This window comes from Gavia stellata, chromosome 18, assembly GCF_030936135.1.
Source record: "Gavia stellata isolate bGavSte3 chromosome 18, bGavSte3.hap2, whole genome shotgun sequence".
Taxonomy (NCBI): domain Eukaryota; kingdom Metazoa; phylum Chordata; class Aves; order Gaviiformes; family Gaviidae; genus Gavia; species Gavia stellata.
Window position 1 is genome coordinate 19,036,664 of NC_082611.1, and position 69,738 is coordinate 19,106,401.

Genomic DNA, 69,738 nt, shown 5'->3' on the forward strand with positions numbered 1-69,738 from the left:
CCTGTTAGCCAGGCCCTGCTCCATAAGGAAGCAATTATTTTGTGCCCCCACGAGCCCCTCCCTGAGCCTGCGCAGGACACTTGCGCTCGGTATGGAAATGCGACAGATTTTCCATATTCCGCTTTGCCCCGTGATGTTTAAAAACGTACGTGACGGCCTCTTCCAAATACTGCAGACTTGGCTGGCACTCAAGCAATAACAGGCTCTGTGACACCAGGGGCATGAAATATCATACCAATAGCCAGACAGGGGGAAAAAAAAAATGAGATGTCAAAGTGCAGCGTGTTTCCGGCCCCGTTGTCGTGAGCCATCCTCTACCCGATGTGAGAGATCTTTCAAAGCCGGCCAAATGTTGTCATCTCTGAATACCATTTTAAATATTCATCCAGACTATTTTCAACATCTGTGCCCGGCATGTTGTGAAAAGGCAACAAGGGACGTTATGGAAACCAGATCACTTTATTCCCATATGGAGTGGAAAGGGGTTGAAGCGATGAGGACTTCTGGGCTGGGACTGCGCGAGTCCCGTGCATCCGCTGGGAGCAGTGGGAGGAAAACCCTCTGCACCCTGAGGGATGCTCCCGGGAGCACACGACGGAGCTGAGCGGCGCGGCAGGAGTGTGCAAAGCGGTTCGGGGAGCTGCGGTGGGATTAGAGTTGGGTAAAGCAGCAAGTCGAGCAGTAGTAGAGGTTAATAAATAGGGTAGCATCAAGGCAGCCATGGTTTCTGCTCCTGCAAGGCCAGGGGCTCCAGATGCCTCCTTGAGCTGCATTGGGAGCACGAGGAGATCTCCAGCTTGCGCTGGCCAGGGGATGCAACGGAGTGTTGCAACAAAACGGATTCAGCTCCGCGGCATGTGCGTGATACCACACTTAAATCTCCCCTCCCAAGAGCGGGACCACCTCTACCCAGGGCTGCTGGCGAACAGAGCGGGCACAGGACGCCCGTGCTGGATGTCGGTCCCTTCTTCCCATGGTCAGTGTGGCTTATGAGTTACCAAAACGGGTGAGCAGGGATGCATCCAAGCATTCAGGCTTTGACAGCTCCGTGCACATGGTTGAGTAGCCCGGGGACTGTTTGCTTCGTGGTGGTTTTCTTTTTTTTCTTTTTTTTCGGTTGTTTTCGATAACCTAGGAAATCTGGGCTCCGTTTCTGCCTTTTGTAACGTCAGGCTGCGACTAATTCAAGCCAGGCCAGATTCTGACCACAGGTATGCCAGTGTAAATTTGAATGGAGTCGCTTACGTCTTGGTTTGGCCCGATATGAATGGAGTTACTTCTGGCTGATGCCAAAGGGGCTGAGGTCAGAATCTGGCCCATCCTTTCCTGCGTGCAGAGTAATTTGTATGCGTCTCCTCGCACCACTGGGGTATCGTATGGCTTGTGTAATTTTGGCTCCGGCCTGCCAGAGTGCATTGCAATATCTATCACCGGGAGTGCCTGCTGCAGGAAGACGCTGCCTTGTAATTGCCCACGTGAGCTGCGCATAGTTTGGGGAGCAGGGGCTGAAAGCCCAAGGGGCTGCGCAGAGTGGTCGGCTCTGCGGATGTGGGTCCATACGTGCTTGGAAGCTTCTGATATTTAAATATCAGAAGAGAGGAGGGAGCTTGTAAAGAAAAGCGAGGCACATCTCCTTGGTGCCATTAGCTGCGTCCCAAGTGGGCACCGGTCGCTCCATTAGCAGCTGGGAAGGCGATTAGCACTGCCCGCCGTGCCGCATCCCTCCGGCCTCTCCCCACCATGCGTGCTCCCTCCCGCCAGAAAGCCGAGCCCAATCCCAGCGCCTTGGCTGCGTGGGGTTTTTCCTTTCATTTTAAATGCTTCTCAGTTGTGTTTTTTTGTCCCAGCGACACATGGAATGATTTATCCACGGCCGGAGCACAGTTTGGTCCTGATGCATTCTGCTTGTTGGGTGAGGGGACAAAGCATCCCCCAGCTGGCATCAGTGCGGTAGGTGAGGGACCAGTGCTTGCGGAGAGGAGGGAGGCAGCGGGGACCCGGGGACCCAGCAGCTCCCCAAGGTGGGTCCTGTTCATGGGGCTGGCACAGATCTGCAGTGGGTCACTCCCACAGCACATGTGACAAGGGAGCGGGGATAGTCTCGTTAGAAAGGGCCCATAACGAAGTGGGAATGTGCAAGGTCTGGTAGCATATACATCCTGGTTAAGGGACACGGTCTGGTTGTTTGTGCCCGGTTACAGCTTCTCTGAGCACATCATTCCTCTTCTGCTTTGGGTCCCCTCCTCTCCCTCCAGTGCCCTCCTGCTCAGAGGGCGCCTGAGCTGCTGGCAGGTTTTACTGGGATTGGCACAGCTCAGGGATGAGCAGTCCTCGTGGATCGGCCCTATCCAAGCACTTTGGATCTAATTGCTGGACCCCCTGAAGTACTTGGGTCCTTTCGTCCTTGCCTGGGGTTTCTCTGCCCACTGCTCCATGGCTGTGCCGTGCCATGAGGAGCCTTTTGGTGTCCCGTGCGGGTGGATGGCTCTGTCCCTGCCCCGTGTTGGCATCCAGGACCTCATCCCTGTGCACCGGGTGATGCAGCACCTCGTGGGGACCAGGCATTCCCGTCTCAACCAGTTCCAAGGAAGGCCACATGCTTTTCTCGGGTGATGGAAGCACCCCATGCACTGTGCTGCCCTGGCCTGGAGGAGAAACTCAGCCCGCTGCACCATGCCAGTGGCATTGGAGAGGACCCGGGGGAGCAGCACAGGTTCCCGACAGGAGGGAAGAACCATTTGCCTGCCATCCCTCGGCGCTTTCCCCTTCCCCTCTCAGTCAGTGCTGGCTGTTCGGCATTAGCCGTTGCCTGCCCTCTAAACCCACGTTTTTCGATGGCAGGGCTGCAGCGGATGGCAGAGCACCGCTCAGGCTGCTCACGCCTTCCCCCCCTGCTTTAATTAGAGAAGGCTGCTCCCATGCCGCAAAGGTCCTGGGATCAAATCTGGCTAATAACCCCCTTCCCTCCCCGCCCCGTGTTGTTCCACTTAATCCTGTAATTACCTCTGCAAAGCTGCCGCTGCCCCTGGTCTGCTGGGTGGTGACCCTGGGCCTGCTGTAGGCACCAGCATCCATATTTGGGGAAGTTTGCTCTCTTTGCCCTGGCTCACCTGCTGCACCTGCCTCGTGCATTCAATTTTGGAGACCAAGCACCCACCTGATGGCTCGGCACTGGGAGACCCAGAGCTCTGGGTGTGCATCTGCGCCCAGCATCTATCTTGGCAGCACTCCCTCCCAAAAAGGCAGTGGAAAGGGGAACCCACGGCGGGCTGGAGCATCGCCCCGTCAACCCTCCCGCAAGGCAGGGAAACGCCGCCGGTTGCCTTGGGAAGCGTGTTGCTGTAGGGAGAAGGGGTTGGAGGCGTTGGATGCGGTAGCTAATTTTTTTAAAGCACTTCTGAAGTGCTACGGCGGCGTGACTTCCTTCCAAACCGCACGGCTGTTAGCATTCCCCGAGCGGAGGAGTGAGGAAATCGCCCACCTCAAAAATGCAGCCACTTCTGGGGAGGAGCCGGGAGGGCGGCCGCTTCCTCGGGAAGGGTGAGCCCCGCCACAGCGTCCCCCCAGCCCCACGGGTGCTGCTGGTGGCCGGGAGCTGGCGGCCACCTGAGAGCCTCGCTGGGGACACCTTTGGGATGCTGTCCCTGGGAGATGCACCCCATCGCTTATGTCCCTACTCGTGCCGCATCTGGGCGGGTGCTGGGCTGGATTTGGCACCGAGGGGCTCATCCCATTTCTCCCTGCTTTGTCAGCAGCGTCTCCATTTGATCTGAACCCGGGGCAGCGAAGATGGGAAGTGGAAAGGGGGGGCAGATGGGGGCTGGGGAGAGAAATACCCACTCCCAGGCCTCTCTGGCAGCTTGCCGGCAGTCCCGGGGTCACGCTGAATATGCATAAAAGGGAGCAGATTGCAGCTTGCCCTCCTTTCCGATACGGAGGTGAGGCCCATGGAGACCACCGGCCCTGGCTCTCTTTCAGCGGGATAATGGGGTGAGCCGAGCGCGGAGCGTGCGTGCCTGTGTGTGGTCTCGCGGATGATAATGATTTCCATTCATGCCCTGCCTCCGCAGTGCCGATGCGCTGCTGGGCGAGCGTTGGCTCCCCTGCGGCTGCTCCCTGGCAGGAGCAGAGCCCCCAAAAGTTGGGCACCGAATCTCTGGGGCTCGTGCCTTGGTATGGCTGGCAGGAGGGTCAGAGTTTCCCATCGGGGTGGGGAGGATGGGCAGGAGATGCTCGTGCTCCCCATATGCCCCAAAAGCAGTGGTAACCCCGGCCGGGGTCCTAGCCCTGCTGCCCCAGCCCTGCTCATAGCACCTTCGCCTCTGGGCTCTCTCCTTGCCACCACTGGGTGCTGGTGCTGTCTCTCTCCCCTGGGTAGGGGTTTCCCCAGATCTTTGAGTCTTGCCAAACAGGGAATTAAAAGGCCTTTGCAGGTGGCACAGTTGAGCATGGCCCTACTGCTGTCCCCTTGCTGCCACGCAGCAGAGAGGAGGTGGTGGGTGGAGGAGACTCCTCCTTGGCAGGGTTTAGTGGGTGCCTTGTTCGATACACCCGGAGTCCCCCTGGAGTGGATGGATGCAGCTGCTGAGGCATCCCTGGGGGTTTCTCCTCTCTCTTCTCTTAGCGCAGAGGTCTTCCCACAGGCTTGTCCCCATGCTACGTGCTGCCCTGGGGCTGGTGGGATGGGAAGTGGTGGTGGCTGCACCCGGCTGGGTCCCCCTCTGTGGGGTGAGCGGTGGGACGGGGATGACGGCGGGGCCGGCAGCATCACAGGGCTGAAGGGGCTGTGCTTGCCTCCGCAGGTATATGCGTGGCCAGGTCTTGCTGGGCATTGCAGGGGGGGTCCGTCAGCATTTCGCAGCCCGCTGTGCTGGGTGTGGGTGCAGGAGCAGGGCTCTGCCTGTGGGCTGGCAGGGGCTCTGGGGCGCTGCCCACGGCTCGGCACCAGGCAGGTGCTTGGGATGGTCCCGTCAAGATTGCGTTTGGGGGGGTTAACCAGGTGCTGTCTTTGCTCAACAGTTCCCGGACAGGCAGATGCTGGGGAGCTTGCAGCAGCCACGGCTTTGTCTCCTACCCAGGAGGCAGCTGCCTGCAGTGGGGCCAGGGATCCTGACAGAGCCCTGTGGGCTGCCCGCAGCTGAGGATGCTCTTCACCGCCTGGTGCTTGCGGCACGGTGCTTCCTCCGCTGTGGTGACTGTTACATCCCTGCTGCTCCCCTCTCTACTCCCGCAGCCCTTGCCTGCATGCCACACTCCTCGAGTAGGAGGTTCTTAGTGCTCCAGGTGCTCCAGGGACAGCATCCCTTGACTTGCTGCCTGCTGCCCAGCCACTGAGTTATGGGCTGACGGGTCCCCGAAAGGCTCTGCAGCACTGCTGGATAGTGGGGCATGCAATGCAGAGACCACCAAGGGAGCCACCAATTTTTCAGCAGTAAGCATCTCCTTTTCCATCAGCAGAGGATTAAGCAGTGAGGAAACAGCACAGAGGTGGCAGGGCCAGGATTAGTCCCAGAGGAGATGTCCAGGGATGGGCTGAGACCCCTGTCCCTGCTCCCCCCTTGGCGGGCACGGGCTTTGGTGTTGGCTGCTCAGCTGAGCGTGGCTGGGAAGGGAGGAGTTTCCCTCCGTTAGCGGTTTGGCAGCCTGGAGAGAGGCAGCTTTCTTCCACAGCCACGGCTCCTTTTTTTTTTTTTTTTACAAAAGGGAAAAAAACAAAAAAAAAATCCCAGATCTTTTGAAATGGGCTGTCCCCTGCCAGCCTCCTTCGGCTGGAGTGGGCAGCTGGCCAGGCAGGAGTGGTGTTGGGGACTGTAGATGGGCAGCATCTGCCACGCTGGGTCATGCCGCTGGCATCGGGCTTTGTTCCCGAGAGCGAAGTGCAAAACCCAAGCCAGCCCATAAGGATTTACTAGTGGGAGAGTGGATGACAGGGAGATACCTTCCACCTGCCCTGGCCATGGCATGGGCTGGTAGAGGCCAGAAAACTCGGCTTGGTGGCTCAGCACGGCCCCTCCAGCCAAGCATGTGGCAGGGCTGATGCCATCCGCCCAGCTGGGCAGCTCAGCGGTCTACTGCCAACTGCAGCGCTCGGGGCTGTTGTCCGGTGAATGTGTGAGCCGCGGTCACTCACGCAATGCTAAGGACAGGGCATGGCCGATCTGCCTCTTTTGGGATGCTTCTGCTGCAGCCAGAGCCGGCGGGAGGGGATGTGACCTCCAGTCCCTCTTCCACCCTCCAAGCCAGCGATGCGGGAGATGGGCCACATCCCCTGGGAGCCACCAAGCATGCCCTGGCCCCGTGCTGCAGCTGCCGGGAGAGGACCCCAGCCAAGCCCTGCGTGTGATCCTTGCCTTCCCCTCCATTAACAGATAGGCCAGACCCAGACCTGGGTTTCTTGGGGGTGAGGCCAGAATAACCTCCTTTTGCCAGTGGGAATACTCAGGTAGTGTGGTGGTGGGATTTGGAGGGGATCCAGCTCCCGGCTCAGAGAAGCCATCGTGCCCATGGCCACTGGGATGCTGCTGGGGCTGTGGCATGGCAGGGAAAGTGGTCCTGGACCCAGGAGCCCCAGGGCTTCGTCCTGGTGAGCTCCTGCCTGTTGCAAAATGTCCCTGCAAGGTGTTTTTGCTGCTGCTCCTTTTTCCCGCGCTGGCGGGAGCTGTTTTGGGCTGTGGTTGGATAACTTGGGGTTTGCAGCTACTGTTGCAGCTGAAGGGTCTCCCCGGCTCTTCCCCGCCACCGATCCTTGGCAGCCGTGCAGTGACAGGGGTCTCCGAACTGTGCGTGACAGCCAGGGCCACTGGCAGGCGTGAATGTTCCTGTTACCCCCGAGACAGTTTGTAAGAGGCCAGGGAAGGGCTGGACCCTGACTTCAACCTCCTCCTTCCAAAGCTCAACTCCTTTTGCCATTTCCTGTGGTATTTCACTCCTGCTGATGAGCGGCGAGGGATTGGCGTGGATATGGCAGTGCAAAGTCATCACCTCTCTGCCCCGCTCCCAGGATGCTGCATCAGTAGACGTGGGGTGGGAAGGTGGGCACATGTCGTGGGCCAGACATGGGGGTGTTCCCCGTCCCGTACCAGCCTCCCCGCGCGGGCAGTGCTGCGGCTGTGCTGCTCCCAGTGGGGCTGCCAGCGCCATTCACTCTCTTTGCTCTTGCCCCAGGGAGGAGCCGATTCCCTCGCCCCGGGAGGATGGAGGTCCTGCAGCTCCTGCGCCTGCTCCTCACCACCGCCATGCTGGGCCTCTCTCAGACGGTGAACCCCTTCATGGCCCAGCAGACCCCCCCAGACCCTTGCTACGATGAAAGCGGTGCTCCTCGCCGCTGCATCCCTGAATTCGTCAATGCCGCCTTCGGGAAGGAGGTTCAAGCCTCCAGCACGTGTGGGAAGCCCCCGACACGGCACTGCAACGCCTCGGACCCCCGCCGAGCCCACCCGCCCGCCTACCTCACCGACCTCAACACCGCCTCCAACATGACCTGTTGGCGCTCGGAGACTCTCCACCACTCGCCCCAGAACGTCACCCTCACCCTCTCCCTCGGCAAGAAGTTCGAGGTGGTCTACGTCAGCCTCCAGTTCTGCTCGCCCCGGCCCGAGTCCACCGCCATCCTCAAGTCCATGGACTACGGCAAGACCTGGGTGCCATACCAGTACTACTCCTCCCAGTGCCGTAAGATCTACGGCAAGCCCAGCAAAGCCACCGTCACTAAGCAGAACGAGCAGGAGGCCCTCTGCACCGATGGCCTCACCGACCTCTACCCCCTCACGGGTGGGCTCATCGCCTTCAGCACCCTTGACGGGCGACCCTCCGCCCAGGACTTCGACAGCAGCCCCGTGCTCCAGGACTGGGTGACGGCCACTGACATCCGCGTGGTCTTCAGCCGCCCGCACCTCTTCCGTGACCTGGGCGGTCGGGATGCTGGTGAGGAGGAGGGGGGCACCGGCTCGACCCCTTATTACTATGCGGTGGGGGAGCTGCAGGTCGGCGGGCGCTGCAAGTGCAACGGGCACGCGGCGCGCTGCGTGAAGGACAAGGAGCAGAAGTTGGTGTGCGACTGCAAGCACAACACGGAGGGTCCGGAGTGCGACCGCTGCAAGCCCTTCCACTACGACCGGCCCTGGCAGCGGGCCAGCGCCCGCGAGGCCAACGAGTGTCTGGGTAAGTGATTTTTAAATATTTATTTTTCCAGGGCTGAAACCCCAAAACGAGTCATTGAGGGAGGAAGTGATGGGTGCTGAGCCGAAGCGATGGAGCATGCTTGTCCAGAGGTGCTGGGGAGCATCCCCCTCGCTGGAGGTGTGGGAAAGGCTCAAGCCCTGTCTCTGCTGCGGGTCCCCCCCAGAGGTGCAGTGGTTTGGCCATGAGCCAAAGCACCAAAACCCTCTGAAAAATCACCGGTGTCTTCCATCTCATCAGCAAATGTCAGTGTGGGGTGTGGGATGCCCGGCTGGGGGTGTTCGCCTCGGGCTGTCCCTGGGCTGGGAGGGGAAATCATGGCAGACCCCTGTGAGGTGTGCTTTGGGGCAGGGAGCAGGCAGCAAAACCTGGCAGAAATTAAGGAAATATTTGAGATACCCTGATTCAACATTTTATCATTCATGTTCGGTCTGGCATGGTGCTTTTCATGGTCGTTTTAGCTTGTCTGTCCTGGCAAAGGTTTCCATGAGTTAAAAATATTGTCATTGAAATGAAACCTTTCCAAAACATCAAACTAGCATTACTTGGTTGTCCCACTCGTGAATCTTTGTGGGATTTTGGTGGAGGTTTTTGCCTTTTGTTCTGATTTGGGATGGGGTTGGGGGATGCCAGAGCCCTGTGAAGGTCTGGGAGAGGGAGGAACAGCCTCTCGCTCCTCCTGGACTGGAGCCCATGTCCCAGGGGGTGGTGGGAGGATGGAGACAAGGGAAAGCTGTACCATCAATCAGCCCCTGAAAGGCTCAGTGGATGTGCCAGAGGTCAGAGGGACTTGTTAGTTATCTGTGATCGATGTCTTGTTGAGATCCCAGCTGTTGGCTTAAATATATATATGTTACAGTGGATTTTTTCTAAGAATGGCTAAAAAGGCAGCGGATTCAAAGCAAGTGCCCGAGCCAATGCTTTAAACCACCTCGCACCCTGTGGGAATGTGTCAGCCCTTGCGTTTTCCCACCTGTCTCAGAAAGATGAGTTTTGGGGCAAAGCTCAGAAAAAAACCCCTCAACTCTGCACCCTCCAGATGCCAGCAGGTCAGGCAGGGGAGGGCTCCGGCTGGTGGGTGAACCCATGGAAACCCCCTGGGACAAAAGGAGGACCCCAACCCGATGGCTGCCTCCCTTGCGTCACCCCATGCCATGTCTGCCTCGCCGCTGAATCCTCAGGTAAAGCAGCGTGGTGGCAGCGGAGGTGGCTGTGCCAGCACAAAAGTGGTTAAACCAGAGGAGGCTCATTTGGGGGGAGCATCCGCAGATCTCCTGTCCCTCTGTCTATCTTGTCCATCGCAGGGTGAGGGTCCCGCTCTGCAGGGCCGTGCTCCTGAGCATCCCTGCCCCCAGCTGCATCACCCTTTTGGCAGATGGGGCTGAAAAGATAAACGAGGGAGAGAAGAGGAGGCGGGGGTGCGGCATGGTCCCTTCAAGCTCCCCCCGACAAGTGCTGCGCACAAAGACCCTTCCCCGAGCTGCGTGTGAAAGTAGTTTTTCCTGTTGATTCGCTTCCCTCCTTTCTCCCTTTCCCCTCTCGGGCTTTGTGCCCTCTCTGAAGGGACCTGAAAGAGCTTCTCCATCACCCGCCTCCGAAGGGCTTAGCAGCTGAAAGCTGGATTAGCTCCCCGAGCCTTCCCCTCTGTGCCTTTCAACAATGACATCTCCCCAGCCAGCATGAACAGACGCAGCAATTAGCACCAATTAAAAGGAGAGGCCGCCCGGGAAGTTCCCTTTGCTCAGCCTGGGGGCTGTGGGGTTTCGGACTCTGGTCCTGCGGCCGGGCATCAGTGATGTTGGCTCATGGTGGTGGATGGTCGTGCATGGCTGGGGAGGTGTGAGGAAGAGGAGGGTGGATGGACGCAGGAGATTGGCAGTCCAGCGCCAGCTGACGGGCAGGGTCGGGGGGCTGCAGCACCCCAAAAGTGGATCTGGATGGAGCCATGGGGCTGGTACAACCTCAGGTTGTGTTGGGATGTCACCTCTTGGCTCTGTGCTCCCCAGCACCCCACATGGGGGTTTATCCCCCTCCAGTGCACAGAAGTCCCTGCCTGCTCCGGCATGGGGGCAACCTGATGTCCCGCGCTATGTCATGGTGCTGGGACATCCATCCACACAGCTGGAGGCGAGGACAAACTTTTCTTATTTCACAAGAATTTCTGCCTCTGGCTGGCATGGGGAAATGCAGAGGTGAAACAGCCCAGCGACGCCTGAGGTCTGAGCATCGGCGCGGGCCGTGACCCCACCACAGCTGCTGTAGGGTGGCCGTGGCATTCACAGGGACATCACTGGTGCTGTGTTGTTATGGGGGTCAGCGTGTCTTTGGCAAGCAGGCAGGTTTGGGGATGTCGCAGCCGGGATGGCAACAGTGGATTTGCCATGCTGCCGGCTTGGCAAGAGGGCACGGTGCCAGCTCCGTGCCGCAGGGTGCGTGGCCCTGTGCCTCGTGGTTAGAGAGTGGTGCCATCGGTCCACGGGCACAGGGGGCACTCCCGATACCCCAAAAGGGCTGCGTGTCCCACAGGGAGCTTGCCCTGCCAATATTGGGATGCTCTGTGTACCCTCTGGTGTGCCCTGCCTGAAACAGGGGAAAGAGCAGGGCAGGAAAGAGACAGACCTGTCACCATCCATGTGTCCCCCCAGCTTTTAGCCCCAGTCAGGCTCAGTGAAGGATAATCCTGGCAGAGCAGCCAGCGGGAGCCTGATCGCTGAAATCCCGAGCCCCCCCTAGGTGATGCATCAGCTTTATTCTTGCAGATTCATGCCTCCTCCTTCCCATCGCTGCTGCTGGTCCCTGCTTGCACACGTGGAGCTGCTCGGGGCAGCCCGGTCACCCCCTCGGCAGGCTGTCCCCAAAACACCCAGCCTGGGGAAGGGGGGGGAGCGGATTAGCACAAGGCAGCCACTGGAAGTAATTGATGCACTTGCTGGTAATGCGGGAGCTCTTGTTCCCTTTGTGGCTGCCACGGCGGGAGCACTCTCCGGAGCACCAGGATAATGCACGGGGCTCTCTTTGATCCGGGGGGCTCGGCGGGGAAGGGGCTGCGCTCTCCTGGGAAGGCCTCACTGGCTGCTTCTCCCTCTGCTTCAGGCTGGGGGGCTGTGGCAATCGATCAGGGATGCCAGTGCCTGAAAACACCAGTCCCCAGAGCAGTGATGGGATTTAGAGGATTTGATGCGCATCCTCCGTGTCCTGTGCCCCTTCCTGTACATGTTTGCTTTCTTTTTCTGTCTCAGTGCTTCCCATGCAAAAATTATCTCAGAGATCCCCCAGTGAGCCGGCCTGGGCTGTTTCACCCCCTGGAGCAGGATCTGTGCTGCCAGTGGCCTGCTGGCAGTCGCATCTGCAGCCCCTTCCCTTGCCGCATGCTCCTGCAGCGGGGTTCTCCTCGCCCTCTTCCCATCAGATGTGCTGGAAACCCACAGGTTCCCAGCAGCGCCGGCCACGATCCTTCCCTGGGGAGACCAGGGGGGAGTGGTTCGGGGTAGGTGATGTCTTTTGGAGGTGGGTAAGCGGGCAGCATCCCCCCTGCCACCACTGCCTGGGCACCTGCTCCCCATGGGGTGCAGCATCCCAGCAGATCTGGGGTGCAGGGGGAGGCAGCGACCGCGGTGGAGGGGACTAACACTTGTCTGACCATCCTGAGTCCTGCTCTTCCCGGGATGGGGCTGGAGTGGCTCAGCCTTGTCCCTCACAGCCCTGTTCTCAGCTCGTGGCCCCTCGGGGAGGGCTCTCCCCTTCTGCTTCTCCTGCTTCTTGGTGGCAGAGGTGCAAGCCCCAGCCCCTCTCTCCAAACACCTTCCCCATGATGGAGGGACTGTGTGGATGGGAGGGAAAGGGCTTTTCTGGTCTCGGTTCCTGTCCCCGTGGTGGAGGTGCACCCCCATCCTGCCCCGCCGTCCCAGCTGGGCTCTCCTCCAGCCAAAGCAGGGGTGTAGCTCGAATCTGCTGCGGGTTGGCAGCAGTGGCTGGTCTAGGATTTCACTGAGCCGGCTGCCTTCGCTAATTATTCCCAGGGAACTTGTAGGGGCGGTGAGCCCCCCTCCTGCCCCGCCAGCTCCATCGCCTGCCACACGTGTGCTCTGGTGCACGGCACTGCCCATCCTGTGCCGGGGTCCCTGCCCCAAACCCCCTCTTGCCACCGCCCCAGGCTCCTCCATCCGCAGCAGCCCAGAGAAGAAGAGGTTGTGGGGTGGCCGGGGCCCAGGCAAGGGTTCAAACACCATCAAAAGGGGGGCAGAATGTTGCTCCATTGCAAGGTGTCGACATTTAATTAGTCTATTATTGCAAATTATTAGATCTTGTGATTGTTTAATTGATCATATGATTGTTTAATTGGGCGTACTGTACAAGGGCGGAAGCGAGCTACCACGTAATTAGCCCCAAACTGTGCAATTAAATTCTTATTAATACCCCAAACAGCAGGGAACATTCAAGCCTTTAATTAGTGATTAACAGGAGACAGACAGAGCTTGCAACCAAGTCGGCGCTGAGGAACAGTGCAAGTATTTAGCCGGGTAAGAGGGGGGACCCGTCTGCCCCGATTAGCACCGGATGGCTGCACTGGGGGGTGGTGTGAGGGGACAGTCATGCGTGCTGGTGTGACCCTGTCCCCGAGCAGGGGACAGCCACCCATCCCAGCGTGGCCAAGCCCAGCCAGGTCCCCATGTCGGCTGGCCAGGATCACGCCAAAATCCTGGCTTGGCTTCTGCTAAGCCAGCGGCAGTTTGCTGACACCGAGCCCAGGCTGGGAGTGACAACCCGGAGCGGGCAGCATCGCTGCCTGCAGGCAGACGGGACGATGCTGGGCAGGAAGAGGAGGTTTCTCCCCAAAAGCCGGCTCCTGGGAGGATCAGCATGTTCCCAGGGAAAGGTGGCCCTGGGGCTGACGGGGACGTGCCAGCTGGGAGGGCCCCCAGCCCGTGGCAGGGTCGGTGATGCTGTGAAAAGGCCCTGGCCAGTTACTCTCTCACCAATTAAACTGGAGGCAGAGAGGCACCCGCGCCGAGGGCAGCGAATCATTTACCTGACCTTTCTCCTCCGCTGCCTATTGCCTCCCTCTGGGCCGCCGTCCCCTCTCCTTCCCCAGAGGATGCTGGGGGCTCGTGGGGACGGCCCCAGGTATTCCCAGTGGGACAGCAACGCTGCCTTTTGGGGTGACCCAACTGGCCTTTCAGTGATGCAAAGGAATAACGAGGCCCCTCTACCCCCCAAAAATTGTTCCTTTGCTACAGTTACGTGCAGCTGCCTCGGTTCAGCGGCATGAACCATCCTGGCTTGTCCCTGTCCCATTGGCTGGTGAGTGCAAGAGCAGCCTGGATGTCACCGCATCTCTCCTGGCCCCGGCAAAGCCTGGCCGAGCGTTGGCATCCCCGGCACAGCAGCATCCTGGGCTGATTGGCACACGGGCAGTATTTGCTGCTCTCCCTCCAGGCACTGCATCCCAGCGCCTAGCCCCATGGCAGAATTTGCCTCAAAAGTCCCTATTTTTTACCGGCCCTGGGGAAAAAAAAATAAGCTTAAAAGGCACAAGCCCCCAAAGGCACCTACCACCATGCTGGAGTGTTATTTTGATGCCTGCCATGTGATTTTTACACTAATCACATAATGCGGGGGAGCTCCGAGGGGAGCTGAGGTTTGAGCACGTGGTGCCGGCAGCACCGAGGCCGGCACCAACCTTTCGCTCAACTCATTTAAGCCTCCGAAAAGGCTCTTTTTTAGGGCTGGGGTGTGCTCCGTCTTTCTTCTCCCAGCATCTCCAAGGCTGGAGCGACAAGGCGGGCGAGGGAGCGTTTGATCTGCGTGGGCTGAAGCTCCCACCGGCGCTGCCGGCCGGCGGGGAGGCAACTTCACACGACCGCCAAGCCAGGCCTAAGCAGTTAAATCTGGGCTGACACGTTAATGAATTTCACAGTATGCCTGGAAAAACTCTCACCCAACCTCAATTTAGCAGCGCGGGGAGGGGGCCGGGTCTGGGGGAGGAGGGCGCCGCGTTTTGCTGAAGGAAATCTTGTTCCCATTATCTTTTTGCGAGAGTGTTAAGCAGGAACGGGCATTGCTTTGCCTTTTTATCTTGCACACGTGGAATCAGGCGGGGGGGGCTGTGCGGTGCCTGGCTAATGAAAAAATAGTGTGTGTGTGTGTTTGCAGGAGCGTGCATGTGTGTGCGTGCGTGTGCAAGCATCTGTGCATGCATATTCGTGCATGTGTATGTATGCACGCAGGTGAGCATGTGTATGAATGTGCATGCTTGCGCGTGTGAGCATGCATGTTTGTGCACGTGCATGTGCGCACATTTGTGTGACTGCACGTGTGTAACAGTATGTGGATATTTAGGTGCACATTTGTGTGTACGCATGTTCACATGTACATGCTTGTGCGCACATGAGCTTGTGTGTGTGTGCTGATGCACATTTGGGCGTGCACACATGTGCGCATGTGCATGCCTGGGTTGCTACATGGGCTTCTTTGTGTGTGTGCACATGCACACAGGGTAGAGCCTTAAATATAAGGAATGTGGGAGCTCCATTGCTGATGCTGAGGATGGCACCCTGTGAGGCAGCAGGGGCAATGCCGTCACACCCCCTGGCACGAGGCGGGTGGTCCTGCCGAAAAGCTGGCTGGGTTCTGCCACCGGAGCCAGCTGCTGGGGAAGGGGCAGGGGGGATGGCGGGGCTGCAGGTGTCCGGCTGGCGCTGCCAGACCCCCCGGCTGCACCCCTCCATCCCACACTTGTCTGCCTTCAGCCGAGCGGTGCCCCGTCTCCACACGTGCCCTTTCTCCTCCGCCCTGACCTCCCAGCACTGGCCCCGTGGGGCGGCGGATGCTGCACATCTGGACGGCACATTGGGGCCGGCTGTGCCTTGCCCTGCCCTGCCCGTCCTGCTCCCCCAGCGCAGGCAGCCCCGGCCCCCAGCAGCAGCGGGGGGCACTGGGGCAGCTCCAGCCCACCCAGAGGGCTCCGAGGTTTTGCCCCCAGCCCTCACCCTCTCCCCTTCCCTTGCAGCCTGCAACTGCAACCTGCATGCCCGGCGCTGCCGCTTCAATATGGAGCTGTACAAACTCTCGGGCAGGAAGAGCGGCGGCGTCTGCCTCAACTGTCGGCACAACACGGCGGGGCGGCACTGCCACTACTGCAAGGAGGGCTTCTACCGAGACCTCAGCAAGTCCATCACGGACCGCAAGGCCTGCAAAGGTAAGATGGGGGGCCTCCATGCAGGCAGCACGGGTGATACAATCTTTCTTGGTCTCCTTGCTCTTCCCTTCCATCCTTGGGATGTCCCTCTGCTCTGCTCGGAGCCTGGCTGCTCCCTCCGGCAGCTGCAGGTCACCTCCAGCCTCTGTCACCCTGGCCACGTCTGCCACCCCAAGGGCACCAGGTAGGGACATCACTTTGAGCCCAGCATCTCCTCGAGGGACGGGGAGGACAACAGGCGGGGAGTGAGCAGGCTCCCGGGAGCCCCATCCATGCCGGGAGGGTCCAGGTTCACGGTCCTGGTATGGCCACAGTTACGGTCTCTATAGTCAGTGTTTGGAGAGATGTTGGGCAGGTGCTGGAGAAGGTGCGTGACTAAAGGTGCGTGACTAAAGGTGCTGGAAACCTGTCTCTGACACTGATGTTGTTTGGGCTATAGACATGCTTGGAAGCATTCAAGCTGCTTCACAAAATGACCCATGGTGGCTTCCCTGCCTTGGAGGGCTGGGGATGCTGACAGAGGTTTCCATCTCCCTGCTGGATTGCGGTGCAGGACCCCACAGCATGACTTTCAGCTATGGGGTGGCTCTTGGGACCTGTTTTTGGGGGGGATGCTGAGCACCATAGCTCCCGGTGCCTGTGGGCAGGGTGGCTTGTCCCTGAGCTGTCCAGGAGCCACGCTGGCTCCAAGCCATCAAGCTGCGGCTTGACCTCACAAGGTCCCCAGCCTGTGCCAAACGTCATGGGACCTGCACCTCTCCTCTCCCTCCTTTAGCTGCTGGCCAAGCCGGCCTGGTTTCTCTTGTCTTTCCCTGCTCAGCTCTCTCTGCAGAGCCTTTTTTGCTCTGTGAAGCCTCAAAACAATAGTTTCACAGAAGAAGTTGAGATAAGAAAACACCTTGCTCATCCCCAAGGACTGGAGGGATCCAGGCTGAAATGCTGGAGTGGGCGGGATGTTGGTCACAGCTGCTCTGAGGCCGGGAATTCATCCCTGATCCCCTTTTTTACAATTTAGATCGCAAGTACCTCCTGGAAGGGAGGACGGCGTCCCACTCCAGTGCACAGTGCAACCACGTGGGCACCGGGCACCTTCGCTGCTGCAAGAACAGGATGCTAGCGTGTTTATGTAGGGCCTACAGAAACTGCTGAAGCTGATTTCGGACCATTAATGTTATGGCCACAGACCTGAATTGAAGGATTTGGCTTTTGGGGTTCCCCTCTTGGGTGCATTAGTGTTGTCTGTAGGTATGGCTCATTTGGGACCAGGATGTAATAGGTAAAACCCCTCAGCCACCCGTGCTGTGTGAGCTGCCCCTGCCTCTCCCCATCCTTGTTCCCACAGTCAAGAGGACGGAGCAAAGAGAGAAACTTCCCATGTTTGACCGATGCTGCAGCAGCAGCGGCAGCGCGGGTGCTGGCACGGGGAGCCCTGCCCGCAGCCAGCTCATTAGCAAACAGCGAGCTAATAATTTTTAATAACCCGAGCAGCTGACTTGGCAGGTCCCACCTCGGCAGCCCATGTCCCCGGGGGACTACACGCTGCTTCCCAGCCCCATGGCCTTGGCCAAGCCATGTCACGGCTATGGCTATGGGCATGGCAGCCTCCCAGCAGCATCAAGGGTTTCCTGTTGACAGGGCTCGTGCCAGGTGGCAGCCAGGTCCCAAAGCCATGCCAGGTCCCAGCATCCTTGGGGTGACACTGGGAGGCACTGGGAGAGAGGAAGAGGAGGAGGCAGGACAGGGCATGCATCCCAAAGGTCTATAGCACAGCTTCCTGGGTTGTGTCCCATTCTTGGGAGGGGTCCTGGCTCTGACTGAGGCCGCGGAGGGATGGCAGTAGCCCCCCGCTCCTGCTGCAGCATCACCAGCCTGGGGCAGCTGAGCAAAATTCCCTTTTCCGTGAGGATTTTCCTCAATTACTGGGGGCTTGCAGGCAGCCCTGGCTCACCCTGACTGGCACCGGGGCTCATGGGGTGCTGGGGTGGCTGTGCAGGCAGCACTCAACCTCCCCACCCCTCCCTGGATGAGAGGTTTCTGCTCCCCTTTGGTTCAACAGCTCCTTCTACTTTTGCTACCAAAATTATCTGATAAAATCCCAAGCCAAGTGGAAGCCTTGCAGGCGTTCGCCTTCCTGTGGGACCGGGGGTCCCCAGCGTCGCCTCTGTGCTGGGCATTGAGGTCTTGGTTTCTGCTCCAGCCAGGGAAGAGAGCATTTACCAAAAAAATAATAACAAATAAAGCAAGCAAGATTTGACTAGCTGCTGGAAGCAGGGAGGAGGGAGGGTACCTGGATACGGCCCAGCTTGACGTGTGGGTCGGAGCTGGGTATGGGTCTGCGGGACCGCGGGCACTGCGGGCACAGCGTTTCCTACCCCGGCTGTGGCTCAGGTCCCTCCGTTTTCAGGGCTGAGGATGGAGGAAGCAGAGGGGCCCTGGCTGCCTCTGTCTGCCTGCACCTGCCTAATGCAGGCAGCAGCCTGCAGTCGCTCGGGGCAGGTCCTGCTCCACCATCCTCACAGGGCAGTAATTGTGGAGCATTAAGGTGATGGAAAGCATCTCAGATTCAAGGTGGCTTCTCTGGAGGGGACGGGGTAGCAGAGCATCCCGGGGCGCCCAGGAGCTGGTGGGACGTGGCGAGGGCTGATGCCGCTGTGCAGGAGAAATGGCAGCGAGCGATGCCGGGGCTGCGGCGGAGCGGAGGAGTGGGGGGCTGCAGCAGGTCCCCCCTCGCAGACAAACCTCCCTCCCCTGCCTATCCCCGTGCCAAGCCACGGGCATGCCTCTGCCAGCCCGCTCCGGGGGGTGCCGCTTCCGGAGGGCTGGCAGGGTTTGCCCGTGGTTTGGAAATGCTGCAAAGGTTCAGTCCAGCCAGATGAACATGTGCACAAGGGCCGTCCCCCGCTACGGTGCATATGTTGAGGAGGATCTGGCAGGAAAGGCGGTACCCTGGGTCTTGGGAGCCAGTTCCTGGCTCTGCCTCAGGGAACTGACTTAATAATAAAATCCCTGATGCTTCTGCTTCTTTGGCTGCTCCTCCTTCAGTAAAGCAGAGAGCGTTTCCACCCCTTTCTTGTACTTATCCAGTGGTGGATCCGTTGGGATTGGGATCTCCTTGGAGCAGGACCAGCACCTGGGAGCCTGCCTGCCTGGTGCCATGAATGGGAGCTGGTGCTGCCAGAGAGGTATATAAATACATGGAGATGTGATAAGAGAGTTTGGGCTTGGTTTTTCCAAAGATGTGTCCTGCACCTACAGCTCAGATACTTACACTCCTGCACGAAAAAAGGAAGAAAAGGAAAAGCAAGGCTCAGGACTGCAGATCTTAAAAGCAGGCGTGGAGCAAGCCGCTGTGGACTGACAGCTGCAGCTTTGAACGAAGGTCTTTGCACCCACTGCAGCACTGGTCCAGGGCAGAAGCTGAGCATCCCAGCAAAGGCAGATTTTGCAGGCGCTAGGAACGAAGCTCAGTTCTTATTCAAGAGGTGAAATACTATCCCAGAGGCCAGGAACAATCACATTTTATTTAAACAAACCCCAAAGCATGTTACTAAATAACTATCCAACCATGGTTCATCTCTGCTGGGATGCAACGTCTTTGAAAGAGGCACAAAAATATTGACTGCAGATTGCACAAGCCTGCGTCTCCTGCTGGCAACTGAGCAGAGCCCTTGGCCACTGGCTGGCGAGCGGGGAGGCAAGCTCTTCCCTCCAGCCGTCGGCGGGCCGGCAGCCGGCGTCACCGCTGGACGCTGCAAGATGGAAAAGCTGGGAGGATGGAAAAGGCAGAACAACCTACAGGATTAATTCAATGGTGGTAATTGAAAAGTCAAATAAAGAATGGCTGTGCATTAATCCCTGTAATTTAAACAAAGCTGTAAACCGTGAGCTTTCTCCAATGAAAACTGGTGAAGCAGTAGCAGCTAAGCCTTAAGACGCAAAAATACCCTCAATATTAGGTGCAAGACATGCTTTCTGGCAAGCACAGCCTGATGAGTTAAGCTCCAAGCTAGTGACTTAATCCACCATTCAAGCACTGTGGGCCAGATCCTGAAAACCAGCAGGGCTGCAAGCAGCAGGGCTCGGTGTGTGGGCAGCGGGCGTGGAGCTGTGCTGTGCCCCCGGCGCCTGCGTTCCCTGGTGCCAGGATGGGGTGCCCCGGCCAGCCCCCCTCTGTGGGTCATGTTAGGACAAGGAGGGATGGAGATGCTACAGCTGGAGTGGTGGGATGCGGCCATGCTGGGATGTGGGACTGGTCAGGGTAAGCACTGAGTGCTGCTTGGGATGCTCTTCCCATAGGAGCAGGAAGGAGCAGTGGATTTTTGTGGGACTGCAGGAAATCCCACCACGGTGGGGAGAGGGGCCAGAGGGTGGTCTGGCAGAGACCAAGCTCATATCCCAAAGACACCGATCTGTTGCGGACGTAAGATGAGCAAAATTGCCTTAGTTGCTGATCCAGGTAAAACATCAAAAGTCATTGAAAGCCTTCTTCCGCCACATGAAGAGGGATCTGCTTAGATGAATTGGATCCTGATTGTGCTGAGATTTATATCCATCCTTAAACTTGTACATCAGGAATACACCACTGGGGCCCAAGAGATTATCCACAATGTGTGAAGCTAAGCGCTTGTATAAATCTTTGCTGGAAGCGTGCCTTTGGCCATAAATTTTTTAGGGCACGGGCTGTCTGTCGCTGTGCGTGCAGAGCAGGAGTGATGGCTGCAGGGACCTCTGAGCTCTCCCTGCATGGTTATGTCTCTCAGATGAGTGGGGGTTTGGCAGGGCTTGTGCCCAGCTGCTCTGGGGTGGGTTGGACTTCGCCGGCTGGAGATGGGTGCTGTGGCCCTGGGAGCACTCCAAGCACCAGTGGTGGGATGAGAGCCCTTTGTTCAGGGCAGCACCAGGGTGATGCTGGTGGCACTGGGCTGCATTTTCCAGCACAGGTGGTGATGAGGATGGGTGATGCTTCTAACAGAAGCACTAACAGAAACCCAAGCCTTTGCTAGCGGAAAAGAGACAAAGCAATGGATGGTTTCCAAGAGGTGTACCTGCCAGCTCGTCAAAGGCACCTGCTTCCTCCAAGTGCCACAGGATCCAGCCGAGCCCACGCAGAAGAGCCTGTAGAGTAGGCGTAGGGAGACCATCAAGATGCAGCTGAAGCAGCTGAAATGTCCTGGAGCACGGTGGTTCAAGAGAGGGTGGTCAGCCTGATGTTCTCTTCCAGGCTGTTGCCATGGGTCATCCAAGGCTGGTCAAGCACTGGACCACCGCTGCCGGCTTTGCTCCTCGCAGTCCAGGGCTGCACCATCCCATGATCTTAAGACCTTTGGGCATCCCAGATGACCTGACGGCGGATGTTTGCAGCAGAGCCGGGAAAGCCTGGTTGACTGGAGAGAGCTGGCCGCCCTGGCAGGAGACAAGGCTGTTGTGGCTGAAGAAAGACCCCGTGTTTCCGGCAGCCCTACGTCATGCCAAGACTCCCTCGCTCGCTGCCATTTGTTATCACAGCTGAGCCCCCAAAATATCCTTGTCAGAAAGACGTCCGCTTCCAGTCCCAGCCAAGATCTGATAAGGATGAAGCATCTGGTCCCCATTAGAGGCTGCTCGCTCTGGTTTCTGGCCATGCGGGAGGGGGTCCGAAGAGCAGCGCTGTGGTGCTCCCACCAGTCCCATCTGGTGAAAATTAGGGAAACGATAACATCGGGGGGCTGTGAGGGCAGGCGGGGGGGGATGTTTTTGTTTTGCTTTGGAATCACATTCAACTCTTACACTGATGGAGACCGAGATAACCTCCTCCAGCTCATAGCTGGTCCAGTCCCAGGCAGGCAGATGGGAAGGTCCTCTACTGAGTGAGCATCTCCTTCCCGCACCCCTCCTCATAGGCAACCCTGGTGGGTCCATCATCCAGTATTGTGTGATGGAGAGTCGCTTCAGGTCTGTCCTGAGGATGGAGACCCAACTTTCAGCCACCTCAGGTGTGGCTTTTCCCCTGGGCAGACTGTGGTGGAAAGCCATGGGGACATCCTTTCGCTGAGGTCTTCAGGAGGCAGGATGGGTGTTGAGGCTCATGAGCTTGGGAAGCAAAAAGAAGATCCACTTCAGACCGTCCTAAAACCAAAACAAGGCCGATGTTTGTGTAAAAGCTCAGTATTGATTCAGCTCTGTGGACTGGAAAGCTCAGTGGTGGAGAAGCAAGTGGAGAAAATGCCTTTTGCTGCTGCGAGAGGAGCATTGCCCCAGGGTTGAGGTGGGGGAAGAGCAGACCCAGGTGTGTATCTGTCTGCTTTCTGTCCCTGCAGTGCCCGCAGTCACACCCTGGCCATGAACAAGGGTTTGCATGGCCCTATGTGAGCCCTGCTCCCTTTGCTTGCAGAGGATAAGGCTGGCAGCAGGCGTGGGGCTGCCCGTGGAAATCCATCCTCCTGCCTGCACGCACACCGGGCTGTCCCCAGAGCAGCTGCCTGCAAAGCAGGCAGGAAGAAACTGTTCTACTGGTGTCCAGATCTTAAATGCCAGCTGGCAGCTGCAGGTGCCTGTGTGAGCTGTGGGGTTTCCAGGGGCTCTTTCTGAGCGTCCTCATCAACGGAGGCCGTACCCTGGCCAAGCCGTTTGTCCACTCACCCTCCTGCCCGTGCTGCTCACAGCACACGTGGGGCCACGGTCTGCACCCGTAGGTCTTGGCTGTGCCGGCCCCTTCCACTGGTGCGCTGGAAGTACGCACCTCCTCCTTGCCTCTCCAGGGGTGGCACGTTGGGTCCAGCTTGGGATTTGCATTGCGCATCACCTCTCATGTAACCTTTTCTTTCTTTCCCACCCAGCCTGTGACTGCCACCCCGTCGGCGCAGCCGGCAAGACCTGCAACCAGACAACGGGGCAGTGTCCGTGCAAGGACGGTGTGACTGGCCTCACCTGCAACCGCTGTGCCAAGGGCTACCAGCAGAGCCGCTCACCGGTGGCCCCCTGCATCAGTGAGTGCCGCTGCGCCCTGCCCTGCACTCAGGGACCCCCGCCAGCACCAGGGAATGGTATCCTCGCGCTGGCTTGTGGTGGGTGGGAGGCCGAGCCAAGGGGCTGCCCATCCACATGGTTGTGCTCCAGGAGGTGGTCAAGGCAGGATGGTTGGGTCACCTTCTGGGGGCACCCATGCTTTGCCCCCCCAGCCTGGGAGGCTCTGAAAGACCCCTTGGGTTAGTGCTTCCAGCCGGCTGAAGCAGCTCTGCTGGGACATGTCTTCAGCTGCAGCAAGGTGCCTTCCTCACCCAGCTGAGCCCTGAGCGTGGTTAGGTCTGGGGCAAGGCCAGATCCTGTGGTCAGCATAAAACCATGTTTTTTGTTGCAGTGGGTCTGAATTTGACCCAAGCAGCAGAGGAACAACTTGCTGCCCTGCAGCATCCACTGGCACTGCTGGAGCAGTGGCAGTGGGGGTGAGCTGGCGGGGCTGGCTCCTCTCCCTCTGTTGTTGCCCAGATTTGGGGTTAGGACAGAATTTCCCCCAGGTTTTGTTGCCAGGAGTCCCAAGAAAGTGTTGTCTTTGCCCACACTTATCCCTGTGCTGTGCAGCGTGGAGCACGCTCAGATCAGCCGAGCATCTGTTCGCCTGTCCATCCCTGGAGCATGTGTCCTCTGCAGCAGTGACTTATGGCTCATGGGGGTTGCAGCGTCTCAGCCTGTCCCAATTTACTGAGCTCAGTTTGGGCATCCCCGGGTGTATTCAATGGCCTGTGATATTCGGGTCAGACTCATCCCATCCATCTTTCTTAGTGAGCTGCCGGAGGTGACCCACAAAATCCCCTCTGCACCCTGCTTGCAGAGGGCTTTTGTTTGGGTGTTGACCCCAGAGCTGGGGACCCCTTTCCTTAAGACATCTCTCCCTTTCTCTTCCAGAGATCCCTGCCATCAACCCCACCTCCCTGGTCACCAGCACGGAGGCACCCGCAGGTAAGTGCTCCGCATCCCAGGCTGAGCCCGTGGCCCCACTCCTGCCCAGAGACCTCCCATCCCACCTCCCCTCTCCCCGGCACACCAGGGAGAAGGGCTGAGCCCCGCCAAACCCTTTGGCAAAAAGATTAATGGCAAAAAATTTTGGCGAAAAAAATGACTGAGATGTGAAATCCTATGTATTTCTGGAAAGGGACCGACAAACTTAATAGGGCTTTCTCGGGGAAAGGGTTTCTCCATCCCCTCCAAGGAGGAAAGCAGGGATGCAGCCCCCTGGGGCCTTGCCATCCCTTGGTAGGTTATGGCAGGGGTTGTGGCGTACTGCACCTAAGGCTCAGTGGGTGCTTGGGGATTGCTTTTTTTAATCTCCTTTTATCCATGCCAGTGCAAAAGGTTTCTCCTCCGTGCCTTTTACCTCTCTGAGCAGCACCAGGGTGGTGAGGGTCCAGCAGGGTGCCGGCTGCAGCAGGCTCAGGAGCCCCTGTGCCGGGGTGTGGGCTGCCAGGTCTCCCCTGGGACATGGGTGACATGGGGCTCACCCCATCCAGGTCTGGAGGAGTGAAGTATCTGGGTCTGAGCTGCTCATCCTGGCTCTGCAGGCTGATGGGGACCATGGGACGGTCAATGTCACTGCTGCTGTCACCCAGCGGGAGAGGGGGGCCAGCTCCGGCGGCAGGCTGCAGGCTTTGCACAGGCAAGGGAGGCATTTCTGCTGCTGTGTTTAGAGCTCCTCAAGAGCTGCCCTGGCTTCCCCAGGCTGGAGCAGCAAGGCTCGCTTTTCCACGCATGCTGCGGGTTTGCTCACACTCTTGCAGAGGCTTGGCTGGGGCTTGGCACTGGTGGATGCTGGGGTGCTGCCCGCACCAGTGGGTTAGGGTCCCTCTTCCAGCCCAGCCACGGCTGCCAGGGCCCCACCGAGGTGCCCTCGGCTCCTACCCTGACACAGCACATGCCGATAGCACCACACAGTGGTGCGCCGGCCTCCGGACCCTATGCCACCACCACCACGCTCAGCTCTCCCCGGCGCTGCAGGCTGTGGCCCAGCAGATGCCATGGCAGACAGGTAAAGCATCCGCTTTGCATCTTCTCCCCGACCGCCCCTCTTCCATCAGCCAGGCTCTGCCGTCTCATCTATCTTCCTGGCACCTCTGTGCCCTACGTGGTGGTCACCAGCGGTGGGAGCAGCGGATGGGCTGTGCTGGTGCCAGGCCAGCTCGAGGCACGCATGGCTGTGCATTGGAGGGGGCTGTAGCAAGGCTTTTCTCTCTCCCCTCCTCTCCTTCCACAGTCCTGTTGGCACCGCAGAGTGGCTGTTCCTAGCCATCCCGCTGTCTATCCCTCTGTAGGGATCCCAAACCAGGACAAGGGGGAGAAGCTAGGGAAAGAAGCACCCCCTTTCCTCCTTGGGCCACCCTTCACCCTGCTGTCCCCAAGACCTTGGTCTTCTCCCACATGCCAGTGTGCGGAATAGACATCCTTGCACCATCCTCCACTCCATCCTACAGCACATGGTCCCAGGAGGAGAGCAGGAACACCTCTGGCTCCCCACGCCCATATTTAATGAGGAGCTTCCCCATGCCCCATTTGGGGTATGTCCATCCCGGGGGAGCTTACATACTCCTTGGAGACCTGGTGCCCTGCGTGCATCCTTCTCCCCAGCTCTCCTTCTCACAGCCACCTCGCCTGGGGGATGGAAAATGCCAACAGCCCCTTCCCAGGCTGGCACATGCCTGTGATGTGCTCCTCAGCCTTTTGGGGACGTCTTCCAGCATGGCCCCTGCAGCCACGTGCATGCACGCGTGCAGCTCCAAGTGCCATTGGTAGCTGTAGGATGGGGACAGGGACAAGATGTGTTGAAGATATGGAGCTATGGCAGGAGTAAAGCGTGCAGATGAGGATGGAGGGGTGAGATGTGTGGGAGGAGGCTGGTAGCTCAGCACCAACCCAGCGCCCACAGGCATGGTTCAGCCCTCCCAGCCCTGCTCCGCAGAGGCTCCGGGAAACAGGAGGTGTTATCAGGACTTGAGTCGAGCAGCCCTGCATGGATCTGGCAGAGGTTTCGCTCCACACTGTGGCAGCGGAGGAGAGCCGGTCCTCTGTGCAGCGCACGTCTTGCAGGATGGGACAACCATAAGAGCCGAGCTGTCTGTGATGGTAACACTGCTGGGGAGGCTGCATGGGATAGGGCAGACCACCACCACTGCTCCTGCCTGCCCTGCCTGCCCTGCCTGCTGCTAGGGAGGGAGCTGGGAACACCAGGCTTTGGGAAAAGGAAAAAAAATGGGAGGGGGAAGGGGGATTTGGACGGTTTTATTGCAAACAGAGAGTGACACATGGACCAGAGTTAATCAAGGTGACTCCCCTCCAGTGCTTTATAAATAGGAACAGTCTTAGAGTGATGTCTGATATTTTCAGCTGCATAAAAATAAATGGCACTCATTGGAGCCCCGGGTGTTTACTTTGTTTTAGCGGAGCAGGTCTGCCTCAAACTGCCTCTAGTTTTATCTGTGGGTTTGTTGTTTTAAGATTTCTGGCTTCTAGCTCGAATATCTTTAGCACAAAGTAGCTCGCCTCTGCCCAATGGTCTGTGCCAGGGGAGCAGGGGACCTGGTTGGGGTCCTGCTACCCCCTTCGTTGGGGGGGATCAGAGATGGGGTAGGTGATCCTGCCTTGCCCAACTCTGCCTGGGGTGCCCTGCCTCCAGCGTGCCTGTGCTGCAGGCAGGGCTGGCCAACAGCAGCACACCCCGTCTGCTGCCTGCACTCTGCCCTGCTGCCTGCACCTTGATGCCGCTCTGCCTTCATCCCTCTGCCCCAGGAGCCCCCAGGCTCCCCCCTGAGCAGGGCACTCCCCAAGGGGGCACTCAGCCCCCTGACGCCCCGCAGTCCTCCCACCACAGGCAGCCTCCGAGGCCCTTCTCCCCCCATTTCCCCACCTCCCTCCCTGCCTCTGGCAGCAGGTGCTGGACTGCAGGAACAGGGGGACATTGTTCAGGGCCGCCGTGCTCAGGTGCTGGGCTTCCCCACTCTCCCCATCCTCCTCCCTGCTGGAGTCCTATCCCGGGTGCATCTGGGCTTTTTGCTGATGTTGCCGTCCTCTACATCGCTCTACCCAGCTTTCTCCCGCCTTTCCAACCCTCCAGAGCCTTTGAGGTCCGGCTTTGATCTCTCTGCCCAAGCGGCCAACTGGCTCGGCAGTGAAATGTCCTGGGTCCACTTCTTGTAATTTTTATTATTATTATCTTAAAATATTTTCCACTTAGTGGAAAAAAAAAAAATCCTTGTTCCCCGTTAGCAGAATTAACAAAACTCATGGAGCGCAAAACAGGGCTTTAAAGGAATTCAAAGTCAGCAGTAAAAGATTTGCAGCCATAACACCTAATTAAGTTACATCTCTCTTAAAACAAAATATTCCTTCTTTTTTTCAAGGCGAGGAGAAGTAAACCAGATGTGCAAGCTTGCCGCCTCTCACACATGCTCTCCCCACGGAAACGGGGGATGCCCATGCCAAGCTGGTGGCTCGCCAGTCACTGTCCACCTCCTCCCGCGTGTGCGTGGCATCGCCCAGTGCTTGCCCTACTCTGTCCACCCACCCCGTGTGCCAGCTCCCTGCCAGCAGCAGGGACGTTGCCCATGCATGCGGTGCTACTGCCTGCACCACAGGCCGATGCCAGCCTGGCATCAGCAGGCAGCGATTCAGTGGGCACACGCCCATGGCAGCCGTCCCCCTTGGTGTCCACGGAAGGTCCCACCCCTCGCTGGCAACTGCCACCGATGCGGGTCTCCCTATCCGCCCAGGGAAGCTTTATGGTGGCACCGGTGAGAGATGGCCGAGGTGGGAAGCCAGGAGCTGTGACTGCCTGGGCCACGGCTGTGGTGGGGTGAGGCAGGCCAAGAGCTCCCCTGGGACACAAACAGGACTGAGCGGTGTCCGGGACGGGGCTGTAGTGTATCCCAGGGATGCATCAGTGTCAGGGACCGGGCTGTAGCGTATCCCAGGAATGCAGCAGCACCTCAGGGTTTGTGGATGCACTTTCACAGTCTCGGGCTGTGGCAGGTCTCTGCCATCCCCCAGCCCCTCCATGGGGCTCGGCTGCCCTGTCAGGCTGCACAGACATGGCAGGAGGGGTGGGCAGGAGGGTGGCTGCGGACAGAGGCTAAACTTTATCTTCTTTCCACTACCCTGCAGCACATGTAATGCCACATCTGGGAAATTAAAACGGAGTTGGGAAGGTGGGGGAGCTGCCAGGGGAGAGACGCTCATGAAGCAGCTTCTCCGATAGTCGTCCAGCTTCTCCTGATGGTTTTATGGGGTGGACAGGGAGCGTGCTGGCTCAGCCGGGATGGCCAGGCAGGCAGAGCCGCTGCCGGGCTCCATGGGGCCTGCCTGTGGGAACAGCCAGCACCCGTCCCCCGGCAGCACCATGTGGCATCCCAGCGGGCATGGGAGAACGGAGCTGTGGTCCATAGCTGTATCCCGGTGAGGGGTGGGGGGTGAGACCCCAAGCAGAGCCCTGCCGTGGGGAGACCCTCTGGGGACAGGATGGGGTGCCCAGGGAGAGGCAGTTTGTGGAGGTGCAGGCAGGACCCAGCCGCCCCCCCCGGGTGGAGGCAGAGCCAGCGGCAGCCCTGGCACCCCTCGCCTGGCCACTTCCCCAGCCACAGCACCCACACCCACCCCATGCACAGCGGTGGAGGCCACGTGCTCAGAGGCAAGGAAGTGAAATGCTTTGAGTTACTTGGGTTGTTTTTTTTTTTTCTTTCCTAAGTTGTTTTTTCTTCCCAAGTTTCTTACATAAATTGAGCAGGAATTGATTTTATATTTGAGGAATGTTCCTCAGCACAAAGCCGAGGTTAAAAAAATCCCCAAACTAATCCCAAACTGTTAATTCCCAACACTATTTTCTGGCTCTTTTGAATCACAGTTTTATGATGTTGATCATGAGCAGGAGCCCAGGGCAGTCACTGGATTTCTTTCTGCTTTTCTTCCATTACTTTCTTCGCCATCACCGAGCGCGGGGAATGGCAGGTTAGCCGAGGCCGCCCCACAGCCCTGTCCCACCACCCATCACCCCACCGCTCGCGGGCTCAACACTGGTGTGGCCTCAGCACCGCGCGGCAGCCACCTTGGCCATCGTCCTGCCGGACACCTCAGTTTGTGCCACCCTCCTCCACCACTGCATGCAGTGTCCATGGGCAGGCCCACGGCGGAGCTGTGACCGATGCCAGCTGCCAGATGATTTCTGCGCCCCACATCCACCTCCTTTTGCCACCTGGCCTTGCATGGTGTGGCGCTGGCAAACTGCAGCGGTGGCATGGCTCCCAGCTCCAGCGGTGGGGGCACTGCAAATCCATATGGTCCTGAATCTTCTCCGAAGGTTCACATGGGGCTGGGACCTGGGCTGGACCCTGCGGTGGGTTAGAGGGGCACACCCTGCACCCGTCCCCAAAAAGTGCTTGGTAGCCCCTCCATGCCAGAACAGTTGCTTGGGCACACAGACAGCCTCCTCTGCTCTGCTTGGGGAGGAAAAGGGCACCCATCCTGCCGGACGCTCTCCAGAGTAAGGCAGGAGCTCCCTTTTGGAGTCCCCTTCAGGTAGCAAGGAAAGACGGAGCAGTGTCAGGGATGGGACTGTAGCGTATCCGAGGGGATGCAGTGGTGTCTGGGCTGGGGCTGTAGCGTACCCCAGGGGATGCAGCAGTGTCTGGGATGGGGCTGTAGCACATCCCAAGGGTGGAGTGGATGGGGGCACCCTTAGCACCGAGGCCGAGCACTTCAGTGCAGTCAGCAGCCACCTCGCACGTGGGGACCCTGCGCCCCCTCTGCAGCCGCCACTGCTGTCCCAGGGAATGCAGCAGCACCGGGGCAGCTCTGCCAGGCCAGGCAGAGGGTTAGCGTGGCAGCACGCAGGGGCTGAGCCCAGAATCAGGGCTTACCTCCCTCTGCAAGAATTAGCTTCATGCTGCGCCACTTCTATCGATGACAAATTTGGAACAGGCGGCACAAAGTCCCCAGTAAGTAGGAGCCGGGCAGAAAGGAGAGCAGCAGACCCCAGGGCGAGTTCGTGCTCCTGGGCTTCTTTCTTTCCTCTTTTCTCCTCCTCCCCTTGGCACAGGGTGCTGTTATTCCCCCGTCTTCCCCCAGACCCTTGCCTCCATCCCCAGTGATCGCTGTGGCAACCCGCAAACAAAGACAACTTCAGGGACTGCTGGCTCTGTCCTGGGACACGGGGCCAAGCTGGATAGAGAACCTGCGAGAGGGAGAGAAAAGAAGAAAGACGGGCTTAGAAAAAACATGCCATTTGGAAAGAGACAAATTGAGATGTTCAAAGGAAGATGGCAGCGGGAAAGAAAGGAGGAGAACTGGGCTGCTTCGGGCAATTGTTGGGATCAAAGCCTTTGGGGAGAAGGAAAGAGGCATTCCCTGCCCTCCCTCTGCTTGAGATGCAAATCTGGGGTCTTTAGAAATGCATAGAAAAAAAGCCTCCTTGAGGACATGAGCCTTGCCTGGAGCTGAGGGACAGCAGGGAGGGATGCTGCATGGGGTGGAGGACAGCCTGGTAGCCTGGCTGTGCTGGAGCAGCCTCAGCCTGGGATGCTTGGGCTGCAGGAGCAACCTGGCAGAGCAGAGCAGCTTCCCTCACCCACCTGCTTCCCCTGGCCTGAGTCCCCTTTCCTACCCTTGGGACACCAACATGGCGCAGGTCTCTGGAGGGGCTGCCCCGTGAGGATGCTTCCCACCACCCTGGCCTCTGAGGGATGAGTTGCCCCTGAGGATCAGAACCCCCTTGGTATGGGGTCAGACTTTCCTTTGGGTCCCCTCCCTGCGGGGCCAATGGTGGGGTTGGTGCTGAGTCCTCTTTTGCCCATGTCGCCCAGGTTTGTAGGGTCATAGCTGTCCTGGTTAACTCTCCTTGGCCACAGCCCTTGCCTGCTCTCCCTGGTGGCCACCACCACCTCGCCTGCATTTCTCCCATCCCTCCCGTTCTGCATCCCGGAGGAGGGTCCCTAGGCTCCCTCCACTGCCCCTGTGCTGATTTATCCTGCAGGACACTGTCACTGTTGGCACAGGAGGAGACACAGCCTGCCCGATGGACCCAAAGCCACCTGGTTTCTCTTCCCAGCTGATGTGGTGTCAGTGTTCGTGCCAGGGTTTGAGCCCCCAGCCCCTGCGAGCTGCCAGGGGGGCAGCTGGGCTCGCCAGACCCCCATCCCCAGCAGCAGCCCAGGCCCTGGCTCAGGAGCCTTCTGGAGGGCACTGGGACGTGGAGTACCCACCACCCTCTGCCAGGCTGGGTCTTGCTGCTGTCCCCTCCACCCCATTCCCCCTTCCCTTGCGGTGGGACAGGACCCCACATGCTTTGAGCCCCTCAGTACTCAACCCTCTGTTCTTTCTCCGCAGACTGTGACTCCTATTGCAAGCCAGCCAAGGGCAACTACAAGATTAACATGAAGAAATACTGCAAGAAGGACTACGGTAAGGATCTCCTCCCTTCCTGGGCCACACTGGGCTTTGCCGCAGAGGCAGCCAAGGGCCAGCCTCCCCCATGGCTGGGGGAGATGCAGACATCCCAGGGGACGGGAGCACCCAGTGCGGATAGGGGTCCCCGAATCAGCCCTCCCAAAGGTGCAATGGATGAAGCAGGTGGGGCTGTTGGGGATGGGCAGTTCCCGATGCCAAAGTTTCCTTTGGGAAGCCAGGCAAAGCATCCCTTGTCACCGTGCCTCCCTGTCTTTTCCTTCAGTGGTCCAGGTGAACATCCTGGAAATGGAGACGGTGGCCAACTGGGCCAAGTTCACCATCAACATCCTGTCTGTCTACAAGTGCCGTGATGAGCGGGTCAAGCGCGGTGACAACTTCTTGTGGATCCACCTGAAAGACCTGTCCTGCAAGTGCCCCAAGATCCAGATCAGCAAGAAGTACTTGGTCATGGGAATCAGCGAAAACTCCACCGACCGGCCAGGACTGATGGCCGACAAGAACAGTCTGGTCATTCAGTGGCGGGACGCCTGGACGCGTCGCCTTCGGAAACTGCAGCGGCGGGAGAAGAAGGGGAAGTGCGTGAAGCCCTGAGGGGTTTCCACCCATCCCGTCCCACCCTGTGCTCAGCCCCAGCCCGGCTGTGTGCTGCCAGACTGCGCCCAGAGACTCTGTACATATATATAGTGTGAACGGACTCCGCTGTCTATAGTGTATATTTTGGCAATGGTTTCCCTTTGTGTGTGCGTGTGCACGCATGGGTGTGTGTGTGGGTCTTTTTCTCTACGTGTGTATTAAAAATAATGCAGTAATGACAAACCTTTAATGAGGAGCAAAGCAGAGGGGGATCCCGTGGGTGCCTGTCGCCTGAAGGAGCTTGAGGGGAGTCTTGCTCCGGGCATGCTGTTCGTAGCACTCATTTTCTAGGCTTTTCCCTTTAACAAAGTCTTCTTCTGCCCAGTGTTGATGTCTGAGTTGACGGCTCTTCCTTCTGCAGTGTTCAGGGCCAGCGTCTTTCTCAGTCTCTGAAAATGCGCTGCTGTTAGACCTCTCTCTGCCCTCCTCCTTGCCCAGTAGGAACAGGAGGTCAGAGTCTTCTGTCCTTCATCCCAGTGTGCATACGGGCAGGCTGAGTGGAAACCATCCAATGCTGCAGAGGGACCAGCCCCAGGAGCTCCACCAGGAAGAACAAATGAACTTTTGCAAGGCCTGATTCTCTGGTACCTCGGGTTTACACGGACCAGAGCTGCCACCTGGGACAGGACCCATGCAATGCTGCAGTGCCATGGGGAGGCATCAGGCCCTGGCAGTGGCTTGGTGGCAGAGCTGTGTCCACCAGGGAGAAAGGGACAGACTTTGCAACCCCCTGGCTATTACCTATCCTGGTGCATAGTCCAGGCAACCCAGCGGGAAAGACCTGGAGACACCCATTTTCCCCTCCCATGTCCACCAAGGCTATAGCCTGACCTGCCAGCAGGACCTGGAGTGGAGTGGACAGGCTGACCAGAGCTGTTGTGTATCATCATCCATCCACCCAGGTCTATGTCCCTATATTCTCAGCTGGTACCAAATGACATAACTGCACCCGTTTCTGTTGAGCTGACACCAAGTGAGCATCTGCCTTGATGTGCATCCTTCAGAGCTGGCCTGACTGTGTGCTCTCCTGGGAAGTATTGCTGTGGCCAAGGTTGTCCAAGGAGATGCACAAGGCAGAGGTGGCAGGAAGAGAGAAGAGCTTTCGTTGACCCACCTCTAGTCTTTTATTTCTTCTTCACCGTGTATTAGTCTCCAGTTCAAACAGACATCAGTATCTTCCCATGTTGAGGTTGTAGCGTCTTGGCATAATAAATATGAGTAGAAATAATAGGTGATCTGACAATAGATATTCCTTTCCCTACAAACCTTGCCTTGCTTATTGAATGGCTCAGTGAGGTATTGTAGCCTACATCACAGTCTTCCAGTGCTTTAGGATGACGCTTTGCCCTTTTGAGCCCATGGCAGCTTGCATGGACTCCCCATCCCATGGGTGGTGGTCTTGTGCTTCTGGGCTCCAGCATCCCACGGTGGTGCTGGAGCCTGCAGCTGAAGAGGCTGGTGGAGCACCGTCGGGGTTCAGGACAGGGGAGTTTGGGGAGTGAGGATGTAGGCACTGGGTGATGTCTGTGTGGATACGCAGGTGCCCTAGTCGGGGAGCTCAGTGCGTTGGTGAAGCTGCTGGAGATGTTGGAAGTGGTTTTTCAGAGATGCAGGGGGCCTGCAGTGCCATCTTTCAGGTCCCATGGATGCTGGGGTGCCTACACAGGGCATGGGCAGAGCTGGGGGGGAGGCCAGAAGCCGAGGGGCAAAGGGTATGTGGGACCACTTGGGCTGGTCCTATGCCACACTCTGACATAGACCCCCCGTTCCCTCCTCCAGCTGAGCTGAGGGGACCCTCCCATGCCTGGTTCTTCTTGTTCTGGTTGCCATAGGCTATCGGCCTCTGCCAAGAGATGGCCCTTGAAGTACGTGGGCCATTCAGGCCTCCTCTTCCTCCCATGGCTGCTTACACCCAGGAGCCCTGGAAGCAGAGCTGCTGCGAGCAGAGCAGGCTCGCTCCGACCCCATGCACCCAACAGTCCTCACTTGGGAGTCAGTGTTGAAACACCCTGTGGTTATGCATGGCTGAAACTCCCATCAGGGTCATTCCCACGGCCCCAGGTGCTGCTCGGCATCGCCCCATGGGGTGTGGGGGGTCACTGGACCCTCTTCTCAGCAGCTACAGCCCACGAAAGAGCAGGGCGGCACCACTGCTCCATGGGCATCGATGCTCATCAGGGCAGGGCTGCAGAAGGCACGTGCTTTCTCCAAGCAAGTACAGCCTTCAGGAGAGGTGTGATGTGTCTGTGCTCCCCAAAAAGCGCTCTGCACAGCCTGCTGGGGCAGGAGGCTCCAGGGTTTCCTTCGGCACCTGATTTCTCCTCCCTTGAAGTGGAGCACCTAAAACTCTTTGAGGACTTTGATGTTGGTGGTTGAAGTTCTTGATGTATCCTCCCAGCTGGCTCATCTCTCTTGTTTCAGCTCTGCCAGCTGAGACTGCTGATAAGGAGGGATGGCTCCCAGCTGGTGTCCCAGTACACATCTGTGTCCTGCTGGGGCAGGTCAGAGGCACTGGGGCAGGACCACCACACACCCCACGGGCTGCCGCTGAGGAGAGGAGCTCTCCCCCTTTGGCCGGGGAATGTCCTAAAATCCTGGCTGAAGGACTGGAGCAGGCCACTCTGCACCTTCACTAAGGCTGCTGCCTGGAAGATGTTTTCCTGAGTTCCCCTGCTTGTGCATCACCCCAAAGGCCGAAGCAAGAATTCGTCTTTCTTCTTCCTCTCCCTCTGCCTGGCACAGCCGGCTGGAAACCCCCCGCGCGGGTTCAGCTGTCCCTGGGACACTGGGGCTGGGTCCCCTGGAACTGGGGTGCCAAGTGCGACGGCGGAGGCACCACAGGGTTGCGTGGAGATGCTGCTTGTCTGGCCCTGCAGCTCGAGGCAGGGCTCGGCGTAGACGCTACTGCAGGCACAGTTTTGGGGAGGGCTGCAAAACCGGGGGCTGCTGTGCCATCCCCACAGGGATGCTGCTGAGTTGGCTCCTCTGGCTGTGCCTTTCCATGCCCCGCTTGCCGCACGAGCAACTCGCTGGAGAAAAGAGGCCCTTGGCAGAGAGGGCTGGCGACATCGCGTTCAGCGCTGAGCAACCTGGCACTGCTGTAACTCTTCCGTCTGCATTTAACTGAAACTGGGTACCAAATGCTGCCGGAGGCATCCCCGGGGACAGGGGGTACAACCCCGGCTGGGGAACCCAGCCTGCCAAGCCGTGCCCAACGCCTGCTGCAGTGGGTTTTTTGGGAGAAGCAATACTGCCTGGGGGATTTACACACAGCTGCTCCCAGATGCATATTTAAATCCCCATACACATCCATGTGCCTTTTTATCTTTGTTTTCTGTTTGCTTTGTAATTTAAATCTATGACTGGACGGGGCAGATCCAGGATGCTGGTGGGATCCTTTGCAAGTCACCCCGTGCAGATTTGGGGGTGGGCTCTGCTGTGCTTCTTGGGGTGCCCTGGGCCTGGCTGCTGAGACATGTGTTGTGTAAATACCATCTCGAGGGTGCCTGTGCGGAGGGACCCAGGCCCTGCAACGTGAGGGCATCTGTGAAATATGTAAAAAGAAAAGCCAGTGAATGTTATGGACCATAGTGTAACATATATGAGATATGTACGTTTGGGGGTTTTATTATTATTTTATTATTAATATTTTTAATAACACAAGTCTAATAAGTACTGAATGCCTAATTCTGCATCTTCTTTGCATGCACGCGCAGTTTGCCTGTGGGCTGAAAAGCCGGAGGGCTTTGCCAAGGGGTTTCTCTGTCCCATCACTCCGGGGCTGTGCTGACCCACAGGGTTTCACTAGCGCTGTAGAAACTTCCCCACAGCTTTGTATCTGGACGTGAGTGGGCTCAGGACATGCCATGGGGCCGGCTCTGAGCATCCCCCGGTGCACCAGGGGCCGATGGCTCATGGCCCATCGTGGTTGCCAGGCTTGGCTCTGCGGCTGTCCACCCACCTGGGCACAACAGGGATGGCAGACCCCAGAGAGCTCTTCCACCTCACCAGGACTGTGCCACCAGCCTCCAGCTGGCTTCTTTGTACTCACTGGATTCATCAGACAAGTGGGGGGCTCTCCCCAAGCCCCCACCCACCTCCACTTCTCTGGCAGCTCAAGCATCCAAAACCTGCAGGGCTTCACAGCCACGGAGGTTAAATAGCTGGAAAACTCTTCCACCTTCCCATCATGACTCTCCAAGAGCTGTAACTGAAACAACCAGGAACATTAATGATATTACTTGCTGTTTATGTTATTTAGGCATTGTTTTTATATACTCATTAATGGCTTATGTAATTATTTCATTGCTGTTCATAACACTAACATTTAAACAAAGCCACAGTTAAAAGAAAGAGCAATCAAGCCAAATTTCCAGTAGGCTTAACTGCTTTCAAAGCTAATTTAAGGGAGAAAATAAAGGGATAATTAGCAGTCAAGCAAGGAGTTGCCTTCCCGCCCATGCTGATGCAACAGGAGGCTGGTTGGCGCAAGCTCTGGCAGGCTGGAGCTGTGCTGAGGCACCTCCACGTCCGCCCGCACCCACCCAGCCCCAGCCACCCCCTTGGTGGAGGGGAGTGCTTGTCACCGCAGGGTGCTGCCAGAGCCCGTGGGTGACGCAGGGCAGGGGGACTTGGGTGGCAGCAGGGGATGTCGCACAGTCCTGGTGGCCACAGCCAGCAGCCGTCAGCTTTGCAAGGGCAAGAGATGCTGCAGCGAAAAAACTCACCTTGCCACAATGAAGGCGCATGTCTTCCAAAACAGCTCTTCAAGGAAAAATATATTAATTCAGCAAAGGATCTCAAAAGACTTCGGCACACTCCGGTGTGTTTCCATTTCCTAGAGTGTAGATCTCGCCCGCCCCATGCAGCAGCTGGCTGAGCTCAGGCGTGCAATGAGAAATGCCGTGCCCGAACCGGCTGCTCTGGGTGGCAGATGCCTCGTCCCCACGCGGGCACATCCAAAATGAGCACGCACGTTTTGCATCAGTGTTTGTTTTTAAGAAACCTTTTCCCAGTATTCAGCTTGGGCAAAATGTTTGAGATTTAAAGGCAGCTGAAAGAGAGGCCAAGTTTGCAAGTTCCCCCCTGCTTTGGGACTGAATTTTGCAGCTGGTTGAAATTTTTCTCATTTCAAAATGCTGATGGACATTTTTCACGGAAACCCGGAATTTGGCCAAGGAAAGAAGCAAAATGTGAGAATACTACAGAAAACTCAATGCTCTTTTTCCGTGTTGTCCAGCCAGCTCCACTCACGAGAGATCACAGGAGCTCGGACAGCTGAACCCCAACCTTAGTGGACAGACAGATGGGTGGATGGGCAGACAGATGGATGCATATGCAGATTATTTCCCATCATTTTGCTCTTGGTAACCAAAGTCCATATAAATTAAAATAGATCTGAATCCCACAGGAAAACACCTCTCTTAGGTGCAGCACAGACGAGCAAAGAGCATTTTGCTTGGCCGACGGGGCACAGCTCAGTGCTGGGCTCTGGGAACATGCTGCCTGGTGAGGAGCTGTGTCTCTAAGTACGGCCAAGACCTACTTAGAGAGTCAAGACCTACTTGCTTGGCCCCTTGTCATGGCCTGAGGTGGTCTCCTTGCTCTCCTTGCTCCCTTGATGCTCTCTGGTACACAGAGCAACTTCTCTCCATCCTGCGATGCAGATCCACATGGGTCTTAGTAGTGGCTCCAGCTGTCAGAGAGCAGAGATGGTGGCCCTGCCAGCCCGTCCTTTGCATGCTTCTGTGGTTAATTACATGGAAAAGTGGTGCTTTGTCTCCTGTGGACATGGTGTACTAGGGAATGGTGGCCTGCTGCCATCCCTCAGGTGTGGTGACCTGTCCAACCACCCCACTCAGTGCTACGTCCTCCATCCTGGCAGCCCTTGGGGCAGGGAAGGCAGCGGCATCCGCAACAGTGGCCATAGTCCTATGGCCAGGACCTGCTGCTGAGGACAACAGCTCTGCGCTCCCCCAAGGCCCAAAACCTCCCTCTCTCATCTACCTTCCCCAATGCAATGAAAAGATTTCAAGTGATTTTCCCTTAGCCCTCCTGCGGTGAGACTGGAGATCGCCAGCTCCCAGCAGAGCAGGTCTGCAGGGGCAAAGCCCGCACGGGCTCTGCTGTGCCCTTGGTACCGCAGCACTCTGCCACCCCTTACCCAAGCCTGGCGTTTTACTCAGTGCTTTATAACCCTCACAAGCCTCAATAACCTCCCGATTTTTGCTTCCTAAGCAAACCTCGGCCTCTACATTTCCCAGCCCTCCTCCTGCCCTCCCAACCCTGACCAGGGCTCTTCCACCCACCCGCAGCCACCCAGGCTCCTGCCAGAGGGGCTGTAGGACCAGGTCAGGATACGCTTTTCCCACTCATGACCATGTCAGCCAAGCGTGCAGGGAGTTTAGCTGCTCCAGTCACTCTTGTCCTTGTAAAATGGTGAGAAATGTGCTATTCTTCAAAATGCCAAGTATATTTTTACAAGCCTTGGGGGCATTTATTACATCAGAGTTAATCACCATCTCATTCATTCGTTTGTTCATTTATTCCTTCATCCAATCTATCTATCTCCCTGTTCATCTTTATTAGGGCACAACTCACTGGTTAAACACATGCTCCCCGTGCGTGCAGGATACCCAGCACCCGTGTGGGGCACGGGGGACAGGGGCTCAGTTCAGCAGAGCCTGGGAAGTGGGGAGGCAGCTTCCCACATCAGCTGTGTGGGGGGAACATGAGGAAACTATTAATCGATGGGTTGGCCCGCGCCGTGTTTTCCTAAGGAAGAGCCAAAGACGGGGAACAGCTGGGGTCAGCGGGGCACCATCTGGAGAAACCCGTCGACTCCCTCCTGCCGGGGTTTTCCCACCTCAGCAGTGATGGAAAGGATGAGGCAAAAGAGAAAAGCGGTCCCCACCAGTGTCCTGGGGATGGGGGGAGCCTGCTGCCCCCCATGACCTGCATCTGCACTGCGCTGACCCTAAGGCATCGCTGTGATGTTGCACCACAACATTTGCCAGTGGCATAAAAGACCATCACACTCAGGGATGCTGCTGCCCTGGAAGAGCCGTGCTGGTCCTCCTGTGACCTGCAGCAGCATCGCAGCAGCGCAGCATTGCTGCGCCTTCTTCCAGGCTTTCGCTGCTCAGCTGCCGCCACAACCTCATCCTCCCCGTTTCATCCTCTGCCGTTCGTGTCCCCAGCCCGCGGGGCACGGGACCTGGGTGGAATTGCTTGTTTGGGGGGATGCTACATCTTCGTTAAGTCAATGACAGGCTGGGGGCCTCTGCACAAGGCAGGATCAGGCCCTCACTGCCAAGCCGCCAGCCGGCATCTGTTGAAGTGAGTCCTCTATTTACACAGCCACTGCGAGAGTCAAATAAACGGCTGATGTTTTCATCTTGGACAAGACACGCTACCCCGAAAGCTTGGAGAACGGGCCTCTACACTGTCAAAATAAACACCACCCGCCGCTTCCCCCTCGGCGCACACACGCGATGGGAAATCATTGGCCTTTGTTTATTGGGAGGAGCAGGGAGAGGTGGCACTCCCAGAAGACGGCTGGTGCTTGGGGAGTTCAGAGGAGGCACTGCCTGTCGGAGAGCTGGCAACGGCCAGGCCGGGCGGACGCAGCCACCAGCTGACCCCTGGGTTTGTCGCAGTGTGGACCATGGTCCTGCTCACGGCACAGGGAGAGAATGGGTGGAGACGGGGTAGAGGGGACCCAGCTCAGCACATCCGAGGGGTCTGGAGGCACCTGGGTCAGGCCTCTCCCTGGCACCAGCATCGCCATAGAGACCTCTGAAGCAGCAGTGTAAAGCCGGGTGCCACGTCCTGTCTGTCCCCTGCCTGTGCCCTGCCAGACAGATGACAGCAGGAGCAAAGCTTCTCCAATGCTTGCAGCTCCGGGGCTGTGCGATGGGTCACTAACCCGACCTCATGGCCGTTTGAGGCTTTTGGTATGTGGTGACTCTTAAGTGTCCCTTCCCAGTGCTGCTGGCCACCCACGCCATGATCCCTGCGGCCCTGGGACCTGGCCGGGACGGGGTCAGCGCTGCTTGGGTCGGTGCCCCGGGAGCCCTTGGTGCTCTCCATACCGTGACGGCAAGTGTTTGCTCGTCCATCAGGAAGACCAGCAGAGGCCAGCAGGCTCTGGCTCACATCTTGAGCCAGAAATCAGGGTGGCTTTGGCCAGATCCCCAGTACGGACCTTCGTACTGTCCCTTTTCCAGCAAAGCCAGACAGTGCCTGGTGCTGGGAGCGAGGCAGGGTGGCCGAAGGGGGCCGGTGGGGTGGCTGGGCAATGCTGTCCCCATCACCAGAAGGCTCAGCTATTCCTCCTGCCCTGCCTGGATCCGAGCCAAACAGCAGCAGCCCCGTGGGTGTTGGTACCCATCTCCATCCTCATCCCTGGCTCCAGTGCTCAGCTCCTCACCTTCAAGAACAATCCCTTTCCATCAACCTGCTGGATCGCATGGGGAAATTCCCCGTCTCATCCGTTATGCAAAATTAGCTCTTAGGGAGTGCCTGGTGAAATCGCGGGGCCTTCGTCTGCTCCAGGCGCTTTCAGACTTTTCCCTGGCATCCACCAGGATGGCCATAAATCTCCGCTACTGCCTCCGAGTCGAACATTTCCTCCGAGCCCCATTATTAATTTTCTGAAAGATCCCATAAACCCCCAGATGGAAAAATACGGAGATATTTGCACATGTGCCGTAAAACACATTGCCCATCTATTTCAAATGGATGTGGCAATATATAAAACATACTTAGGGCATGAGCCAGGTTTCACGGTATTTAAACAAGGCGGCATGATGTAATTGGAATTTACAGTATAGGAGCAGATTGAAGCTGGGACTTGGTTGCGTACCATATATCTTCGATCTCCTGAAGATTTGGCCTGCTTTATAATGCCAAATGCGTTTTGTACTTGTCACCTATATTTTAAGTGGATGAACAGCTCCTTTCGTGAAATATAACAGTTGGAAAATATATATATTTTCCATCCGAATTTTGTAGCCTCCCCAGAGAGGACAAATCTGCCCTGTCCCCCTGCAAACAGTGTGTATTCCCAGGGATGCAGGTGTCTCAGAGCTTCGCTTCCCTTGTCCCCCTGCCCCGACAGCTCCTGTCCCTGGCCAGCACAGTGCCACCACCACTCCTGCGCCACAGCCTTGTGTCCACCGGACGCTCTGTGGTGTCGGGTGGGGGTGAGGACCTGCTGCCCACAGCCACTGTTTCCTGGGGCAGGAGAGGGCGGTGAGCCCCCGGTGCTGCTCCTTGATGCTGGGAAGAGCAGCCAATGTTCCAGGCGCTGCTCGCAGGAGCATGGGCAGGAGGTGCTTTGGGCAGAGAGCAGCCCCTAGAAGAGGTGTCACCATCAGGTCCCCAAAAAAGATGCTCTGACAAAGCCTGTCAGATGTGCCCCCACCTCCCCGCAGCCCCTTGAAGCACTGGGGGGAGTAGGGGGCGGTGGGAAGGTGATGGGAGAGCCAGGGATGCTCAGAGGCCACCAACAACAGGGCTGTCCCCAAGCCATCGCCATCGCTGGTGCAAGCACCCCCCTGCCAGCCCTCCCCAGGAGAGGGCGGGCAGACGGGCGCAGCAAAGCTGGGGATTTTTTGGCTCCAGCAGCCTGGTTCCTCCCAACAAGGTCCTGATTTCTCATCCCCTCCCCATGCTGCTCAGACCCCCCGCAGTGCTTGATGCTGTAGGGGATCTCCGGGGAGGTGGGGGGCCCCAGAGGCGCTGCAGCCGAGCCGGTCCCTGCCTGCTGCGCCCCCTCCCTGCCTCACCCCCGCCCTTCCCACGGCACCTGCCCAGCCTGGGAGGACCCGCCAGCACAGATTGGGGTCTGCAGCCCGGTGTGGGAGGATGGTGCAGCCCCGTGGTTAGGGCAGGGAGATGGTTACGGGCCCTGTCCAAGGGACAGGTGTCCCCCCACAGCCTGGAAATCTGCCGGGGCTCCCCTGGACAAAGGGAAAGGCAAAAAAGGGAAAGGCAAAAGATACCGAAGCATAAAAATTGGAATTTTGCTCATAGATGAGCTGGTGGCTCCATCCAAGCCAGTCCCAAGGGTGGGCTGTGGGTGCAGGGCTGATCACAGAATCACAGAATCACTAAGGTTGGAAAAGACCTGTAAGATCATCAAGTCCAACCATAAAAAAAAAAAAAAAAAAACCAAACCACACACACAAAAAATACCAAAACCACCCACAAACCACAAAATATACCACAACCCACCCCAAAAACAACCCACCCACACCACACAGCACCATGCCCATCAAGCCACATCCCACAATGCCACATCCACACGCTCCTTGAATACCTCCAGGGAGGGTGACTCCACCACCTCCCTGGGCAGCCTGTTCCAATGTTTCACTACTCTCTCAGTAAAGAACTTTTTCCTAATATCCAACCTGAACCTCCCCTGGCACAACTTGAGGCCATTTCCTGGCCACCCCAGTCCCCAGCCCACAAGTGCTGGGGTGTTGTGGGGGCTCTGGGGTGTCTGTGGGCACTCAGAGGGGTGCTGGGGAGCCCACCTGCAACCCTGGCGCAGCAATGAGGTGCCAGGAGCCGGAGACCTCCATGCCTGCCAGCTTCAGGCAGGTCTGGTGGACCTGGTCTGGCCAAACTCATTGACCCTGTCTCCACGCTACTTGGAGCAGCCAGGGGGTTCGGATAAGGAATTTTTGAAAAATGAATAAATCAAGTCATTCCCTTCCGGCAGAAGGAAAAGCCCTCCAAAAAACGTCAGTTAGAAATAATCCAAGTGATTTGTTTGGAAAATTTTGAAGCGTAGGTCCTCCTGAGAGCCAGGATGGCCTCTCGGCCTTGCTCTCCAGAGCCAGGAACCAAGAGCCAAGACCCTGGCTCCAGGGCAGGAAGCCTAGAAACTCTCATAGCCACGGCTTGAGCTGGAGCCCAATGGAGCTGCAGGTCACCTGCAGCTGAGCCAGGACTGGGACCCCACGAGCCCACCTGGAGCCAGAGCTGAGCCTCCCCGGGCTCTCTGGATGTGGGGCTCCAGCCTCCTGGGGGCTGGGCTGGATGCTGAGGAGGGGCCCAGTCAGCTGGCTCAGTTCAGGCAAACTGGCTTTTTCAGAGAGTAAAACTAGTTTGGGAATTTTCTAACTAGCCCTAGCTCTTGACCATCAAGCATGGTGCTGGCCACAGTTGGATGAGACACAGGGGCTGGTGAGTGCTAGCTGCTGGTGTGGAAACCAGGTTATTTCTCCTCGACAGCCGCTGCACACGCCATGTCAGTGGCAGACACTGACGTGCCATCCCACAGGACGTTTTCCTGCTCCACAACTCCAGACTTAATTCCTGATCATGAATGAACTGAACTGCTCTGCAGAATTGTGTTAGCAAACATCTGTTAGCTGGACAGTACTTGTGGTTTCTCTAGACCTCAAGAGACCTCCTCTATCATTTTCTGAAGGGCTCTTACTGCCAGACAGAAGGTCTCTGAGGGTTTCTCGTGAGGTTCAAGTGTGTACAGCACAGTAAAAACTCCTCAACAAGGTTGTGTGTGTGTGCACTTCCAGCCCTCAGACCTCCGGGAGACCCGGCTATCAGAAGATGTTGAGCATCAGCTTTTTGAAAGCCAGGAGCCTTTCCATGATTGCCACGAGGGAGGCTAAATAGGCAGGCATCTGGAACCACTTCCCGTGCTTGAGAGTTTGGCCTTCACCAATTTTTGGCATTGGGCTAACTCTCATGGGATGTGTCCTGCAGAGGTGTTGGCATGAGCAGGTCAGCACCACGCGCTGAGTGCCGTGTTAGAAGTGCTGGTGGAGGTGCTTGGCTCCTCGGTTGCTCTGGGGCCAGTGGCAGGTTTCTGGCATGGGTTAAATGAGCTGCGTTCTGTTGTCCTAACAGCCTCTTAACGGCATGTTTCTCTGAGACGAGCTCTCCCAGGCTTGTTGGTAGTCATCCACACGATGCCATCAGGTTGCTTCTCTAGGCTGACTGCAGTGGTCATCCAATATTTTGGCTCATTAATTCTAAGGGGAAGGGGAAGGCAACAAAACAAGCATTTTTTTGCACTACCCCCATGGCGCTATTTGTCAAGGTACCTCTACAGATGGAAGAAGAGAAGAAAGCAGATGATTTAAGCCCCGTGGCTTTATCTAAGGAGTCTACAAAACGCCGCAGGGAAGGAGTAAGAGTGCCAGAGACTGGGAGAATTCAAATCCAGGCAAAGCAGCTCTGACAAATGGATGGAGCTGGAGGTGATGGCTCAGGAGGGGATAGCGCAGATAATGGGAGACAGGCACTGCGCTAGTGATTCTCTGCCTGAAGAGATTGCAGATGGAGCAGCTCTAGGACATCAGAGATATGTGAGGCCTTTGTCTATATGGCACATGGTGGGCACCGACGCTGCAGGGCCGACCGGCACAGGAAAGATCTTCAGCAGGAGTCAAGAAACATGGCAGAGAAAGCACATTTCTGTATCTCTGGATCTTCCTTTCACGTTCTCACCACCCTCCTCCATCTTCCTCTTATTCATCTCTCTCACCTTTGACCTCTCCCCTCCTCCTGCCAAACTTTCTCTTTTCCCAAGTTTCTTGCTGTTTGGCTGCTTGTTCTCCCATTCCCGTCAGGGATGATAAATCACCTCTTCGGATGAGCGTCATCAACATACCAGACTCATCCTTCTTTTGACCTCCTCGGCGCTGAGCCACTTCCAGGAGGTAAGAACTGGACCCAATTACGCTGGAGAGGAGATCACCAGTTGACCTGGTGAAACAGGAACCAGTCCGTTCCCCCCTTTTTCTCCAGTCACAAGTCCTGCCCTCACCAGTCTTGCATGTTCAGTGGAGACCGCACATCCTTCCGGCCATCATGCTGTGCCTCCAGCTGGGGCACCTCATGCTAAAGAGATGGCCATGTACACATGCCCCTCTCTTTCTCTTGATCTCCCTTACCTTGCTCCCCGCTTTCCCTCCCCCAACACACATCTGCTCACACAGTTTCAGAGAATTCGTTTCATCTCACCATTGAGCCGTTTATTTCTTTCCAGAGAGTTAAAAGCCTGTCTCCCTTGATTTAGTGAGTCAAGAGTGGCTGGGAGGGAGGGGGGAGAAGAAAAGAATGAAAGAAAGAAATAAAATAATGAAAAAAAGGTCTTGGGAACATCTGGAGTTGCTCTTAAGCAAGACGCAATATTCTCGGCCAGATGTTGAGTGACTGGCTTCTACTTGGGAAACTTCAACATGTCAGACATCGAAATCCCACCCGACACCACCTTCCCTTCCCCTCTTTGTCACCTCCTTGCCCCGCTTTGGTTGTGCTGCCCACAGCATCCCCCTGGGATGGCACCAAGAGGAAAGGGCAGTTTGTCTGGGACCTTGCTGAGTGTCACTGGGAGGCATCAACGGGCCAAGCTTGTCACTTGGAAACAACCGGTTCACCAAGCAGAGGGATATGGAGAAGCTGGGTGAGCTTGTGGCAGTGTTGCCTGCAATGGATGAAGCAGAGCCAGGCAACTTGAGGAGGCATCTGCAAGAGGCTTCAAAGAGCCGGGAATAGGGCTGGAGCAGGACAGTCTGGGTGGTGAAGCCATCTGAGATCTCTGGCAGCAAGGCAAAGAAAAGACCTTTCTCAATCCCGGGGTGAACTCAGCTGAGCAGACGGCTGCCAGCGAGGCAGGAGGGGTAGAGGCACAGCAGCAGTCTTGGGGCCGCTTCCCCAGAGAAAGGAGCTCTTGGACTGACCATTCATACTGAATCATCGTCATCAGTGTAAATGGGCTATGAGGATTTATACCAGCTCCAGAGCTGTCCAGGCGAGCAGGGAGAGCACATCAGTGAAAGCCTGTGTAGCTGTGGGGGGTGATGTCCATCCTGAGCCGGACATGCTCCACGTACCGTGACACCCCACTGCAGCAGCCAGCAGCAGCTGCTGGAGGTGTCATTCCTCATGGGCTGGATGGGCACATTTGTCAGCTGCCCGGGCCGGCACCGTGGAGCCCTCTGCTCTTGGGGGTGCCTCTCTGCAGCGCCCTGGATGCGGTCCATTGCCCCCCGCCCCGTGGTGCCCATCCGTCACCGAGCCGGCACATCCAGAAGTGCCACCCAGGGATGCTCAGGAGTGAAATATTCCTTCTTCCCACTGGTGGTTTATAAATTATGAGCCGTGACGTGAAAAAGCAGAGCTGGGAGTTAATCAGAGGAAAATCCCAATAGGCTTCTCAGGAGGAGGACTGGCACCCCAGGACAAAGTCAGTGCTGGGCGGCACGCGCCATACCAGGCCAGCTCCTTCTCCATGCTGGATGCTCTGCAGAGGCTGAGGTCCATCTGTTCGAGCCTGACCACCTCTTCTAGACCTCTGGCCTCAGCTCCCAGTGCTGCTACTCCAGGGCTGAGCCACGGCCTGCTCTAACCTGCTGCTCTTCAGCTTCCTACAACCCAGGGCATGGGCTTGACTGGTCCAGGGGAATAACCATGGCCAGGACCATCCACCTCCCTTCATTCACACATTCCTGAGGATCAATAAGGAAAAAGACCAGTACTGCTGCCAGTCAAACCCAAGCACTGACTAGGACCTTGTAGGTGGCTTTCATCTCCCACATCTCGTTATGGTGGGTGCCAGGAACCCAGGGTTTATGGCCAACCGTATGGGTTTTTCAGGAGCTGGAATCTATCCTCATGCCTCGGTGGTGTCCAACTACCAAGACAAGCTTCCCAGGGGTCATCCAGGGCCTCCCACACATCAGAGGTTACTCTGGGTGCACAAAGCACCACCGATGTCTTCCCACATCACTGAGCTGGAGCAGGTTAAGCAGAGACCTCCCTCCCTCCCCAGCGACAGTGGGAAATGAAGGGTGGAAAAGTGAAGGACAGCTGAGCCATCCCTCCCATCACCAAAGCCAGCCTGCATGTGGTTACCTCAGCAGGCATCCGGCGGTGTCACAGGGCTGCGATGGCCAGGACCTGCCCGCAAGAGGCTCCGAGTCACGCCAGAGGTGCCTGTGCCCAGGCGGACCCTCCTGCTCGGGGAGGGGTCCCTTTGGGTGCTGCTCTCCCCGCCACCCCTCTAGCTGCAGGGTCCCAAAGTCCACTCATGCCCTTCAGTTATTGCCTGAAGAAGCTGAGGAAGCACAGCCAGAAGAAGCATCTTCTGCCTCTTCAGGGCAGGGACAGAGACCACCTTAGCCAGCACGTGGAGGAAAGATGCAGGACGAAGGCACATGTCTGCATCTGCCTACAGCCTTCCCTCCACTTCTTTCCTTTTTCTGGACTGAAAAGTAATAGCTGAAAGGCATCTGCCGAGAGCACAGGAGCAACCCAACCTTTCCATCTCCCCATGGTCCAACAGCCTCCTTTCACCCAGCACAGGCAGTGCTGCAGAAGGACACACAGTCCTCCCATGTCTGCTGGTCCCAGCCCTGCATGTCCCAGGACATGAGGACACGGGGAGGTGTCAGCCGTGCCGGTTGCTCAGCGGTAGCCTGCAGCAGGAGGGCTTGGTCCCCACCGTGACCTGGTGCACTGGCAGGGAAAGTCTGGGGGGTGAGGGACTGTCACTGCTCGGGGGTGACCTTCTCTGGGTGCCCAGAGCCTTCATCCCCATGTGGCATCAAAGCGCTGTGCTCCCTCCTGCTATGAGGGGGGACATTTACAGTCCCTAATCGAGGGAAGGGTTACCAGGATAGAATCTGTACACAGACAGAAGCATCTCTGAGTAGCAAATCAACTCTGGTCCCCTTTCTGGAGGAGCACCCTTCCCCACACTGCCTGGGGAAGCCCCTGACCCTCTACCCCTCCACAGGGGTGGGATTAGTGTGACCCAAGCCCACATTGTGTGGGCGTCCCTCTACTTTGGAGCAAGCCACCTTCCAGAGATGGACGAGGGGTGGAGTGGGGTGAAAGTGCACAGCGCAGGCACCGGACAAGGCGGATCACCGGTGAGATCCCCACAGGGCGTTCCCACTCCCATGCCCCCACCCCATAGCAGCGGGGCAGGGTGCCCAATGAGAGTGGGGTCCGGAGCACAGGCATCCCGGGGCAGGGGTGGTGGGACTCAGGTGGCCTCAGCGGGGGCGTGGGGCTGGGGGCGGCCATGGTAATGACAACCAGGTGAGCGGGTGGTGATAAGCCCCCAGGAATGTGGTGGCGGCAGCTGCCGGCCCGCGGCTCGCTCAGACCTTGGATGGGCCAATTAAGTAAATAGAAAATTTGGAGCGCGGGATCAAAGCCGGAGTGCGCGGGCTTTATTTATTTGGAAAAGGTCAGATTATATTGGCAGATGTGTTAAAGGAGAGAGCAGAAAAAAACCTTTCAAAAACATTGGCCTTGATTTGAGGTTTCCTGACGGGCGGGCCGGGTTTTTTTTCTTTCTTTTCAGGCCACGGGTGGGTAGGAGTGCTGGCGGTGCGGGGAGGGGGTGGGTGGGAAGGGCACGTCCGGCAGGCTTGCCCGTGCTGGGCTCGCCGCCCCTGCCCACCCGCCTCCAGGCCCCCTCTGCCAACAGCACCAGCCCCACAAATGGGGGTCCCTCTGGCTCAGAGCCCGTGCCCCATCACGTCACGCTGGCCGCGGTCCTCTGCAGCTGGCCCCTGCACTGCGGTCCCCCGGCTGGCCAGGGAGGTGGTCTCTGAGGTGGACTTGATGGGTTCTGCCCACCGCTTCCCTTCCCAGCCCTCCCAGCATCTGTCAGTGGTGGGCTCAGCACCCCGAGGTGATGCTGCCATCCCCCCAATGCCACCCTGGCTGTCCCCAGCCATCCAAGCTCGCCGTCCCACCACTGCTCTGCTGCCTCTTTGGTTTTGACAGCTTGTAGAGGGGGGAAAGCCCACCCGAGCAGTGCCCCTGAACAGGGGCAGGAGACTGCCCAGCATCGCCTCGCTCTGCCTGTCCTGCTCGCAGGCTCACTCCCCCGGGGGGGCAAGGGGACCCCAGGATCACCTCTCATCAATGAGCCTGGGGACATCCCCAGTGCCATCGGCACTGCCAGCAGTGTTTCCGAGCTGATGCCTGGGCTGGGGCTGGAGTGGGTCCCCCGGCTCCCGCTCCAGATCACCACCTCCCCACGGGTGCTCAGCACCTCCTTCAGCACCCCAAAACTGTGGGAAGGTCACGCAAACCTCAGCATCCCTCATCCCCAGGCTTTGCTCCATTTCCCAGCTGGGGAAAGTGATGGCAGTGGGGGCGGGACGGGGGGACACGGCACAGGCAGCAGCATCCCAAGGTGGGAAGGCAGTTGGAGGGACCTGCGATGGGGGAGAGGAATGTGTTCGCCCGGGCAGGAAATTGTTGGGCTCGGCGAGCGCGGGACCCGCCTGCTAAGAAAACAAGCGGAGGCCGAAAGGCAGCGGGGGCGCAGCACCCGGCGGGGGGGCAGGAAGGGGGCTCCGAGGGCAGGAATGCCGGCTATGTCCCCACTCCGGGCAGGTGTGCTGGACCCGTTGCCAGCCCCGCTGCTGGCCCGCACCGAAGCTGCAGCTCAGCAGTGGGAGCCTCGTTTCCTCCGCACAGGCAGGCGTGGAGCAGAAAGGCAGCCTGAGAGGTGCAGGCAGCTCCTTCTTGGCCTGGTCCTGCCTCAGTTTCCCCAACCTTAAAATCACCCTGCACATCAGCCACACACAGTGGCGAACCCCATCCCAGGGGTGCCAGGGCAGGCATGAGCTGTCAGCGGGGCTGAGAGCTGCAGGGCTTTGCTGTGCACAGTCCTGGACCTCACGGAGATCCATGACCGAGGGAGCTTCTGATATCCCATGTCCATGGTTATGGAGAAGGCAACCCCTACGTCACTGCCAGTCACCCTGCTGGGTCTTCTCCAGTTGCACGCCGGGTGCCACAGGGGTGGTAGGGTGCAGAGCAGAGCCCACAGGGATGGGAGTGGGTCAGACCAGGAGCCAGGGATGGTCCTGATGGAAAAGGCTGGTGCGAGGGGGTAAGGTCATGGCGGTGGCCAGGGACAGGGTGTCCCTCATGTTGACAGCTGCCCGCTGCCTGGTGCCCCACAGGGCTGCCATCGCATGGGCACCCCGACCATCCGCCGCACCTTGTCTGCACCAAGAGATTCTCGGTGCAGTCCCAGGATGGGTTTGCAGCTGTGGGGACATTTCTGGGTCCTTTCTGTTCCCTTTATGGGACAGCACAGCATGAAATGCCACCTGGATCACAGCGCTGTTTGGAAGCTCCGCTGGTGTGTAACACAATATCTGGCAGGGGCGTCTATGACTTTATCTGCAACAGATCAGGTTGGAGCAAAACCTTCTGAGACAGCATCTGGAAGTGGTTTAACCTTCGCCAAGTTTTGCATGAAATACCAATTTTCCACCCCTTTCATTTAGTTTATTGAAATTAGGAGGGGAAACTCCCCCTCCTCCCTTCTACCGCTCCCCCCGCCCCCGGGTTCTCCTCTGGGGCAGCTCAGCTTCTCACAGCTCTTCTGGAAAAGCTGAAGACGTCATGGAGCTGTGTCTCAGGCCGGGGAGCACCTCCCCGTGCTGTGACGGGCAGCAGGCCTGCACCCACACGAGCTGTATCAGCGGTGCCTGAGATGAAGGCAGCCGCGCCAGGTTGCAGGCAGGCAGTCGAGCCAGGTTGCTGGCAGCAGCAGGAGCAGGAATGGGGGGGGGGAAGCCCATGGTGGCCAGCCCTGAGAGCGTTGGAGCAGTGATGAGTGCAGCATCCCAGGGTGATGACCTGGGGGAAAGTCTCACCGTGCTGAGTAGGGACACAACTCATCACATGGGACCTGAGCAGGAGCTGCGCCGAGCAGCTGGCGGCATCACAAGCTGGATCTGCCAAGCTGCTACCGATGTAAAGGTTTCAGAGGACAGATGTTTTAACCAAACCTGGTCCTTTCACCCCAAGCTCCATCGTGCGAAGCCGCAGGCCCTCCCTGCAGAGCAGGGAGACGTGAGCGGTTGAGCAAACCATCGCACACACTGGAAAATCCAGCAAAATTCTGTACTCAGCTTGAAACTGCTCAAGCAGCTGCCGGGGTCCACACCCTCTCCCTGAAATTTTCCTTTAAGATTTATGACCTGAGGCAGAAGGACAGAAAGCAACAGCTTTAGGAAGGGCAGTACCAGCCTTGCCACCGGCTCTGCTTGCCGGGGGCTGCCAGCCGGGTCCCAGGCGGTCCCGAGGGGCCAGCTCGCACATGTGCCATGTTTGCAGGATGTGAGCAGGTGTTTTTTAGGATGGACCTGGCACGCCAACTTTTGGGAGAGATTTGCATGTGTTTGCCCATGCGAGGTGGGGGCTCACGGTGGGACCATGTCGTTCCTGGCACGGGGCAGCGGCAGTATGTTGTCCCACGGGACAGCTGGCAGGGGACAGGGAACTGGCTCTCCTCCCGCCATGGGGACGAGGGTCAGGGGACAGGGACATGCCAAGGCCCCTGGCCAGGGGAGATGTGCTGGAAAGCCAAGAGCTGCAGTGCCTCAGCAAGAAGCTTGGGTATTAAAATAATTTCCATCATCCAAGTTGGAAATGCATCCCAGATCTTGCCTGGTGGGAGGCGGTGTGGGCTGTTGCTCAGCTGCCTGCAGCTCCCACCGGAACAGGTCCATCGTGCCATGGGGACAGTCCTTGCAAGCTCTTTCCTGGACATCTGAGGAGCACAGGGAGTGTGTCTGGAGGCGGCACCGGCCCAAGCTGCTTTACACAGCCTGGGCATCCCCCTCTGGGGTTATGAGGCTGCTCATCCCCTCACTGGCCTTGGGGACTTGGGCTGGGAGCAGCCAGCATGGCACAGCTCTGCAAACCAGACCAGGGTGCAGGGTTCAATCCGGCAAAGGTCCATCCCCACCATGGTCCCGGCCAGCCAAGTCTGGGGCTCTGTGCTGGCTGCCCCCTCGCCACGCAGCTCCGGACCCGGCCATGCCGCATCTCCCTGCTGGGCTGCGGTGCAGCCGGGACCATATGTCCCTGCGATGCCGCTGCGATGCTGCTGCCAAGGCTGAGCATTTCTTCCAGCCGCTCCCGCTCCTGCAAAAGGGGGATGGAGGGAGTGGGGGTCCCGTGTGCACATCTTTAGGGTGCAGTGGGGCTGGGGGGGGGGGGGTGGGCTTTTAGCCCCCTCATGGCCAGGGTTGCACTTCCACCCTGCCCCGGGACCTGCTTCAGCAGGGATGAAGGAGTCCTCTCCTGCCCCATGGAGGGGGGCTTTAGGGGGTCGTCCTCTCCCCACAGTCCCCAAACCCCTGCTCCTCCGCCCCACTGCCCCCCACAAGGGGCTGGAAGGGCATTTGTTTTCCGCTGGCGCGGGTCCACGCGGAGCCCGGCTGCCAGGCGGGGAGGGGAGGTGAGACTAAGCCAAGAGCTACAGAGCAAGGCATGTGAAGCTCAAGGTATTGCTGTCCTTGTCCCTGTCCTTCTCCTCCCACCCCCTGTCCCCAGAGGACTGCGCCTTTCCCATATGCTGGCAGGGCCAGGCTGGCCGGGAGCAGAGCCAGAGCGGAGCAGCGGATGCACCCGGCTGCAGCAGCCTCGGGCTTGGGGGGCTGTGCCAAAGCCCCTCTGCTGCAGGAAGAAAGTGGGGGCTGTTGGGGGCTCCAGGAGGCTTCCCAAACCCAGGAACTCCCTAACATATGCTGCTGACTCAGCATCCACCCCATGTCCCCCTAGCCCAGCCCCGGCCCTGCAAGGGGTGGGCACAGGCTGGGGCTGGGCCTTGGTGCAGGATGTGACCCATGGGTACTTGTGAGCCCCCCTGGGTACTTGTCCTGGGCACCGTGCTGGATGCTGTGACTGGCAGGACATGTCCGTCACCACTGCTGGTGTCAGCCGGATGGCACCCAGCCCCGCTGCCAACATCCCTGCGGGGCGGAGGGCAGCAGAACCTTCAGGGACCTCCCAGGAAACCCAAGCGTCATTTGGGGATATGGGGGGAAGGTTTATAAGAAGAGCCAGGCCCCCCCATCCAGCTGGATTCCGGATGTCACTTGTATTTGTCCACCTGCATCCCCAGGTCAGACACCAGGCTGGAGCTCCTTCTGCCACCTCCCAGCGCTCCTTGGGGATCCCAGCCTGTGCTCCACAACTGGGGAAACTGAGGCTTGGTGGGTGGGAACACATCCCAGCCTGGCTTCAGCGAGGTGCCACCAGCAACCCCCTGGGATCTGAGGATCTCCTGCCCTCACTGGGAGGGGTGTCCATCCCTGCAGCATGCCAGCGTGGAGGTGGGATGCAACGGTCCCTTACACACAAACAACCCCTCCAGGGTTTCTTCCATGCACTCAGTGACAGACGAACAACCCCTCCAGAGTTTCTTTCATGCGCTCTGTGACAGCTCCATCCCTTTCCTCAGAGCTGAGGCCAGCCAGCGCGGCTGCTGCGACCAGCCCTGCTCCTCCATCCCTGGGCTCCTCTGTCCTGCAAACTCCCGGCGTGTCCCAGTGCCCACAGCCTCCTCCCTGCACAGAGTTGCACCTATTTAATTAAAGGTGTGAAATGATCTCATTAAATCAGTGCTGGGCTCTTTGTCCAAACTGCTCCCACAGCTTACAAATGGCTCACTTCCACTGTGTTTCATCCTTTCCTTTTTTTTTTTTTCCTTTCTTTTTTTGGCTTGGTTTCCAAGGCAAACGAGGTTTCTGCAGTTGTGGTATGTGCGGGTATGTCTCCCTGTCCAGCTCTATAACTTTCAAAGCCACCAGGCAATTTCAACTGGAGTCAACGGAGGGATGGAGAGTTCAGAGATGCTTCGTCCCTACGCGTCCTATGGAAAGGGTGGGAGATGCTGCGTCTCCAGCCCTGCTTTCACTGGACACTGGAGGACCCAGATGGGAAAACAGACTGGAGACACAAATCCCCAGGTCAGGGCTTCACCCCCACCAGCCCCAAGAATAATTTGTTCTTTCCTACTGGAAATTTTTCCTGCATCAATGCTGCTGAGGTTGAGTCACTACAGGAGCCATTTTGACCAAAATGCCAATTCTAAAACATTCTTACTAGTTAATATTAACAACTGAGGAAGAGGAAAGGAAAAGCAAGAGCCAAGCAGTGCGAAACTTGGCCAGGGCACTGCCAGGGAGCTGTGCCGCTGCATACAGCTCACACCAGACTACCCAGGTAGGATGCATCCCTATGGATTAATATTAAACCCTGCCAATAAATCAACCGTGGACGGGTCTCTCCCTTGGGACCTGGCAGGCAGAGGGATGCCATTGCATGAGGATGAAGACAACCTGACCGCAGCCTCGCCTCTACACCGCCATGGTGGGCATCAGGTAAGGGCTGCCTGGCACAACCGGCTGGCAGCAGTGATGCCACGGGGCCCCGGAGGTGCTGACCGGTCCCCGTACTTGCTCTTCTGCCACTGCCCTCCATTGCAGTCCCTTCACCCCCTCCTTGCTCCCGCTCCCAGCTTGGTCCCTCGCTCCCCCCTTTCTTGGCCCGGTGTTTGCCGGCGCAGGTGCACGCCGGTCCCCCCCTACTGCTGCCCTTTTTTTAATTAGCTGATAAAGAAAGCGTCCTTTTGAAGCAGGTAGGGGATTCCTCGCATCCCTGGCATTGCTGGGCTGCCTAGCTGTAACCCTATTCCAGTTAAAAGCTTTCTGCACCCGTCCATGGCCCGCCGGGCCTCAGGCTCGCCCCACACCTGCAGGCAAGTCCTCGCGGGCTGCCCGCTCGGCCACTCGTGCAATTACCCAACGTGATGATTAACTGAGGGAGCGCAGGAGGGACGGGGATGTTGCCCTGCCAGCAGTGACTGCCTTCGCCCCTGATGCAGGGCAGTTGGGTGCCCCCCCACCCTGGGCAGCCCAGCACCCAGCGCTGCCTCCAGAGCAATCCCCAAAGCCGAGGCCGCAGGTGGGACAAAGTTGCAAAGCCCAATGCATGTCCCCCTGATGTGCACCCCCCTGCAGCCAGATGCATGTCCTCCTGCAGCCTGATGCACATCCCCCTGATGCATGTCCCCCCTGCAGCCAGATGCATGTTGTCCCACAGCCTGATGCACGTCCCCCTGATGCATGTCCCCCCTGCAGCCCGATGCATGTCCTCCTACAACCTGATGCACGTCCCCCTGATGCATGTCCCCCCTGCAGCCCGATGCATGTCCTCCTGCAGCCCGATGCACGTCCCCCTGATGCGTGTCCCCCCTGCAGCCAGATGCATGTCCCCCCTGCAGCCCAATGCATGTCCTCCTGTAGCCCGATGCACGTCCCCCTGATGCATGTCCCCCCTGCAGCCAGATGCATGTCCCCCCTGCAGCCCAATGCATGTCCTCCTGTAGCCCGATGCACGTCCCCCTGATGCATGTCCCCCCTGCAGCCCAGCACATCAGCAGGCCCCACGGCGTGCCGGCGTGCCGAGGCAGCCTGTCAGCGCAGCACGGCTCCCGGCCCCATGTGCTGCCCGTTATATTGCGGAACCAGTAAAAATTATTTCGGCATGTGCCTGTGTGGTCTGCAGCAATGCCCCAGCCTGAGATAACCTAAGCAGAGGAAGCCCCAGGCTGAGCTTTAAATCTTCCTGCCCTTTACCAGCAACCCCCAAATGTCTGACCCCCCACCCCACGGCCAACATCTCTCCATACCAGAGAAATGGCTCAGGGACCCCAGCAGCAACCCCCAGCAGGGTGAGCCCTGCACACCACAGCAGTGACGGCATTCAGATCCCACTTTAAATCAATTGCTGCGCCCTGGCAGCTCTATTTCCACGGTCCCATGTTATTCTTTCACTCAGTCATGGGGAGAATGACTCTGTTTTCCTTTGGCAGTTTTGGTTCTTTTTCCTCTTTTCTTCCTTTCTTCCTTTCTTTCTCAGGGCAAAGGATGGGGTCGGAGCGAATATTCATTTCCACGGTTCCAGCTCATTGAGAACAATAAGGGCAGTAAACAGAGGGCAGCATTGCTCAGGAATGTGAAGCATTCGCCTGCGGTTTAAAATTACTAATTTTTTTACAGGCAAGAATATATATATTTTTAGAGACCTTTAAGGACAGGCCAAATTCTGCTCCCCCACATTGCTCCCCCCCAGCGCTCCCAAATCTCCTCCCTCATTGGGTTTGTTGCAAACTGGCACTAAGCGTGAGAGGTGATGGAGGGCTTGGCGAGCAGGGGGTCCCAGGGGAGCCCGGCCATGGATCTGGAGCAGGAAGGAGAGACCCAAAGTCACTGGTTGAAGCTGCAGAAGTTGGACCTGGAGCCTGAAGGTTTCGGGAATGGGCAAAAAAAAAAGTGCTGCTGTATGTGCCTCTCACTGCAGAAAAGAAAACGAAATGTGGCTGGGGGTGCCATAGCACAGGGTGGCACCGGGGAGGGGATGCCTCCGTGGGCATCACTGGCAGCGGTCCAGGCTGCGGGGCAGGGGGACCTGCTGGGACACGCGTGCCCTTCCCAGGGTGCTGCAAGGCAAGGCCAGGCTGTCCCAGCACAAGGTCACACGCTGCTCTTGGGTCTGCTGCTGTCCATCAGGAGTGAGGGCAGGGGACAGCAGGGCCACCGGCTGCAGGGAGGGAGCGGGGATGCCCTCGGGTGCCCCCAGGACAGCCACAGTCAGCTGCTCCCTGCTGCCTCCCCACCCAGGATCTTCCCAGTCCAGCTGGGACAATTCCCACCTCCGGGAGCGGAGCAGGCACGCGGAGGGGCTGTGCCCCACCACTGCCGTGCCCGAGCCTGGAAGCGCTGCCCTCTGGCCCTGCTGCCACCCCATCCCCGCATCCATGCTGGCTCAGAGCATCCCCTTCCCCCTTGTCATGACACAAGCCCTATTGCTTCTTCTCTGCAACAAGAGCTGGTCTGGGAAGACTGAAGAGATGCGGGAAGGCAGGGATGTCTGCACTTTGTAACCTCAGAGGGATGATTGCGCCTGCCAGTCCCTAGCTTTAGACCTCCTCAGCTGCCCAGTGCCACAGCCAGCAACCATCACGGCAGGCAGAGCAGTGGAGCTTGGCCTGGGGGCCCCGGCACTGCGTGATGTAAAAGCACACAGGCTCCTGCTCAGCTGCACTGATCCCCATGTCTCCATCAATTCCCCCTTCTTGGAGGAGGCGGGAGGGCCAGGAGAGTCAGCTGAGGACGTTCGGGCTCACAGCTTCACTTCCGAACAAAACGGAGGAGGGAAGCATTGTTTTATTGAGAGCAATTGCTTTCATAGCCCTGCCCCAACAGACACGCATGCATCCTGTCTCAGGGCTGATTAGCTCCAGATCTGCACACGCTGACTGCGTGGGGATGGCTGCTTCCCACTCCCCGCTCCCGCAGCCCCCCCAGCCCCGGGACTGCCCCCCGCCAACCTTCCACCCCACATCCCCAAAGACATCCAGGCTCCGCTCGCAGGGAGCAGCTGCGGTTCCCCCCATCTGGATCCTCTTTGCAGATCCAGCTCCCAAGCATTTCGCCGCTCACCCGGAGGCTGAATGGAAACATTTGGGCCCTTTCTCTTTGCTCGCCTCTTCCTCTTCACAGCTACGAAACCCTCCCTGCGCCTTCTGTGGCGGCGCAGGTGCTGCCCCGGGGTATTGGGGCTCACCCCAAACTGCTCTCCCCTGCGGGACATCGGGCAAAGGCCATTATAGACCCCAAGGTGGACCCTGCAGCAGGACCAGCCTGGGCTGAGGGATGGATCTGAAAACCAGACGAGCCCCTGGCTGATGCAGTTTTCTTCCACGGGCCTTTTATGACAGCCAAATAGCTTGAAGAGTCACAAACCATGAAGGAATATAGCAAAAACTCCATAAATCAAGTAAAAAGGCATAGACATAAAGCTGGGAAGACATTTGCCTTTTATTGTCTCTTCGGACAGGCTTGGCATTTAAAGGCTTTTATCTCCTTCTTATGGCTTTTCAGGTGGGCTGCAAGCCAAGAGGTACCTCGCATCCTTGCTCTGCGTTAAATTACATCACGAAAAAGGAGACTGGGGAGCAGATCACAAGGAGGATGCAGCCAATGCATCTGTACCCACAGCCGGGGAGGACTTGCCTCTGCCAGGGCTGCCCTCCCAGTGACTGTGGGGCAGCTTTGCTGCTCTGAAGACCTCAGCCTGTTGTCCAGCCATAGCTGGTGGGAGGAACAGCCCTATCTAGGACTTAGGTGATGCTTTGCAACAAGTCGAAGGGACCACAACCCCTCTGGGTTTTGGTCTGGATCAAAGCCATGTCCCCACTAAAAGCCTGGGTCCCAGTGCTCAGACGATGGAGAGGAGTCCCAATACCTCAAGGGCTTGTGCAAACAGCTGGGGAAATTCCATCGTCCTTCCTAACAGACCCTTAGCGCACCCTCCCTGCTCCCATGTGCCAACAGAGACCCCAAACCTGCCCGCTCCGAGGAAGCACCTCACTGCAGCAAGCCAGAAGCACCCAGCTGATGGGACCACAGGAGCCTCAGCCACCCCCAGGACCCCTGACCCCCAGGTGGGTTCGGGAGGGGGGATGCTGCTGGAGTGGAGGAGTGGGCTTACTGGGAGAGAATCCCAGGGGAAATGCCACCTTGGCCAAATCATCCCCACAAGACAGGCGGGAGGCAGTAGCTCACAGTGAGCTCGTGGCAGAGGCGAGGGTGGCAATGGGGAGGGCGCGCAACCTCCCTGATCCGGCAGGCAGACCCCTCGGCAGGGTGACTGGCCCGGCTGCGGTGACCCGCAGTTTCAGGACAGGCTGTTCGTGCCACAGAGCTGGGTTTGCTTAATAACAAGCATTGAATTGAATGTGCTTTTTGCGCGGTTCCCTGCTGACACCAGACATCGGCTGCGTGATGAAAGACCTCTGCTCCCCCCAGCCCAGCACCCCACGGCTTCCTCCCCAGACCTTCCCCTGGAAAGGTTCCCATTCCCCCACAGAAGCTCCTGGGGTGTATCAGGGCACAGGGAGAGCAAAGGTGGCCTTTGGATCCCCATGTCCCCCATCCCTGCCAGAGTTGTCCTCAAAATGGTGTCATGGTCCCCAGAGGATCATGGCACAATGGATGGGGTCATGAGTGGGATGTGTAGCAGGGGGGTCACCATGCCAGGAGTGGGGCCATGGGCACATGGTGGGCTGTGTCCCAGCGGCTCCCTGCTCCTGCGTTCTCTGGGGCCAGGCTGGGTGGGGGATGGACAGGGACCTCTGCATCTGCAGGTGGCTGCTCCCCAAAGAGCCACCCGCACCTGCATCCTACCACCCTCTGTTCCCTCACCTCTCTATTGCCCAGGGTCTCTCCCATCCCAGCTGAGAGACCTGGGGATGGGCTGTCCGGGGGCCAGGGCTCCTTCTTCTGCAGGACTACCATCCCGCAGAGACAGAGGGGACCAAAGCCTGTGGCGAGCAACTTTGCCCCTTCCCCGCTCAGCCTTCTCGCCCAGCCCCAGTGCTCGGCAGTAACTGGGCTCCCTGGTTTCCCCCCGCGGGGCTGCAACCTCTGCTGAAACCCAGAGGCTGCTGGGGCTGCAAGACACTCACTTAGTTGCTTGAGCAGGCGTTTTTCTTCCCAAAGATTGTCTTGTGCTTGTAGCAGCAGGTAGCTGTGTGGGCAGGGATGGAGGGGTCCAGGCACAGCTGTGGGCAGCGGGTCAGGAGGGGGGTTCCCAGCAGAGCTGTACTCGCAGTGCCCCTGGAGCAAGGACCTTGCGGTCAAGTGGAAGAACAAGCCTCACCACCCTGTTCAAACCAAGCATCTTCTGGCCAGACATCAGGCCGAAGGGACAGCCATGGGCTGGTGGGGAGTTGCTGCGCGGGGGGACACATGGAGAGGAAACAAGGGGAAGGGACACGGCACACGAAGGGTTAAAGGTGTCCTTCCCACCCTGAATATGCTGTGTGCCAATCCTCCCAGCCATGTGTTTGAAATCCTTTCTGCTATCTCCTGAAAATATTTACAGTACACGCAGATAAATTAGCTGTAGCGCTTATTACGTCTCCCTGGAAATATATACAGCAGTTAAAGATGTTTAAAAAAAATAGCGAAAGCCGTCTCTTTACTATATCTGGAAGATATTTCACAGTGCAGGGAATTTACAGGGCTGGGTGGTGGGGAAATCACATTTATTTTCACTCGAGTAGAGAAAGTTAAAGGACCCTTCACTGGAGTTTATTTTCATCTCTACTTGCAAGACAAGGAGCCAAGGTTGGCTTGGAGCGAGCCGGCGTGCTGAGGCGGGGGCGGCGGGGCAGGTTGGGGTAGAGTGGGGATGGAGACCAGGAGCTTGGTGGCACCATGAGGTCCCAGGCACACGTGGGTAGGGACCATCAGTGCAGACACAGGCTCCTCACACCGCCGCTGCAGGGCATGCTGCCTGATGGACCTCCGGCTGTGCCTCCAGGGAAAATGGGTGACGTGGAGGTTGGGGACACCATCGCCAGGTACCCATGGAGCTTCGGAGTAGTCCAGGCTGCCTGGTCCAGGGTGGAGGGCTCTCCTCCTGCTGGGGGATCTCAGCCGATCCCGCTCCTCACAGACCTTCTCCAACAAAAGACATGTCTGGCCTCTTGCCCCCAAGCACACATTTCTGAGGGCACTGAAAGTGTCCAGAACTGACACGGTGCCATCAGAAGAACGATGTCCTCCACGCACACATGTCCTCAGCCAAAGCAGCCTGAGATGTCACTCCCATTCCCAGTGCCAGCCCAAGTCAAGAAGCTCTGCCAGGACAAGGTGATGGGGCATTGTCATACCAGACAGCTGCTTTGTTGGTTCTTGTCTGCCAAAGAAATGTCAAAGCTGGTATCATCTCTATGCACAACTTTCTTAATAGCTTCCAGGTGAAAATCAAGGTGATAATTAAACCGACAGCGGAGGCACCAGCTGTCACAGACTCTCCTCATCTCCAGACTTCAAGGCCGATCCTCCTCAAATGTCCTTTCCAGAAGTCCCCAGATCTCCATGCTGGGGTGAAAGGGCTGTGGTGGAACATCTCCACTTCTCTGTCAGCTCCTGTAGCTGACGTCATCATGTCCAGTGAAAGCTTGTTGATTGAGACGTTCTCTTCCTGTCTTTTCTGGCTTCTCCCTTGGCTGAGGTTTCCCATGGTGAAGACACCTGCCAGCTAGGAGTCAAAGACCGAGGTCCTCAAATGCACTCGTTGACTCGCGGTCACTGACCCAACATTAGATGACAATGTCTTCTGGGCCACTGGCATCAAGATCTGGAATCAAGCTGCTGGCCTTGACGTAAAAGGCTTTGGGAAGCCATTTGCTAATTCCCCTGAGTCACCCGCTCCCTCTGGCTGTTTTGAAATTCATATCTAATGAGTGGTTTGGGTGAAGGAATTCTGCAAAGATGCAAACAATTCCCTTGCCAAAATAAATGGAGCCAGAGCCGGGCTTATAAACATATAAATCATTTCTAGTTTTCAGCTTGCAAACAAGATACTTGTTTCTTTGTACGGATTTCGGGGAGAGCAGGAGGAGGAGCAGGGGACCCAACTGAAGCTTCCTTCCAAAGGCAGCCCATGCCTTCCTTGGAGAAGAACATGGAGCACCAGCCGCCTTCCAGAAAGTCTCCAGGAAGAAGGAGCTCCAAAAAGTCTCCAGGAGTCAGCAGGAGGGAGGAAAGTTGGGCTGTCCACCAGCTTTTTTGGTTATTGGTTCCACAGACAATAATCTGCAGCAAATTAACTTGACCAATTCTTAATTTTCTCTCCACGTGAGAGATGCCATGTCCTGGGCCAGGCAGGGAGGAGAAGCATCCTTGGGGTTGAAAGACACTGCACAGAGGACAACTTAACCACGCTGCACAGGGCTGGCTAAACATGCGTGCTTTGCTGTGCATGTGCTTCATGCAGGATTGCTATGGGACAGGAGAAAACCAGTGTAAATCACCCAAAAAAAAGTCAAGCATAGCATGGCCCTGGCACAGCTAGCTAGCAGAGGATGGAGCTCACCTGGCTGCAGGCTCCCTCATGTCATTCGTCTGACCCCCGTGCTGCTGGTGGGGTTTGGCACCCCTGGGACACGGGTGGCCCTTTGCTTTGGCAGCCGTTTGTCCAGGAGCTGAGAGGTGGCGAACCTGTGCCCTGGGACAGGAGATGCTCCCATGGAAGGGGTTTGCACCAAGCTTGTGCTAACCGCATTTTTTCCCAAATAAAGTGTTCTAGCTTGGTCAAATTTGAGCATATTCCAGGGACACAAGACGAATCTCAGCCTCTCTTCCCTCCCTACTTGCCAAATTGTTTCAAAGGCAGAATTTTAAAACAAAATAAGGACAAATGCTTTATTTTCCCTTATCCCGATTCTTGGAAAGAGCCATGCTCTCCAGCTGAAATTTTCTCCCAAAATTTAACTGGAGTCTGCAACCCACCCTGCAAAAAAATTGACACTCAGCCTGGGATGGTTTGGCAAAGCTGGCAGCAGCTGCAGGCGGGGTTTTACAGAAGGAAGCACTGAGCATCCTTAAAAGTAGGGGTCACCTCCAGCTCCCCAACCCCAGCACATGGAGTCTGTCTGCAGCACACTCAGAGCACAGTCACTTTATTTATAGGACGCTGAGGATGTGCCTCGGTCTTCCAGAGGCTCTTTCCCCCTTTTTTTTTTTTCCCAAGCCTGCGGAAGCCAGCCAGATAACCAAAGCCGTTCCTCACTTTCACAGCAGATAAGCTAATTGTCGGATGTGCCCTTTGAGATAAGCAGAGCCCGGGTTTACGAGGGAACATGTGTTCTTGGGAAACGCCGTCACCCAGCTGCGATGAGTGTGATAACCCAAGGACATGCAGGCTCCCTCCCCAGAGAATTGGGGTGTCCCTCGGCCGCGGGGACTCAGGGGCAGCTGCCTTGGGCCACAGTGGCATGTTTTTGGGGGCGGATGTTCCCCTGCTTCCCTGCTCTGTTGCTGCTGTGCAAGGAAATGTTGCCGTGCAGAGCACCGCCAGGTCCTCCCGGAGAAAGACCCAGCTCTTTGGATGTTTTTGCAATTCAGCAGAAAGTTTAATGCCTATTGAAACCCACAAAAAAAATTGCAGTGAGTTTAGGATGGGTTGGGCCAGGTTGGTGGCGATGAGGAGGATTCACTGCCAGCACCGGTGGGTGCTGAGTCCCTGCCCAAAGCATGAATGCAGGCGGGAGGGTAGTTCCCTCCAGTCCCTGTGGATCCATATGGCTCCATCACTGGTGCGGCAATGGTTGAGCACTGGTCTGCACGGGGGGGAGTCGAGGTACTGGGGCTGAGGCTCAGTCTAGGCAGAGCTAAGCAGGGGGAAGCTATGGGTGACCCCACAGACAGGTCACTGATGAGCTCCTCTCCTCTAGCCAAAAATCTCCAGAGAGGGCCTGTCGCCCATGCACAGCTTCCAGACCAATGCTGGCACCAGGTTTCCCAAATTTCACAGAAATGTCAAAGCCAGGGGACCCCTTGGAGGCTGCTTCACCTGCCCCAGCCTGCCCTAACTGCAATCAGCCTGTTTGGGAGCGGTCACATCCTCGACTCTCTGCTGATGGGGAGGGCAGAGGCTCCTGTGCCACAGCAAGGCTCACCCCGACATGCGAGCCATGCCATGCTGGCAGGAACGTGTACTGCCTGAGGGATTTGCACCAAAATTCCCTTCCACACAGTGTCCCCAGTCTTCCCTGGCACAGGGGGAGAGAAACCAGGCTCCTTTGGGACCATGCTTGCACACCAGGAGTGAAAGGCAGGCAGAGCCAGGGCACCGGGGCGGTCTGAGCCAGCGTGACCCCAGCCCCAGCAAGGATGCTTGGAGGGTGCATGGGAGAGAGCTGCAGGAGGAGATCTGCTTCTCTGTCCCACAGGGAGACTGCCTTTGGTGTGGTCTTGACCTCCTGCCTGGCCCCTGCTCAGACACCAGCCCTGCTGTCCTGACCAGGACCTCCCAGTCAAAGCGTGGGGAAGCCACCCGCCTGTCACTGGGAATGCTCAGTCCAGTGTGGCTCCCAGCACTGGGGATGCTCTGTCCCATCTGCCTCCCAGTGCTGGAGATGGCCTGTCCAGTCAAGCTCCCAGCATTGGGGATGCTCTGTTCAGTCTGGCTCCCAGTGCTGGGGATGCTCAGTCTGGTCCAGCAACCAGTGCTGGGAAGCTCAATCAAGTCCAGCTCCCAGCACTGGGGATGCTCCATGCAGTCCAGCTCCCAGTGCTGGGGATGCTCTGCTCAGGTCAGCTCCCAGCACTTGGGATGCTCAGTCCAGTCCACCTCTGAGCACTGGGGATGCTCAGCCCAATATGACTTCCAGTGCTGGAGATGCTCCACTCAGTCCATCTCGCAGTGCCGCCGCCCACAGCCACACCTGCAGGAGCTGCGCAGCAAAGGCACCCACACCCTGTGATCTCACTATCCCCATCCGAGCAGCTCTCCGGGGCCGCGGCAAGGCGGTGCTCCCTCGCCCCCCTGGCAGGCAAGCCACCCTGGCTCGGCTGTCCCTTCCCTCCCTCCTCCCGAACAGCCATCACTCACCAGGCTTTGATTACAGCCACAAAGGAGCCTTGGAGGAACCACGGGGAAGCTGGAGGGAGGCAGGCAGATGATGAAAGAGCTGTCAAATGGGATTAAACAGTAACCGTCTCCCCTACTGCTGGGTAGCGGGAAGGGGGACAGATTGTACTGGATTGTAATGCCCGAGCCCTCCTGCTGCTGGAGCCTGCCAGGCCAGTCCTCCCGCGGGCTGCCGGCCGGCCGTGCCCCGCCAGCAGGCAGCGGGACAGCCGGTCAGCGGTCCCCAGGTGGGAGGTGGCGGTGGGCGATGCACAGTGGCTCTTCACAGGAGCACCCACATCCCACAGCATCACCCCCAAGCCCTGGGTGAGACCCCTGCTTCCCCTCGTGGGCTGAGGAAGCCATCCCCCAAGTTCCCAGGCACTGAGAGCCCCCAGGGGTTGTCCCACCAGGCAAAGCCCTGGGGGCAGGATGAGCATCGGGGACTCTGCCTTTCCACGTGTCCTCCTGCCAACCCCCGCGCAGTACAGCAAGCAGGGCACAGGGTGCTACGACCTGCGGAGCCATCCCATGCATGGCATGGGCGTGTTCTGGCTTTCCCAGGGGTGTGCAGCATTCAGATCTTGGCACATGGTTGATGAAACACCTGGGTGCCGGCACGTCTCCTGGGATGCTGAACCATGCTGCCACCGGTGCCCTGGGGCTCCCACCCCTCCACTCCCTGCTGCCGCACTGGCTCTGTCTTCACCCCTTCGTCTGCTCCCTGGGACGAAGTGGCATGTATGGGCATGGGGGTGTTGGGAGCCCGTTGGGGATACTGTTGTCCAACATCCCAACAAGCCACTCGTACATGATCTAAAGACCAGGATTGCTGGGGCAGTCCCATTGTGGGAGCAGGTCGGGGTTCCAGCAAACACCAGCCAAGGAACCCTCCACCAAAACTGGGCCTGCCCTGGCATGGCTGGGCACCTCCTTATTCCTTCCGCATCTCCCAATTTTTGGGTGCTCTGGCATCCCTGCCCGGGGCTGCATTTCACCACAGCAGGGTAGACCTTTCCCCATGGCTCTGCGGAGTCAGAGGCTGGGAGTGCTGGGATGGGCACTGGCAGGGCTGGCTCCCCGCAGGCAGGGGCACAGGCAGGGGGACCCGATCCTTGGCTTTCCAAGCACCCGGGCAGCAAGGTCCTTGGGGACCCCGTATCACCCTGCCACCTCACCATCCCAGCACCGGGCAGGAGCCTCCAGCCAGGCACTCGCAGGCAGACACCCCCCCGGCCCCCCGAGAGCCAAGTCCTCACCACCCACTCCGCCAGCAGCAGCTCCAGTTTCTCACAGCACCCTCTTTTCTGAGCCATTCGTCACGGCCCCCAGCACAAAAGCCAGGGAGAGAAAGAAACAAGGAGTAGGAAAAGGAAGGAAGATAAAAAAAAAAAAAGAGAAAGGGAGCAAGAAGGAAAGAAAGAGGGAGGACAAGGCGTGAAAAGAGCCAGGTCTGTCACCGAGAGGGGAGGAGGGGAAATTATGAAATAAATGAAGCACCTCGGCTGTTTGGGGGACACTAGAAGACAGCCCGACCACGGCTGAATTTTAAACGCCTACCACACAATCAGTCCCATTTTGCGAAGAGAGGAAGCTGTGTCCAAAGACCCTCATGTTTATTCATGAGGAGTCTTGCTGGCCCCTCCCACCCTATTGTCTGGGGGTATTTATTTGGGGGCATCTGTCTGGCCCGATGAATGGCGGAGGGGTAATAAATGGGATAGTGGGGCCGGGGAGGGGAGCTGGTGCAGCCAAGCTGGGCGGTGGGCTGCCCTGTCTCCCGACTGCCTTCCCCCTCCTCCTCTCAGTCCCATGCTGCTTGGGGGGTGTCTCTGCCCCCCACGCTGTCCCCAGCCCCCAAGGGACTGCAGGCAGGGCTCCCCACAGACCCATGGCAGCCCAGGGGTGGCAGGGCGAGGGGAGCGGGGACAGGTCTGGAGGGGCAAAGCTGGGTAGTGCTGGGACTGTGGGCTGCTGGAGGCCAGGGGAATGAAGGGTGGGTGTCCCCAGGGTGGCAGTGGCAGCAAAGCCAGGACAGGGCATGGAGCACGGCATGCCACTGAGCATGGCATGCAGCTTCCTCTGGTGGAAACCCCTCCTCATCCTCCCTTGATGGGACATGGTCCTCATGGGGAGCAAGGAAGAGGTCCACATCAAAATGACATGACCAGCCTTGGTCATGTCAAGGGACTCAGGCACTCCACAGCCCAGAAGCAAGATGCTGGGATGTCCTGGGGCCATGGGGACCCATGGGACACAGCAGACGCCAGCCAACCTGGCTCTGTGGGAAGCACATCGTGCCAGAGAAACCCAGCAGCTCTCCTGCCAATGGGGCTGCTGGAGGTGTGGGGACAGAGGGGCTGAGTTGATGCAGGCAGCTTGGCTTTCTCCATCCCAGCCTTTCCTTCACCTTGTCCTCAGAGCAGCTGGTGTCCAGCCCAACCTTAACCCAGGGAATGCCTGCAGGATGCAGGAGCAATGCTCGTTTGCAGACAAAGTCATTACAAGATCACCGGGCTGGAAGCTGGAGCTCATAAAATTCAACCTTGAAATAGAAGCTACAGCCTTGCAGCTGCCAAGAAGAGGAGCAAAGAAAGGAGGTGGCTCTCGATGGCACAGCCACAAGAGCCACTTCCCCAAGCGCACGCTGTCACCCAGATACTGGCAGAGCTGGCATGGTGCGGGGAGGGGACCAGGGCTGCCCGGTGGCCACCTCCACCATGGCGGCAGAGCCGAGACGGATGGTCCTGCCCAGGCGCCGGGCGCTTGAGAAGGGTTGGAAGGCGCTGGGCAGGGAGAGCAGCCTGGAAGAGCCAGCCTGGCCGGCAGCTCGGGAAGCAGATGGTGCAGTCAGCAGGGGAGAGCAGACACCTCCTCGCACGGGCTGGGAGCCAGGGCGATGGCGCAGCTCCCCACCGGCGCCCGCGGGCTCTGCTGGGATGGGGAGGCAGCCGGGCGAGCGGGATCCCTACACCCAATCTCCCCCCTCAAAACACGGATATCCTCACTCCTGCGTGGGAGCAAACATCACATGAGCCAGCATGTACGCCCTGAGTACAGCAGCCAGTAGGAAGGTGTCGGAGCCATGCCTCCATCTCGGTCGCTGGCAGAAGCTGGCTCAGCAGTTCGCTTGCAAGCACTATTCAGGAAAGTATTTTTGGAAGGGCATTAGGTTACTGGCATAAAAGTCACCTCGTAGCCATGTAAGCCCAAGCACAGCTGCCAGCTGCACTTCCCTGATCTCTCCTGTTCCCAGACCTGGGCAGAAAACCTCTCTGTAGTGGCAGGCAGCCGGTGGTCCCCAGGTCCCTTCTCCCTCTGCCTCTGCATTGGACGGCTCCTGTCTTGCCCCCTCCCCATGTCCTGACCCCTGTGCCAGTTTGTATCCCACCCCAGACAAGGTCTCCAGCAAGCTTTTGGACCACGCGGGCTCCACACAGGTGACTCTGGGATGACTCCACGCCAGGGAGCAGATCTCCAGGAGGCGAGGTGAGGGATGTCCCCTTGCCACCAGCCTCTTGGGACAACAGTGTTGAGATGGACCAGCCCAGCAGCGCTGCTGAGGATCCTGCTTTCAGCAAGGTTATTAAATGCTTGTAACCACCATCCCCAGGACTCTGTCACTAGACCTTCACCTTCTCCTGGCCTGGGTGACATCACACGCCCTGGGAGGAAGGGCAAGAGGAGGTGGTGGTGAAAGGATTTGATGGGAAAACCAGCCTACACTTCAGCCCAGCAAAATCAAACACCTCCTGAGCCAAAGCAGGAACAAGGAAGTTCCCACTTTGGGAACTGATGTGATGAGCTGGCAGTCTCCAGAATCCCATCTCCTCTCCGCTCAGGTGCCAAGGGAGAGAGCGTCCATGTGGAAGACTACCACCGGCGAGACAAGATGGTGACCAGATAAACTCCTCACCCCCTCGCATGCCGGCCAGCCTGCATCCCTACACCACTGGCAGAATGTTTTCCGTGCCCTCTGTGTTTTGGAGACCTCACTTCCCACTAATGAGATGTTTCCTAGGTTGTAATTCGGACAAGTTGGCTTCGGTTGAGAGAAAACCAGAAGGAAAATCCTCCCAGTCCTTCCGGCTTCTGTAATTGAATGCAAATTGCACGGTAAATATCTGCAGCCAAACACCCCTGCGGCCACGGAGCGGAGGAGGGAGTGTCGTGCTCCAGTGGGGATGGTTTCTACCACGGGGTGATTTTTCCGGCATGCACGCTTGGCTCTTCATGACAAAGGGAGAGAGCTGGGGGGCACATCCCTGGCCAGCATCAGCTTTGCTTCACGGAGGTGACGACAGGGAGGACAGCACATGTGCGGGAGGCTGTGATCCTCCGGCTGCCCGTTGTTGCCAACCCTCCCTGCCCGCCGGCCCCGTGCCCTATGGGGTCCCAGGGCCCCTGCGGGGAGGGCAGCGTGGAGAGGCAGGGCAGTGCCCTGGCCAGGAGGGATGCTCCTCGTGATGGGAAACGAGCTGGGTGGAGGAAGGGAGGGCAGGAGGGAAGAGATGTGGGAACAGAGACCGTCACATGCGCGCTGCCTTATCTGTCATGAGCGTTTGGGCAAGGGGGAGCCTGTTGAACCCCAGAGCCACTTGGGATAAAGGAACCATAGCCAGGCATAGGGCACTGCCCTGCCCAGGGCCACAGTAGCTGCCAGCAGCCCCTCTGAGGGGCACCTCACTGCAAGCGGAGTGGTCATCTCTGGTGCTGCATCCAAGCCTCAGGGATGCCTTGTCCCCCTTCTCCATGGCTGTGGGGTGCAGAACACTCTCCAGGCCGGGCTCCACCTGCCCTTAGGGAGAGGGAACATCCCCAGGGCAGCGCTGGTCCCCACTCTCACCCACCACCCATGGGGAAACCCACCCCAATCTGCACTGTTTCCTCCAGCCCTTGGCCTCAGGCCGGCCACCCACCCGTCTCCCATCACTCAACACATCCCGACGGTGGAAGAAGCATCTTCAACAGCCCGGCGTGACCCACTGGCACTGTGCAAATACTGTACGCATGCAAAGCTGTGAACACCTCTGTGTGCAGACACAGACACATGCGATAAGATCCATGGCTACACAAACATGCTCCCGGAGAGATATTTAATCAGGCAAGGGGAACGGCCCCAGATGCCCAAACTCGCTAACAGACAGATGCAAACATTGAGCGAGACACCCGGAGCCCACGACATGTGCATACACACAGTCAGACACATCCGTACACAATACCTCATTAAACATGGGCAGTGTACAGTCCCAGATTAGGTCTGGCTGGGCTGTGGGCACCCGGCCAGGCTGGGATCAGGGTTCAACTTCAGCTTTGACAAGTCCTGAAGTCTCACGAGCTGTTCTCGTGGGATTCCCATCGCCCTGGACTGTCAGTGGGCACACAGGGGCAGCGCTGGACTGGAACAGGGGACAAAAATGCTAAAGCTCATTCTGTCCTAAAAGCAGGTTCAGATCCCCTGAAGCTGTTGTGGTTGCCCCTGTGGATGCCCCATCATTGGAAGTGCTCAAGGTCAGACTGGACAGGGCTTTGAGCAACCTCATCTTGTGAAAGATGTCCAGGGAGGATGAACTACATGATCTTTAAAGGTCTCTTCCGACCCAAACCATTCTCTGATTTCATGACCTAGGGATGGAGTTGGCTTCAGCCCGAGGGTCCCGCTCGTGGGACCATGGTGGGAGCAGGAGCCGGGGCGGGGGGACGTGCCTCCCCTCCGGGACCGGGACCCGGCACCCCCCGGCTGCCGCGGCTGGTCCCCGCGACCCCCGGCCGGTCCGTCCCAGGGCCTTTGCTGCCACCTCTCCGCGCTGCGGGGAAGCACAGCCCGGCCCCGGCCCCGGCCCCGGCCCCGGCCCCGCGGGGGAAGCGGACCCCGGCTCCCGCAGCCCTGCGGGGGGTTTCCCGGGGCCGGGAAGGGCGGCTGCAGGGCGGCCGGTGCTCCCTCCTCCTGCGGGAGCCGGGTACCTGGAGGGTACAGCCTCTGCTGCCGGCTCGAGACGTTTTGCCAG

The 69,738-nt window shown here is 58.0% G+C and overlaps 1 protein-coding gene across 1 annotated transcript; it reads left to right on the forward strand.

The window, feature by feature from the left end:
* The first annotated feature begins 3,160 nt into the window (after positions 1 to 3,160).
* NTN3 (netrin 3) lies at positions 3,161 to 31,384 on the forward strand. The gene is made up of 7 exons (XM_059826543.1): positions 3,161 to 3,255; positions 7,157 to 8,160; positions 15,188 to 15,376; positions 22,192 to 22,341; positions 23,258 to 23,311; positions 30,713 to 30,787; positions 31,056 to 31,384. The coding sequence occupies exons 1-7, from the start codon at positions 3,161 to 3,163 to the stop codon at positions 31,382 to 31,384; spliced, it is 1,896 nt and encodes a 631-aa protein (XP_059682526.1).
* Positions 31,385 to 69,738: the final 38,354 nt, after the last annotated feature.

Bases quoted from the DNA above. Each gene is read 5' to 3' on its own strand.
- NTN3 (XM_059826543.1), top strand. From the start codon at position 3,161: ATGGCTCGGCACTGGGAGACCCAGAGCTCTGGGTGTGCATCTGCGCCC. The intron at 22,342-23,257 runs GTGAGTGCCGCT...TTTCTCTTCCAG, and splicing joins ACCGGTGGCCCCCTGCATCA to AGATCCCTGCCATCAACCCC. The intron at 30,788-31,055 runs GTAAGGATCTCC...CTTTTCCTTCAG, and splicing joins ATACTGCAAGAAGGACTACG to TGGTCCAGGTGAACATCCTG.